At 35.4% G+C, this 68,813-nt stretch overlaps 5 protein-coding genes across 7 annotated transcripts; all 5 read left to right on the top strand.

Moving 5' to 3' along the window:
• Positions 1-1,345: 1,345 nt before the first annotated feature.
• LOC122280708 (MYB-like transcription factor ODO1) lies at positions 1,346-3,403 on the top strand. The gene is made up of 2 exons (XM_043091691.1): positions 1,346-1,733; positions 2,360-3,403. The coding sequence occupies exons 1-2, from the start codon at positions 1,471-1,473 to the stop codon at positions 2,913-2,915; spliced, it is 819 nt and encodes a 272-aa protein (XP_042947625.1). The 5' UTR covers positions 1,346-1,470; the 3' UTR covers positions 2,916-3,403.
• A 15,750-nt stretch (positions 3,404-19,153) lies between these two features.
• Positions 19,154-24,195, top strand: LOC122280462. Of its 2 annotated transcripts, XM_043091365.1 has the most exons (3): positions 19,154-19,388; positions 19,532-19,615; positions 23,365-24,195. In XM_043091365.1, exons 1-3 carry the CDS (start codon positions 19,169-19,171, stop codon positions 23,922-23,924), a joined length of 864 nt encoding a protein of 287 aa, XP_042947299.1. In that variant the 5' UTR covers positions 19,154-19,168; the 3' UTR covers positions 23,925-24,195. The 2 variants fall into 2 exon arrangements, with proteins under 2 accessions (XP_042947299.1, XP_042947300.1); XM_043091366.1 differs by lacking the exon at positions 19,532-19,615.
• Positions 24,196-25,096: 901 nt separating this feature from the next.
• LOC122280460 lies at positions 25,097-29,744 on the top strand. Of its 2 annotated transcripts, XM_043091363.1 has the most exons (4): positions 25,097-25,479; positions 27,422-27,859; positions 27,923-29,096; positions 29,271-29,744. In XM_043091363.1, exons 2-4 carry the CDS (start codon positions 27,425-27,427, stop codon positions 29,633-29,635), a joined length of 1,974 nt encoding a protein of 657 aa, XP_042947297.1. In that variant the 5' UTR covers positions 25,097-25,479; positions 27,422-27,424; the 3' UTR covers positions 29,636-29,744. The 2 variants fall into 2 exon arrangements, with proteins under 2 accessions (XP_042947297.1, XP_042947296.1); XM_043091362.1 differs by having other exon boundaries at positions 25,098-25,479; positions 27,422-29,096.
• A 222-nt stretch (positions 29,745-29,966) lies between these two features.
• Positions 29,967-33,413, top strand: LOC122280461 (flavonoid 3'-monooxygenase CYP75B137-like). Its single transcript, XM_043091364.1, has 2 exons — positions 29,967-31,228; positions 32,592-33,413. The coding sequence occupies exons 1-2, from the start codon at positions 30,257-30,259 to the stop codon at positions 33,216-33,218; spliced, it is 1,599 nt and encodes a 532-aa protein (XP_042947298.1). The 5' UTR covers positions 29,967-30,256; the 3' UTR covers positions 33,219-33,413.
• A 25,149-nt stretch (positions 33,414-58,562) lies between these two features.
• Positions 58,563-60,245, top strand: LOC122280787 (non-functional NADPH-dependent codeinone reductase 2-like). Its single transcript, XM_043091809.1, has 4 exons — positions 58,563-58,917; positions 59,068-59,311; positions 59,437-59,616; positions 59,769-60,245. Exons 1-4 carry the CDS (start codon positions 58,601-58,603, stop codon positions 59,991-59,993), a joined length of 966 nt encoding a protein of 321 aa, XP_042947743.1. The 5' UTR covers positions 58,563-58,600; the 3' UTR covers positions 59,994-60,245.
• Positions 60,246-68,813: the final 8,568 nt, after the last annotated feature.

Raw genomic sequence — 68,813 nt, 5'->3', positions numbered from 1 at the left:
TCTCAAGAATCAAGGCGATGAATCTAGGCCGTATAATAAATATAGCATTCGTGCGCCAATACCCTTTTTTTTTAATAAGTGTATTTTACTTTTAACAAAAATTTTATGTATAGTGAATTTTACATATATATATATATTTATGTAATTCATTAATGTGATTGGCTACACTATTTTTTTTAAATATAAAATAATTATTTTGATTAATCACATTAATAAAATATATTTAAAATTAACTATATATAATATATCTCTTATTTTAAAGATAAACTTTTTATGGCAGATGGTAGATGTAACACTTCTCTTATTTGTTAGTCGAACTCGTATATCTTAACAGCGACGTCAGAGCTGGCATTCCAACTCTTCCATTATTATTGGTGAGTTGATGTAATGGTTTTTCCTTATTATTATGCATGTGAAATTAGCCGTACTAGTATATATATACTATGCATTTTAATCTGATCAAAGCACTTAATTAAAAGAGAAAGGGAAATTAAAGTCGATCTTCTTGTTTTGGATCTAAGCGCCACAATATTACCTAATATTAAAGAAATTACATTTCTTTTTAGATGAAAGTTAAAAGTTAAATAAAATATTATTAGAATATTATTATTATTTTAAAATTTTAAAAATATTAAATTATTTATTATATTTTATATAAAAAATTATAATAATAAAATAAAATAAAATATGATGCGTCAAGACCCACTCACCATCCATACCGAGCTCGTATCTATATGATCAATTATATAATTTAAGGTGATTCTTGAAACTGTAGAGAAGTTAATTATTGTCACAACAAGCATAGCTAGTAGGCTTGCTGCTGTGAGCAGTACCGCAGAGAGTGGTCTGAACACAGCACAGCCTACACAATATTCTGTAAGATGATGACATGATTAAGCGGGTGAGAAAGATCTCTTCGTTATGAATAAAAAACACCGCAAAGACTTTTAAGTCCTAAAAACAAACGGTTTAGGTAGCATGTGGATACCGAGACTTACAGGAATCTGCAGCACTAAATCTCATTCCACAATAACAAGGACACGTAAACGTGATGATGACGAAATGGGTGATGGAATGGTTGAGTAAGAGTGCAATCTGGGGGAGTGGGTTTGTGTAGGAAAATGGGAAGTACAACATTTTTTTGGATGATTACATGTAGCTCTGCCCTTGACTCTCCCATCTTTCATCATGATCACCCATTTGTGTAGCAGGACATACGAGAATCCCCATTTTAGTTCCCATGTCCCTTTCACGACACAATGGTGGTACCCGCAATCTCTCTCTCTCTCTCTCTCTCTCTCTCTCTCCATAATATATTTGGGTTTGGAGTTTGTGTTCATATTATATACACCAATTTTGTCAGGGGAAAGGTGAGGGTTTTATATAAAGGTGGGTGCATGTGGGGCTTTTGAGTCATTGCAAGTAGCGGACGTGAGGCTTGTATTAGACTTGCGAGCCTAGGCTAGTGATATGGGGAGGCAACCTTGCTGTGACAAACTTGGGGTAAAGAAAGGCCCATGGACGGCTGAGGAAGACAAGAAACTCATAAACTTCATCCTCACCAATGGCCAGTGCTGTTGGCGTGCTGTCCCGAAGCTCGCCGGGCTCCGACGCTGCGGCAAGAGTTGCCGGCTTCGTTGGACAAATTATCTTCGCCCTGACCTAAAAAGGGGCCTTCTCAGTGAAGCTGAAGAACAATTGGTTATTGATCTTCATGCACGTCTTGGCAACAGGTCATTAATCATATTTCTTTGTTATTCTCATACGTTTCATCATTCTGCATTATGTTGTGTTTGGAGCATTTTCAAGCTTCTACGATTTGATTAATGGTGTTTGTTGTAGTGATAGTTCATGCACACAACCTTTTTTGGTCGCCAATCATGGCGTTGAGAAAGATATATAATAATTAAATTCATTTGAATTTATTTACTTAACGAGGAAACTTCCAGTTGACGCTTTTGAAAAGAGTCATGCACACCCTTTGTTAATTAACAAGTTTGATTCTTTTGGCACTTCACTTGAAACGAGCAAGGAAGGATTTGTGGTTCAAATCATGGTCCTAGGACAGATATCTATTTATCTCTGTGCATATCATGGTTTCGAAGTCGGAAAAACCCATCTAGCTAGGTTAGCAGCCTTTTTCTTGTTCATGATGCAGTATCTGCGTGTCGAATTCGGTTTCAAATAATGCATCTACTGTCTAATTAGAGGAACTCTGAGCAGTTTGTTGCTTAACATTCAAGATCAGCATTAATATTTTAATATTCAAGAAATCCATATTGAATGTTACCACTAAATTCATTGCTATATATAATCTTAATTACTTGTGCTTATTGTTTTTAATAAATTTTATTCTTAGGTGGTCCAAGATTGCAGCCAGATTGCCAGGAAGAACTGATAATGAGATTAAGAACCACTGGAACACCCATATCAAGAAAAAGCTTCTTAAGATGGGAATTGATCCTGTCACTCATGAACCACTTCATGAAAAACAATCTTGTTCCGAGGAAACATCATCAAATGCTATTCACTTGCAAGAGTCATCTGGCAACCAATCTGTGCAGGAAAATGACAGCATCATTAACTCAGATGACAACTCTTCAAGCTCCCCAACCGAAAATTGTTCAAGTGACGAGTCCCTTTTGTTAGACAACATTTGCAACAATGAATCTTTAGTGAACAGTTTGTGGATAGACGAAGCTCCCCTAGTTGATGCAGGCACTGCAACGTGGGAAAACCCGCCTATTGGAGAAAATATGATCTGTAACATGGGCTTGCCATCCTTGGAGGAGAATTGCGCCTGGTTATTGGATTGTCAGGACTTCGGGATTCATGATTTTGGTTTCGACTGTTTCAACGATATTGATCAACTAAACGCGTTAAACACATTAGACATGGGAGAAAAGCAGTACTAGGACGTAGTACCAAACTGGAGTCTGGAGGACTTGTCGCCAAGAAGACGAGAAAAAAAAAAAAGCTGCAAATATGCACATGTACGTACGTGACAGAACACCATATATATATGTCCGTCTGCAGGCAGAATTTGGGGTCTTTGGTGTACGTTGAACTTTTATGTATTTTGTTCCAGAATATTCTTGGAAGGTGGAAGGTGAACCTTGCCTCTTATGAGGTCCCTCACCAACCAAATTAAGTAATTAAAAACAATAGTACAGATCAGAGAGATGATGATCACTAAAATGTGACATTATTAATTTGGTTCCTGATTAATGGTGTACGTACTGCTAGCTCGAACTTGTGTCGAAGGTGGGGACACAGTGCTGAGCAGCAATGTTACAAAGTACTGTTACGTTAGTGGGATATGTCTATATGAATCCACCTTTTGTACATAATGTATATATGTTTAAATTAAAAATAAAAGGAAAAGTTCGTTTTGTTTTGTTTATTATCACCTATTCTCTTGCACTATTACTGCTAATTATAAAGCATATATACGATAACAAAAATTTTATATATAGTTATTTTTATAAATTTTTTTATGCATTCCAGTGATATGATTGATGTGTATTAAAAAAATTAATCCAATTAATTATATTAATAAAATGTATAAAAAATACGTAAAAATAATTATACGTATCATTATTTTTTTTAACAAAGCTCAATAAGAGTACGGAATAATTAGTATTTGGTACGTACTCTTCTTCCCGGACCACGAAACTGTAAAAATTGAGTCTTTGTTTTCATTACTTCCTTCACAGGAACGGATACAATTATATAGAAGCTATTCTAGGCTGTACACTTTTTAAGGTTAATATCAAGGTTGACCATTCAAAGAAGGGATTTTAAATTCAAACTGCGCCTACAATTTCTCCGATTGGTTCTTCGTTAACTACTCTATCCAACAATCCCAAATTGGTGCATACATATTTCTAATGAATGATTGTCAAGTGAGTTGTAGATAATTTTGCTAGAAACAGCCTTTGTGAATGTCTGCCGATTGGTGCATACATATTTCTAATAAACAACAAATACTGGCTTTTTCTGTGAGGAATTTTGATCGAAATAAGCGAGAATTATGTGAGAATAAAATTTTTTCCACTAATTTTATTGGTGATACGTTGGTGGCATATAATTCATGGAAAGTAATATTTTATTCACCAATACTATTAGTTGGTGGGAAAAACTTTCTTTTGCCACGGCCACAAGTTGTGTCAATACTTGTGACCTTCTGTGGCAAATTTCGTTCATAACTAGACTTAAGTGGTGAAAGATACATAGTTTGTCACCACAGTCTGGAAAACAATATTAGCCATTATACATTTTGTGACACGTTTAGTGGTATAAAGTTTTTAGCAACTCCATAAATAGTGACTAGGAGTCTTTTGTGATGACTTAATCTGGTAATACTTTACTTTTATTCACCTCAATACTTGTCGGAATAATCTATGATCCACCAGTTTCCTTTGTTGGAAATAAGCATTATAGATGATCCGATATCGTAGCCAAAATTCATTATATCCATGTGTTGTGGACATGACAAAAGTAGTTTACTGATGATTTGGTGTGGTGGCAATTAGGCATTTATATTAGAATAATTGGTCAAAAAAAGTACAGGTTTTGTGACAACAAACCTTTTTCCATCACTTTCTTTGGTGATAGACTCGTGGCATATAATTCATTAGCAATAATAATTTACCCACCAAAATTATTTTTAGTGGGAAAAACTTGCTTTTGCCACAACAATTTGGTGCAACAATATTTGTTTTCCTTCATATATATTCCGTTTAGCAACCAGGCAATTGTGTTGAGAATAGCCTTTATTTGATGATTTCGTATGGTGGCCATTAGTGAATTCCCAGACATGCAACCATTTCTGTTTCCATCAGTGGCTTGGTGGGAATAAAAAATTTTTCAAGTAGCACCTATCTAAAATATTTACGGGGAATTCCATTTTTCCACCAATTCATTCTGTGGGCAATACATTTCTTACCATGACGACCCATTTTCTGCAAATTGGATTGTGATAAAACCTGTTTAATAAAATGTCGATCCACCTCAACGTGTTTAATATGATATCGTTGGACTGGATTATGAGAAATATCAATGGCCGCCTTCTTGTTACAAAACAAGTTTATTTCAGAGCTAGCTATAGGAGCAAAGCCAATCTTACTTAGCAACCTTTAAGCCAATAAAATTCACAAAGACGGCCTTTGGCCATTCGTTGGAACTCGGCTTTAGCATTGTTAATGCTGTTGCCTTTTGCTTTTTGCTCCTTCATATAACCAGATTTATGTACGAAGGTACAATAGCCTGATGTGGACTTCTTGTCAGAAATATTCCTTGCCCAATTTACATTTGTATAGCCATCAATGTTTAGATGACTATTCTTGGAGAACATAAGCCATTTTCCATGAGAGGACTTTAAAAAGAGAAGAATCAGAATTACTGCATCCATATTATCTTCACTAGGATAGTGCATAAATTGATTCACTATGTTTACAACATTAGCGATATCTGGGCGAGTATGAGATAAATAAATTAACTTACCAAATAATTTTTTATACCTCTCTTTATCAATTGGCACCTGATCTGAAAGCCCTCCAAGCTTATGATTATGAACAACTGGAGTATCAGCTGACTTATAGTTCGGTAATCCTACTTTTGACAGAAAATCTAGCACATATATCATTTGAGAAAGAAATATACCTTGTCTTGATCTAGTTGCTTCAATTTCAAATAAATATTTGAGTCCTCCAAGATTCTTCATTTCAAATTCGGTTGCTAATTGCTTCTAGAGTCTAGAAATCTTTTCCAAGTCATCCCGTGTAATAATTATGTCATCTACATAGATTATTAGAGCTATTACTTTTCCTAGTCGATGTTTTAGGAATAAAGTATTATTTGAGTTGCTTTGTTAGAAGTCAGATTTTAGCCCATACAATGCCCATTGTAACTTACACACAACCTCAGTCTTTGAAGATGCAGTGTTCCCTGGTGGAATATCTATGTATACCTCATTCTCGAGATTACTATGAAGAAATGCATTCTTTACGTCACGCTGATGCAACGACCATTCTAAATTTGCTGCAAGAGACTACAAGACTCTGATAGTATTTGGTTTTGCCATTGGTGAAAAAGTTTCTTGGTAATCTATGCCATACATCTGTGTACATCCCTTTGCCACAAGCCTCACTTTGTATCATTTAATGGATCCATTCGCCTTGTGTTTAATGGAGAAAACCCATTTGCACCCTATTATCTTCTTATCTTTTGCAAAGCCTCCATTTCTTCTTTAATAGCTTGAGCCCACTTTGGGTCTATTAAGGCTTCTTGTACTCCGTTGGGATCATGGCATGAGGATAACTTATGCACAAATGCCTTGATAGGATCTAATAATCTTTGAGTGGACACATAATTAGCAATTGGGTATCTTGATCTTCTTTACTTAGAATTTGGAGAGTACTGATTTGGTAGCTTGCCACAATTATGTCTAAAATGTAAAAATATAACCAGCGAAAGTATCAAAGTCATTAATAGATGAAGGTGTAGTGGGAGAGCTTACCTCAAGAATATTCTCAGGAGAAGGGTCTTTGGGTGTTGAGGACTGGGGAAATTCAGTTTTAGATTTAGATGATATAGATTCAACTCCTAGAATAATATTAGCATCGGCTCTCTTTTCCTCACTAACCATCGTCTTATTTTCTTCGCTCATTTGTGTTGGATTGTCTTCAAATTCCAGTTAATTCTGCCAATTTTTCTATTCATCTCGTATGTCCCCCAGAAGAGATTAATTGAATACCAATGAAGGAAAAAAAGTGACCGATTCCAAAAAAGTGACGTCCATAGTGACATATTTGCTCTTGGTGGCAAGATTGTAACAAAGATAGTTTTTTTTTTTTTAAATTTAATTTAATTTAATTTTATGTGAGGCATACCCCAAAAATATATAATGGACTGCATACGGATCAAGCTTAGTATGTTGATTTTTATAAAGATGAACAAAAGTAAACATCTAAAAATTCGGGGAGGAATCAACAAAATAGTAGGCAAGGAAACATGGTTACAAAGGACCTGTAATGGTCTTAAAATTTAACACTTTCCAATGCATACGATTTAGTAAATGCACTGTCATGAAAACAGTACCATCACAATACCTATAGGGACATGTGCTCCAATCAATAGCGCACAAGCTGTTTTGAAGATATGCATGTTCTTCCTTTTGGCAACCCCATTTTGTTGTGGGGTTTGAGTACACAAAGTTTCATGGAGAAGGCCATGAATCTCGAAGTAAGCTTGGAATTGCTGATTGATATATTCGCTGTAATGGCTCGATCTTGGAGGTCCAGAGGGTTAGCTTCTGTCGCCTAAAATCATCTCTCATAACACAATTATATTTACTCCAAAGATTCCATAAAATATACATTTATTGATTCAACACAAATAAATATGTTCCTCCATGGGACACATCCCTCAACATAGTAAATTTAAAATCTCTATAAAGACTCATAAATATCTATGTGTTAAAATACCGAAATAATAGAAAATAACAAATCTACTAAATAAGACTCTTTAATAAGTACTTGTACCCTTTAGCACTTATTCCTTTAAGGTCATCAAACCTTACTAATACTTCATAATCTTGGTTTCTAGCTGAATAGTCATAATTATTTAAAAAATATTGCGGATATAAGGGGTGAGTTATCAACAATTCAGTAAGTAGAGAACATATACTAGTATGTAAACATGAACATTTGCTGAATTCATAATACAGAACAAAACATTTCAGTTTCAATATGCATAACTCAAAACATGTGTTACCAGAATATCGGGGCGGCAGTTCAAATATTCATATTAAAATTTTTTTTGACATAGCATAACTAAACATCATCATCTTATAATATCATATTATATCATATCAGAGCATCATATCAAAACAAAAATCATGTTTGACCTCTATGGTAGGGTTGTACATTCTACAGAAAGCTAAATAGAACATATATCATCATGACACCAAATAGATTGCACTCAGAACAAAGACCACTATTATATCCTGTGGCGGGACCAGAGGCCGCTATTATGTCTCATGGCAGAGTCAGATGTCACTTTTATATCCTGTGATAGGACTAGATGTCATTATTATATTTCGTAATATGACCAGATGTCACTATTATGTCCATTGACCGGGCTAGAGGTTACTATTATTACCCATAATAGGGCCAAAGGTCATTATTATCACCCGCGGTAGGGCCATATATTAAAGTAAAATAGAATCATAATTACTGGATCATAACCAGAAATATAATTAGATACAAAATTAGAAAGTCATGCTAAATATTTTTCAGATGTCATATTATATCAAATTAGAATATTGAACAATTTCATATTATTTTCACATATTCAAAACAAATTCAGAGCATCTTCACATAACATGTACAAATAACGAGACTAATTAAGCACACGATTTCTAATTAAAATGTGAATTAAATACTTAAATAACGAGACTTCATTTAGCCAATAATCATAACCCCATAAAAACATCATCACTCCCCATTTTTATATAAGCTTATGTGGAAGTCAGCCCCAATGTTTTGAATACCGTATTGGATACCGTACTGGTTAAGGTACTAAAACAAAATATTTCGGTACCAGTACTGTTTCGTGTACCGTTTCAGGATAGTCGATATATGAATAAATTATATATATAAATATATATTAATTATATTTCAAAATAATAATCTATATATGAATACATTATGCATAAATATATATATATATATATATATATATATATATAAATTATAAATATACTAGTCTGAATTGGGGGTCAAAAAATGAACTTGTAGTTTAAAAAAATGAAAAAAAAAAGTGAAGACCAAAATACCGGCTGATGCGTAGCCCGGTATAGGCCGAAATATCGGCTGGTATTTGGACCGGTATGAAACAGGTACAATTTTTGTACCGGACCAGTGGCCGGTATGGTATGAAATTAAAAGCACTGGTCAACCCACTTAAAAGTATTAAGAAATGCCACTTGACCTAAGGGGCTTGAGGCACATTGCCTATCTCCATTTTAAAGGAGTGGGAACTTTGGAACACAAAAGGCCAAAAAAGGCATAGAGAGGTGCATGATAGAGTGAGAGATCGAGTGAACTCACCGGGGGAGGAGGGAGGTGTAGCAGTAGATCATGGCGGTTTCCTTTGCTTGTGAGAGGAAATGGCATCATGGCCTCAACCCAAAAATAATGGAGTGAAGGGAGAGATTGTGCAACCGGGTACTTACAAGGAGGATGTGTGGCGGATCTGGGCTGGTGGGAGGCTTTCGGCATCACTTTCTGTGGTTGATTCTAAAAGGGCGGTGGTCGAACAAAGGAAGGTGGCTGCGGCTTGTGGCTCATGGGCAGGAAGCAAGGGCTCTGTTGATGGGTGTAGGGAAAATAGAGGCTTTCGGTGGTTTTACAGAGGGTGGGTAGTGGTGATGCAAAGCAATGGTTGGGTGGCGCCATTGGGGGGCCTGTTGGACGTGCATGGAAGTTGTTGTTTGGTGTTATAGGGGCTGAGAGAGGCAGGTTGGTAATGAAGGCTATGGTGGTTGTGCATGACTAGGATTCGTGCTTGGTGGTTTATGGTTGGATGTGTGAGTGGTTGCGGGTTTCGCGTCTCACAGTGTTGATGCATGTATGGCATTATTGAGGCTGGCTTCGATGGTTCACTGTGGAGGAAAGGTTGTTGCTCTGGTAGCTTGCTTGACGTGTGGTGGTGATGCTCACGGTGGTGTTGTCATGAGGAGTGTGACAGGATTAGATGTCGGCCTTGGTGGAGAAATTGAAGGATTGAGGTGGTGAGGCAGTTGATTTGGTGGTGCAGGTAACTATTATTGGGTATTCAACATGAGAGAGAGAGAGAGAGAGAGAGAGAGAGAGAGAGAGAGAGAGAGAGAGATGGATAATTTTTTGAGAGAGGGATCTGGGAGTGAAAATAAATATGGTGTGGGTGAGTGGGGAGAGAAAGTATTGGAGAGGAGAGGTGACAGGGTGGAGATGGGATCAGGAGGGAGAAACTGTCAGGGCGTGAGGCAGAAGAAGGAAAATAGAGGGGTAATAACCTCTAGCCAACGACGTTGTTTCCTTCTCCAATGGGTTGGGCTTTGCATGCTTGGCTTGGGTGTTACATTCGCCACCACTGTCAGAATGGAAAATCTGAATTTTAGCTGAAAATTGAGTTTGAATAATTGTATGAAAAGATCAAAAAACACCAAGCACAATCGTCTTTATGTTTCAACAAGTAAATCCAAGTCATTCGAGTGCAATCATTTACAAATGTTACAAACCAACAAATGCTATAAGTGGTAGTAATTGGAGAGGGTCTCCACACATCCAAATGAATTAAGGCAAAATGAATATCACTTTTATTCAAGCTTACTGGATAAGGAACATGATGGATTTTGGCTAAAGTGCAAATATCACATTTAAATTCTGAATCATGTAAATTTGAAAATAAATATGGAAACAAGTGCTTCATATAACTAAATAATGGATGCCCCAAATGAAGATACCATAGTCAAATTTGTCTCTGCTTTAATTGGCACTAGTTATGTGTTGCATATTATTAGATCTACCAAGACTAAAATCATCCATGTAATACAATCCTCTCCTCTTAGTACCACACTCAATGATCTCCTTGGTGAGAATATCGTGAAGAAGACAAAAAGTAGAATATATGAGTGACACAATTTAGTTCCTCAGTAACTTGACCTACATACATCAGTTTATTTGAGAGAGATAGAACTAGAAATGTATTAGATAAAGAGAGTGAGGGTGATAAAGCAATAGTTCCAGCCCCTATAACTGGATATGTGACCCCATTAGCATTAGAAATACTAGTTCGCCTTGGTGAGTGATCTAGATAAAGTCATTTGAATTGAATGTCATGTGGTCAGTTGCCCCTAAGTCAATTATCCAGTCACCGTCATCACTCTAGCTAGAAACTACTAAGTAATGCTTGACCACATTTACCTTGATCATTGAGAGTAGCCAAATCATTTAAAGGTTCTACTTGTGAGGTGAAAGATAATTGAGGTTCAACAGTTACCAAGGGAGCCCGACCTAAGCCTCCATTGGATGCAACTTCACGGTGTTTTCATTTCTTGAGTTCGCACCAACATTTTAGGTGCCCATGTAGCTTAAAACAAGTTTCATGGGTATGTTTCATGTTCCCATAATGAGTACATCCCCCTCATTCCGATTGTACCTTAGTCTTGGAGATTGTATTCAAATTTCCACTACTTTAGCCTTAGAAAGTGAGGGATCAGTTTGAATTTAAAATCCCTTCTTCCAAGGGTCAATCATGATATTAGCCTTTTGAAAGTGTATAGCCTAGAATAGCTTCCTAAACTTTCTCCTTGTAATACTATATAAATGTACTTGTTCTTGTAAAGGAAGTAATGAAAAAAAAGACTCCTTTTTGAAATGGTATTGGAGCAAGATCCTAGAATCTCTGCTACAACCGAACCTTGACTAGAAAAAGAAAACTTAGAACTGATTGGAAACTATGGTGGAACCAACTGATTTGGTGTAACACGACGGAAACTCTACCGACTCCATCTTAGAAGATTTGACGACAAGAATGACGGAGGTCTTGACCAAAAATAAAACCCAACCCCAAACACCAAACTAAGACTACTTCACTGCACAGATTGGCATTAAGTTGGATGGCACCAACTATGGCTTATGGTCCCAAGTTGTTGAGATGTATATCTCTGGCAAAGACATATTGGGATATATCAATGGAGACTTTCCACAGCCTCAACCGATAGACCCAAATTTTCAAAAATGGAGAACCGAAAATGCAATTGTAAAGGGGTGGCTGATCAACTCTATGAACCTACCCTTGATCAGCAATTTCATTTTCTTTCGAACTGCAAAAATGGTACGGGATTCTATTGCTATGACTTATTTCGATGGTATTGACACCTCCCAAGTGTATGATCTAAAGAGACGAATGACTAGAATGAGACAAGCCAGAGGGTCTATTGAAAAATATTACAATGATCTTCAAGGCTTGTGGAGAGAAATTGATTTCCGCCATCCTAACCAGATGGAGTGTGCTGTTGATGGACATAAATACAATTCAATCCTACAAGAAGATAGAGTCTATTTTTCTTGATGGATTGGATGATTAGCAGGATAAGATTCAGAGTGATGTGCTGCAGTGATCGTTCCCTACTGTAGAATAGGCTTATGCTCATGTTCGAAGGGAGCATATTAGGCAGGCAGTGATAATAAACAAGCAAGGAAACTACAACTGGTGTTGTTATGGCTTCTGAGGATTCAAGATGGGGCAAACAATCACCTTCACTCTAGATGTCCAAAAATGGGTCTCCCTCTACAGGCAGTGGAAAGTCGAATACAACCTCCAAGACTAAGGTACAATCGGAGATTCAGAAGGAGGAGGATGTACTCATTGTGGGAACCTGAAACATACCCATGAAACTTGTTTTAAGTCACATGGGTATCCAAAATGATAGCGAATTCAAGGCACGAAAACATCGCGAATTTGCCTGTAATAAAGGCTCGTGTCTGTTGAACCCCAATTATCTTTCACCACACAAGACCTCCACCATTCTTGTTGTCAAATCTTCTAAGATGGAGTCGGTAGAGTTTCCACCATGTTGCACCACATTAGTGGGTTCCACCATAGTTTCTGATCAATTTTGAGTTTTTTTTTTTTCCTTTTCTGGTCAAGGTTCAATTACAGGAACGGATACAAATATATAGGAGTACAAAGAGAAAGTTTAGGAAGCTATTCTAACTTGTACACTTTCTAAGACAACTCAGGCCAACAGAAATTGCACAAGCAACACACACATAGATATATATATATATACACTATACTATCATGACCAAGGGTAAAAAAAAAAAAATCCCCATCTCTAAATGAAACCCTTTAAGTACACAATAACGGTTCTTTAAAATAGATGATAAAGATATAAGTTTTATATATTAATTATTAAAGAAACTCCGAAACTTCTTTAAAGAGAAATTCTATTTGCAGTTCTCACTTAGGGATTATATGTGCAGGCTCTTTATTAAAAGAGGAAAAAAAATCATATTAAGATGGATATTTTAATAATTTTAAAAAATTTTAAAAATAAAATTAACTATGTTTACATTACAGTCTTCAAAATGAAGACTGTATGTAATATTGCTCTTCTTTAAATAATCAGTAGAGAATATATAATAGTCCTACTTCATTGCTCTTCTTTAAATGATCAATAGAGAATATATAATAGTCCTACTTCTACACCATAAAAAAAGAGATAAATATACTATTAAATTATTGATCCAGTAGTGGTAATTGTCCTGAAATTGTAATTTCATTCCAAATAGAAAGTATGGTACGTATGGTCAAATATAGCCAAAAACTTTATTAATTAGTTGTATAGTAATTTCTGACAGATTGATTCACTCAAAGAGTGGTGCTACTCTACAGTATAGAGAGTCAGAGTGTACCGTTTAAGCTGACTGGTAGGCGGTTTTTTTTAAATATATTTCAAAAATAAAAAAATATATTAATATATTTAAAATTATTTTATTAATTATTAAATTAAAAAAAAAATTGTGACCAGCGGTCACTTTGAGGAGACAAGGAAGAGGCCTAGTAGTCATGTTTTCCTTACTCAAAACCATTCTCTTTCATCTTCCATTATTTGAGATACTGATTACTGACCATAATGAAATGAAGTTGTAAACGAGGTACGTACTAGAGAACAATTTGTAGCCACACGTTCATCCGCGGGATTTCAATGACATTTACCTTTGCGAATCTGTGATTAGAAATTTAGACAGTAGAGTTTTCTAAATTTCTAAATTTCTAAATTTTCTATATTTCTAATAATGATCCTATTAGAAATTTCAATTTTTCTCGAGCAAACTTTTACGACGATCTCTCTTCTTTTTTCGGAAATTATAAAAGTTTGATTTTTTATTATAAAAGTTAAGAGTATTACGGGATATAGTGGTAGAATAAGCAAATGCTACATAATTTCTGTCTGTCAAACTCGATGATAAGATCAGTAGGTCATATATCCCACCAACTCTATGTTTTACATGTTTTTCATATATATAAATATATATATATATATATATATATATACATATATATACCATAAAGAATAAAATGTCTCGCAAACTATAATACATGTACGTGCAGTCACCAAATGAGATTTATATAACAGATTACCATACATGCAGATGCACCTTCAGCCCCAAAACTTTTCAAGTACATGCATGCATAAACATATACATACATATATATATATATATAAGTTAATTGGGTCCAATATATTTGTTATCAAGCCCCTATTTCTGTGATTACTTGCCAGTTAGAACTTAATTAATTACGTACCCATGACGTTCGCCCTTATATATATATATATATGACCTGGAAAGCTGTACGTACAATCTATTGGCAGTACCAATGGTTTGTTCTTAGAGAAATTATCTGTATAAATTTTAAATAGACAAATCAAATACAAGTTTTTATAAAAAAAAATGAACTCTATCTAAAAAAAAATGTAAAAGAAACTATTCTTTATTAGTATGACTCATTTTTTTACAAAAGACTTATATAAAATTTATTTATTTAAAACTTGTATCTAACATTACTCACCATATTAATTATGGGTGTAACTTATTTCGCTAGAGTAGTATTAGTATTCCAAGTACTTCTGCCATGGCTACGGTTTAAACAATACGATCGAGCATGCTGGACTACGATTCTATGCACTTACTCGGATCCCACACTCTTATCTTTGGATAAGGTAATATATATAAGTGGGTAACAAGACTAAAGTGATCAGAATATATTCCATAATGTTGGGGCTTCTTTTCTGAACTTGTCACCTTTGTCATCATTCAACTTTCGAGGGACGTTCGTGACAAATAATTTAAAAGGGAAGAGAAACAAAACAAAACAAAACAAAACTCAAGCATGCTTTCGGCACTAAACTAATTGCACTTTAAACAATATGATCACTATGGATCGTGGAATCTGATCTCCAACACGAAGTGCCCATTAGCTAGCTAGCTTGAGTTCTTTAATCAAGTGGTGCATAATATAAGTTTCAAAAGCACCATTGCCAGCCAACTTATTCTCTTCCTATTTAATTTGTACTTTTTAAAACCTATATATATGATTTGATCTAGAATGAACATTTCTCGAGTTTTCTTAACCTAACCCCACTAACAATAGACAGTTTTGCTATTATTGTTGGACGGGGAAAGGTGGGGTATGGCTGAAACTCGAGATCAGTAATCTGGGAGAAAATGAGGGACTTGACTTGGAGTCCCGTTCCAATATGAATTAATTGAAATTGAACTTACCAAAAAGAGAAAAAGAGGTGATTGGAATTAGTTTATGAAAATTATTATTTTTTTCAATTTTCCACTCCGTTTTCATATGCCATTTTTGTGGGTTATGATAGTCATGATTAATTTTAAAAGTACATACATTTAAAAAAACTTTCTATTTTGTTTCAAGGTAAGAATTAGGCTTGTGCAAGAAGTTTGATGGGCTGATGAACCCGTGCAACTTGACTTGACCTGATCCAAAAAAGTCGGATTGACATTAAAGTCGATTTCAACTCTGCCGAACTCGATGAATGTCGGGCCAGTCACTTGTAACTGTCACTTTCCCTTCTTCTACATCGAACCCTAGGCTGGCCCCGTCTTCTTCTTGCAGTTCATGGTTCTTGGAGATGTGAGAATCTTGTGTTGAAACTCCAATGATGAGTCCTCAAAATCCCTGATGAGTTTGGAGAGCTCCATGAACTCTTGGAACTTGATGGCTAATACAAACTTATATGAATCCTCATATATCCCCCAAACAATATTCTCTAAAACCACCCAAAACATCAAATAACCTTCAAATCCTGGCTGAAAAACTCAAAACTTATCCTCCATCCTCAAACAATCCCCAATATCCGCTTGGTGCAGTACCACAATCCCATTCGGGTCTAACATCCTACAATCTTGGGTACTTGTGGCCACAATTCCAAAACCTAGAGGTGCATTCGACACGGAGAACACCACGACCACATCACTGGGAGTGATATTTTCGGTAATCCTCAACAGCCCACCTTTCAAAACGTGGTTGCTGTATATAAATGACATCTTGGAGGTGGGTTTGAGCCAGACCTTATACTTGGTGTAGGTGAACAATAAGGTGGAAGCTTTTGCCGTGTGTGAACTTTCCAATGCAGGTGTCGAGAGAAATGAGTTAGGGGCCAATGATGTTGGTGGAACTGTGATCAACATTCCAACATTCCACCAGTAGCTGAGCCTTTTTTATTTATTTATTCAATAATAAAAACAAAGAAGGTTTGACTCGACCCAACCCGAATGGTCTAGGTCGGTTCGGGTTGGCACATTTTTTCCGTCGGGTTGGGTCGAAACCCAGCTTAGAAGGCTCGGGTTGCAAGCCTAATAAGAATATTCTCAAACCCAATAACTAAAAATTTTGAGGTGCTCCATCGTTTGTACTAATAAGACTACCCCTCAGTGTGTACCTTAATTGGCTGGCCTTGTAGTGAAGGAACAATGGGACCGAATTCTTTAATTGGCTGGCCTTGAGGCTGATCACGTGACCATTCAACGTGTAAATATTTAAAATAAAGTCCCATAAAAGCTACGATGGTATCATAATTAAGGCTTGTTTGGGTATTTGGAGTATCTCATAATTCTATGAATAATAATAAATTTATTGAGTTAAGATGTTTTATTAGATTTTGAAAAATGTGAGAAAAAAATTGAATAAAAATATTATAAATTTAAAAAATTGTTTGAATGTAATTTTTTAATATAATTTTTGTTTTAAAGTTTTAAAGTTGTATTGATTTTTGTGTTTTTTTTTTTAATTTAATTTAATTTTTTTAATCATTGAAAAATGTTTCATTGAACTAATCAAGCTGTGACAATAATTTGTCCACCCATACAATTTGATGTAAGAACTCTGGGCAAGATTCCCACCAAATTGAAATGTCATGCTAAGCATTTCTAGCTAATCTATAAGCTGCTTCATTTCTCATAAGTCCAACATGTTGGATTGTACAGCATCAGAATCTAGCCATGAATAGTTTGGTTTCCTTTATGATGTTTCCCAGCAGAGACCATGACTTTTCTTATTCTTGTAGCTGAGTTACCATTAATAGAATTTCTGGATTTTTGTGTTGAAGTTTGTAAAAATTGTATTAATTTTTATGTTTAGATAATAATTAGGTAATGATCAGACAAAAAAAATTAAATATTTGAATTTGAAAAGTATTTTGTATTTAAGTAATATTTGGTAATAAAATTATAAGAAGTTTTTAGAATTTTCAGAATTTTGTATCTCATCTTTGTGTCCAAATGTCTTCTTAATTTCTGTGTTAAGCTAAGACCATGTAAGTAAGTACTAAATGTAAACCAAAGTAGAGAGTCTTATAATAATAGTTTGCATTCCAAGAAATGAATAGAAGAATTGGAATGAAAACAAAACAAAGTTTGTCATATATATGGATCAGTGGGATGAGGGAGACACTGCACCAAAGATGCATGCTCACAGCTCCCAAGTTGCTCATGGTGACCTCAGAAAAGGATATAATTTGCCGATGGAGTAGTGGAATGTTGCATCAGATGATCAGTCTTGTGGTCTTTAATTCAAACGGGTCGTCTTCTGTGAGCATTAATTATTAAATGTTCAACTTTCAAGTTGATGCAATGGGTGCAGCTTTCAAGTGTGTTCAGGAAAAACACAAGCTAGAGACCATGTTCTTCTCCCCCCCTCCCTCCTTTTCTCGGCTCAAGAGGGACCATAAATATATAGTGAATGACATGATCAGTAAAGGTCATGCCCATCTCCCACGACCCATGATGTGTATACATCATACAAAGGGGAAAATGCCATGGTGTATATATATATATATATATTATAGTCTTGTCTTACGTTGAGTCAATGGATGTGGACAAAATCACATGCACCATATATAGTAATTATTCGTTTGTTTCAAAGGATAAATACGTGAAATTCTTAATTATTTACGTCATATTGTCAAAAACTTAATGCTTATTATATAAGTAATTTTAATAAAATAAAATATATAAAAAAATCTATGTGCAGTTATGTAGCATCTAAAATAGAATCCAAAACAACTATGAACAAAAGATTGAGTAGCTTTCTTGTGCACTCTATTAATGTGATCGACTGCATCTATCACTTTTTTTTTCATATAAAAAAATTATTTTGACCAACCATATTCATTGAGTGCGTAAGGAATAAATAAAAGTGATTGCATATTTAATGATTTGATTAGAGTACTTACAAAAGAATTTAATATATAATCACTACAATTTTCACAAACTCCCAAACTAAACATAAAAAACAATACAAATTTTTCAAATTTTAAAATAAAAATAATATTCAAACATATATTTTTATTTTATAATATTTTATTTAATTTTATCTCTCCCATTTATCAAAATCTAATTAAATCTCTTAATTTAAATAATTTTATTACTATTCATTAAATATTTCCAACGGAGCTAAAAGATTTTTACTATAATCGGTTGCCTTGTGATTCAGAGCACTTCTCTTCCCTGTAAAGTAAGGTGGCGGAAATGGAATCAGATTTCAATAGGATTTATTGTTTCCTTTTTCAAAAAAATAAATTTAACAAAATTTTGTATAAATCAATATTTCTCGTTTTCTTTAAGCATTAAAAAAGCATTATTTCATTTGGAAAATCAATGCCGTCTATAAGTGATTTTCAACAATGACCAAGACTTTGAGATCACCAATTTGAAAGAAATTTCAACCGTCTACTTCACATAAAATATTAAAATATTTTGGATGAGTTGCATCAACGATCAAATGGCCTGTGTCGGCTGGTTTGGATTAATAAATTATACGATCTCATTTCATTATTATAATTTTATTAAATTTTTATATAAAATATAATAAATAATTTTTTTTTAAAATTTTAAAATAATAATAATAATAAAAAATAATATTTTATTTACCTTTTAACTTTTATCTAAAATGAATACTTTTATCTAAAATTATTCATTTTCCAATCTAAACTACGATAGGAGACTTTAAGGTACTTCTAAACTTCTATGTGCTTAGATGCTTGGGAATTGGGATCATCGCCTATACTGGGCCTTGTAATTAAGATTAGATGGGCCCAATAAACCCCCTGCTTGAAACAGTAGAAATCCATATCGAATTGGGCTCTATTCCATATCGAGTAAGAAGCTTTTGCACTTACATGGTCCAAGCTGGACCGAAGCTTTCTTGTCCAGGGACCGAAAACTCAACCCCCCCTTCCCCCCAACGTTTTCGATTTATCTGTAGCCAGAGACGGTTCCGACCACCGCCGAATACCCCTGCAACTCCTGGTTAGATTCCTCTCTCTCTGTTTTTTGTTTTGTGTTCGAGAACTGAGGCACTCTTCGACCAAAACTTTAAGCATTATTAATCGGATTCTGAGATTTTATAATATAATGTTTATCTTGGCTCTGCAATTCTGAATTTCTTATAGTTCCAAGAAAGCTTCGGCCTTGGCTGGTTCAGGAGCTGTGCTTTCTTCTCGTGTTCACCTTTAATTTGGGAAAACCTAATATCTGTGAGTCTGCATAAACTTTTTCTTTAATTGCTTTATATATTCTTTTAAAGAATGAGAACGGGAATGAGGGGTAGAAGTAAATGACTCATTTATATCCCGGGGAGCGGGATAAAATAAAGTTAATAGGTTATATGGAAGTGATTTATTTTATTAGATGATACAAATTATGTCGGATTCGTGTGGGGAATACCAATTGTTTCAACTATGGAATAGAGCATGTTATGTGATCTTTGAAGAAATCATGGGTGGTGGATTCAACATGCATAATTGGCTAATGTTGCTATTCAGCTCATATTGCTAGTTTTTGGTGAGGTAACCACTTAAGCTTTGGCTAGACTTAGGACCATAATGCGCTTCCTTTTGATTTTCATGGGATACTACAAGCTATACATCAAGATTCCATATGGTTTGTTAAACGGGAGATGCCTAGTCCATGTCTCACAATGTTTTTTTTTTGATAAGTAAACGGTAGTATTAATAATAAAAGGCATAGCCCAAGTACACAAGAAGGTATACAAGAGGCAAGACCTATCTAAGTGGCTATAGAAGTCATTAGAAACTCGTGTACATTTAGGCCATTAAAGTCTATAGCTAGAGACCATAGAAATAAAGTGCTGAAAAATAAGATACAAAGCTCCTCAGATGTCCTCTCCTTATCTTCAAAAGTTCGTTCATTTCGCTCTTGCCAAATGCACCACATAATGCAGATAGGTACCATCTTCCACACAGCTTTGATATGTAAGTCTCCCCCCGGCATCGCCCAACTGGCTAATAGTTCAACAACTGACTTCGGCATCACCCAATTCAACCCTACTCGACGGAATACTTCACACCACAATGCTCTGGCTGTCTCACAGTGTAGCAGAAGATGATTCACTGACTCACCAGCTTTCTTACACATACAGCACCAATTCGTAATGATTACCCGCCGCTTCCGCAGATTATCGGTAGTCAGGATCTTACCCAGGGCTGCTGTCCAGATGAAGAAAAGTGTTTTGGGCGGCGCCTTATTCCTCCACAATCTTCTCCATGGAAACGGAACATTCGGTATATCTGTAAGGGCCTTATAATAAGAGCGAACCGAGAAAATACCCTTACCCGTATGTTTCCACCACAGCTTATCTTCATGCAATCCATTCGGCTTCATAGAGTACACTAGGTTGAAAAAATCTGCGAAACTGTTTACTTCCCAATCATGTGCTGCTCTATAGAAAGTGACGTTCCAGTGTACTTGATCCCCTGAGTGAATCAAAAGATCCGCGACCGAGGCTTCTTGATCGCACGCCATTTGATATACAAAAGGAAAAGCATCCTTCAGTGCCTCCTCCCCACACCAAATGTCCCTCCAAAATCTTATACGTGTGCCCTCCCCCACCAAAAGTTTAGTATGGTTGGCAAATAGCCTCCATCCTCTTCTTATTTGCTTCCAGACCCCCACTCCATACGGCCCATTTCCTTCTCTACTACACCATCCCCCCCATAGGCTGCCATATTTACTATGGACTACTGTTTTCCATAATGCTTCTGGTTCCATATTATATCTCCAGAACCATTTCCCTAGGAGTGCCTGATTGAACTTTCTCAAGTTCTTTATCCCCAAACCACCTGAAGAAATTGGTCTGCAAACCGTATCCCAGTTGATTAAGTGAAACTTGAATTCATCCCCCAAACCACTCCAGAGGAAATCCCGATACAATTTTTCAATCCGTGCCGCCACAGACGCTGGAATTGTAAAAAGAGACAGGAAGTAAGTGGGTAAGTTATAAAGAGTACTCTTTATCAGGGTCACTCGGCCTCCTTTCGATAAATACAGTCTCTTCCATCCAGCCAATCTTCTCTCTATTTTCTCGATAACTGTATCCCATATAGCTATGGCACGTGAAGCCGCCCCCAGCGGTAGACCCAGATATGACATAGGAAGAGTGGCTACCTTACACCCCAAAGTGTTAGCCAACTGTCGAGATCTACTAACATTCCCAACTGGTACTAGTTCTGATTTATCAAAATTTACTCTCAAGCCTGATGCTGCTTCAAAGCATAACAATACCGCTTTCAGAGTTCTAAGTTGTTCTTGTTCTGCCTCACAGAAAATTAAAGTATCATCGGCAAAAAGTAAATGAGATATTGATGTCTCACAATGTTAGAACGGGATTTATATATATATATATTATTTTGTGGACTAAACTTCGCACCTTAGCCTACCCTGTCTATCTATTGGCAGTTCACCAATGCATCATTTGGGCATAATCACCGTTTAAGTTCACTTGTGGTAATTCTTAATGTCTTTTGACATGTTAATTACAACTATAGGCCATTCAGTCCATCTGTAGCTCATATGTTTTATCTAAGTGGGAATTTCCCAGTTATTGGTCTTGGAGTGGTAGCATGTGTCTTTGTAAACAGAAAAAGTTTTCTTTGTCCTTTTGTGCTCTCCAATTCCTTTTCTTCTCCCCTCTCTATATTTCTCTCTCCTCTCCCCTCTCCCTTCTCGTTCCACTGTCATGGATAGCCATGGAGGTAGAGGTTGCCATGCCATGGAGGTTGAGCCACAGCAACCTACCTGTACATTTCCATGGAGGAAGAGTGGAGAGATTGGGGGGGAATAAATGGGAAGTAATTTCTTTTCCATTTAAAAGTGTATAGAATATCTAACTGAGAGCCTTGCATTGGAATGGACCACATACTTGGGTCCTAATGCTAAAAAAACTTTTGATGTCTTAAAATCCAACTGACCCAAACCATGGGGGGTGCAGGTCTTCTTTTCCCCTTTTTTACAACTTCAGGTTTGATGGTAGCTGGAGCTCTCATCTCTCTGTATTTACCTAAGTACTGGCAATTCACTGTTGTTGGCTTGTACAAAGAAACCTGTATTATTTGACCAATGATGATATTGATCAAAATGTAAATTGAGTGTAGGAAGTCAGCAATCCAGTCCTTCCTTTGCTGATTTTCATTCTCTCATCGTCAAGCCTTTTTCTTTCCCTAGTATTAAGAGCCTTTTTTAAAAAAGTAACCCACTCATTGTGAAGCCAATGACCTGTGGGCCAACTGGCATCTACCCTGGTCCTTAAGGATAATGGGACTCTAAGCTGGAGGGTTCGAATCCCCTCCCCTCCTGGGCTCTAATGCCCCTCTAGATTGCCTAACAAAAAAACCCACTCATTGTGAAGCTTGTTTTGCATTTTGGGTGCTAGACCCTGCCTTTTAAGCAATCATTTGTAATCTATTTGGTAGAACGGGTATTGCTTGGGATATGCCTAAGTGAGTGGTGGATCTTTTAGCTTGTTGGCAAGGTTTTAAGGGGAATGATCACATTGTTTCTATTTGGAGGATGATCCCTTTATGTTTGTTGTAGTGTTTATGGTTGGAAAGAAATGGGTGGTGCTTAGAAGATAGAGAATGTTTGATGGGAGAACTTAGAGAGTTTTTCTTTGTTACTTTGTGTATTTGGGAGAAGGCTCTTGTATTGAGTGGAGACACTTTTCATGATTTGCTTTTAGCCTATTCTAGTTCCTAGCTTGTATTTAGGTGTTTTTTCTTGTATACTTCTTATGTACTGAGACTATAACTATTTACTAGTCAGTAAAATTTCTTATTACTTATAAAAAATAAAAAAAAAAATTGTAATCTATTCACCGATACGAGCCAGATACCTAATGACATAACTCATTGCTGACACCCAAAAATAAAAATAAAGTTTGTATTATATGTTTCTAATCCAACACAATCACTTCTGTTGATGTTTTCAGGCATTTTGTGTGGGAGTTCCTTTGCCATGGGTGATTTTTCAATTCAGATTAGCGGCAACCTCCTTAATCAGCTTGCAGATGACACTGAAAAGCCAAAGAAAACAAAAAAAATTAAACCTAATGTACCACGAGTGCCTAAGCCCCAAACTAATGTAAATCAGAAGGAGATTACTGATGATTCCGAAACATTCAAAGGGGCTGCTGCTACAGGATGGCCACTGCAGCCTCCATTATTCCTACCAGTAAACCCTCCTGCACAATCAGCCTACACAGAGTTGGATGCAATTCGATCCATCCTTCAGGATAGTGAGAGGGTTATTGGGAGGTTGCAGAAGCTGGAGGATAGTTTGGCACAGGAAGTAACACAAAGAGCTAAGGATCTTCGAGATAAGGAGTTCAAGCTTCCATATCAGAAGCCTATGCCCTGTTTGGCTGAGAACGATGCTTGGTTGGCATGCTACAAGGAGCATCCCAAGGACTTACTGAAATGTGCCCCTCTGGTTAGAAACTTTGAAAGCTGTATTCGCAGAGCTAGGCAGCAAGTGAGTCCAGCAGAGTAGTGTTTCCCAGAGAAAATGTTTGTGGTGACATACATGAGTGCAAGCTAATATCCAGTATGAGTGACACCTAGATTTTTTCGGAAGAAATAAATAAAACCCTCTTTGATGTCTCATTTGTTGGCATGCTTGCTGTCTTTTTTAAGTGTTATTCACATTTATTTTGTTGAATATTGCTCTTTTCGGCTCAAAATGTGTTAATTTTGTTAACTCTTACTCTCCACGTCTACCAAAGTGTTCATAAATGTAATGTGATATGTTCACTGGAGTTTCACCTTGTGACCACCATTTCCTCTGCTCTAGGCAATCTGAAAGTTGTCTTCGTTAGAAGGCTATCTATTTTAACCCAAGCCCTCGATATCACTGTGCTATCAATTCTAATCAGCAACTGTTTATCTTATGATATGCTTTAATTTTCTGATCGGTTATACTTCAATTTTTTAATGATATATGCAGATATTTGCGTATGCCATTATCTTGATTGAAGCATTTCTCGAGCTACCGTTTGAAGATCATGTACCTAGTTATAGAATGCTCGTCCAACGTTTCATGCAAATTAATTAATTTCAAACTTTTTGTGTTCATCATCTGTGAATGAGAAGTCTATGTGGCATGTTGCAATGCTGTTGATTTCCTTGTGATTTACTATTATGTAGTTAGTATGTTTCTTTTATTGTGTGATTCAAAACCTCTGTTGAACCAACCCCAACCCCCCCCCCCCCCCCCCCCCAAAAAAAAAAAAAAAAAAAAAACCATCTGGCGAATTTTTAATGCTAAATCCTTTTATCTTTCTATTGCTAAAATTGGGACTTAGAAAGACGTGGAGTGAATATTGGAGGAGATCAGATTGTTCTTTATTAAAATTTTGTTCTTACGGTGAATGTTGTATATTCTAATGGTCTAGATTTTCATGGTTTTCTTATTTTTATTTTTTCTCCTTAACTAGGTGTAAACTCTTATATATGCATTATGTGTACTTGAATTATGCCTAGTCTCGCTAATATAATTTGTTACTTATCACAAAAGAATAACTATTTAGTTATGATTATTTGAAGCTATACTTAGAAATTTTTTTTAGATACATATTGGGTGAGACTATCATATGGTTCTTCATACTAGCAATTAATTTATTATTTATATGTAAAACAAATTACAATCTAATATTATTTCTTTGTGAGGTTGAATCTGAGTTTTATTTTCTTTTTAAATGAAACTCAATAATGGTTGAAATAAAGCATGTAAGCTTTTATGTGGGAAGGAAAAGATGAGAAAAAGACACCACCACGTCCACCACTACCATAGTTCTCGTAGTCAGAACATAATCCCACGCGCGGATCGGGTCACGTGAAGGAGTAAAAGATTTTCACGCCTTCTCCTCGGAAGAGGGGTGGCGAGGACCGCTAATTTATCGCCGTGGTTTTCCATTTCCTCCGTTCCCTCCCTTCCCTCCAAATCGCCGATACCAATTGTCCCCAGATTCCGACAGTGCCCACTCTGTCCTCTCTCCACCCTCGGCTCCCGACAAGAACAAATTCTGCCTCAGGTCCCGCTCAACCAGGTGCTCTCTCTCTCTCTCTCTCTCTCTCTCTCTCTCTCTAATTGTTTCAAGCAAAGATATACTGGTATTTTAGATAAGATTATATTTCAAAATTTTCTAGAATTATGATAATATCCAATTGCTCATTTATTTCCTGTTAATGAGTGGCTTGTTATGATGGGTGACGAGTTTTAGTTCTGGAAGCCATGTAAGTGGTATTATACTTGAAATGCTCACTAACATGTCATTCAAGTACCCGTAATGCGTTTTTTTTTTTTTTTTTTTTTAAATATATCTTTTTTATTAACCAACATGGTGCTAACTTGGAGTTCAGAGTTGGGATTCTTATGGCATATGGGTAAGATCATATACGAAGGAACTGAGAATGAGAAAATAGAGAAGAAGAAAACCAAACCAAGAGAAACATAACAAGAAATCCAATTTAAGGATTGGATCACTTACTAGCATAGACCATTTGGTATGGTAAGATGTACAGAGCATAAAATACGTGAGTCCTGGATTGTTGGACCAATGCGTGATGGGATACTCCAGCATCTGCTAAAACCTATGGAGTTACAGAAGTAGGGAGAAGTTACATTTCTGGACGTTTGTTATGCCACTTAAACTTAGTCCATATGATTAGAAGGAAAAATAAATTTGAGAAAGAACGATGCTGTTTATATATTAAAGAGATGCATTCACATCTTATTAAAGGAAACTTCTTGGTGTAAAGAGTTTACAGATTGTATTAGCATGCAGGCTTCCGAGTCTAAGAATTTTGTTCTGACGTAATTGTTGTGGTGAAGCATTGGAGTTAAGTAAGCCCAGTCACTAAGATGTATTTAGTCAGATACTGGAATATAACTTGATCTGTATCAAAGTATTTCTATAATGCCGTATGTGGGCTGTTTCAATGTGCTGTATGCTATCTTCTTAATTCCAATTGAAAATTTAGACTTTTTCCATGAAAAATGATATCAAAGTTTTGGGCACTTCATGGAAATGTCTCCTCATGTTGCTTGACAAAGGGCGAAGACATTTGGGACAGGTTTAGGGTTTTTCACTTTTGATTATTATTATATGGTTCAGATGAAGCAAAAGCAACATGTGTCCTAGGAATTATGATAATTGAAAGAGAACAGGGTTGGAGCTAAAGAAATCTTAAGATAAGAAATGCTTCCACACTATGGGTTGGGAACATTCCGTTAGTTGAATTGCCCTGTGTTTCATTAGCTGATGATGCAATGGATTGACCTTGAACTTGTTTTCTGCTAATGGAAGGCTTATGATGATTACAAAAAAGTAAAAACATAAAGAAATGCTCACTGGGCTTAATATATGCTTGTATGATCAGAAGAGTTAATTTCTTTCTCATGGATCAGTCCTGCATGAATCTGCAACTAAATGTAATGATCATGGTCAGGACCTTGTTCTCGGACACCAGGTGCCAACAAAAAAAATCAAGCTTTTTTATAGTTGTTGTCCTTTTTAAAAAAAAGACTTAATAAACTTATATAATAACTAAGTGTTACATTCATAAAGAGATCTCATAAAAATAAACTCACAAACTGATGTTAATGTAGTACGGTAGATTATAAAGTTCTTTTTCCTGTGAAATAAATATGACGTATCTCATCAAACCACGTTAGTTTGTGAGTATACTTTGATGAAATCCCTTTGTGGATGAAGCATTTCTCACAAAAAAATTGTTGTTGTAGGAAGCTAATGCAACCTCTTGATCTTGTATTGCATATTCATCTTATGCATGTCATTTGCCGCAAATCTTATTTGTTATTGCAAACAACATTGGTCTTATGAGCAATGTGGCCTAGCTTGAAACAATGTTGTAAGCAACAGTGAGTTTACAGATTGTATTAGCATGCAGCCCACGTTTGTGTTTGTGTCTCTCTTTTGTTCACTTGCAATATAGAAAAAATCTTACTGAAATTCTTACTTTTTAAAGATAATGGTTCGAGGAAGAGATGCCTGTTGGGAGCACTGTGTCCTTGTTGATGCAACTAGACAGAAGGTTAGGTGTAATTATTGTCAACGGGAATTCAGTGGAGGGGTATACAGGATGAAATTTCACTTGGCTCAAATAAAAAACAAAGATATAGTGCCCTGTTCTGAAGTCCCAGCTGATGTGCGAGACCATATCCAAAGTATACTAAGCACTCCCAAGAAACAGAAAACTCCCAAAAAAACAAAGGTGGATCGTGCAGCAGCAGCCAATGGTCAACAAAATAGTTCTTCTGCTAGTGGTGGCTTCCATCCTAACCATGAATCTAGCGGACAGAATGGAAGCTCCTGTCCATCTTTGTTATTCCCACGCCCTTCACCAAGGGGACAGCCAGCAGTAGATGACGCTCAGAAGCAAAAACAGGATGACGCTGATAAAAAGGTTGCTATTTTTTTCTTCCACAATTCTATTCCTTTCAGTGCTGCTAAATCCATTTATTATCAGGAAATGGTAAATGCTATAGGGGAGTGTGGGGTTGGCTACAAAGCCCCAAGTTCTGAAAAACTGACATCTACTCTTTTGGAGAAAGTGAAAGGTGATATACATGAACGTTACAAGAAATATAGAGATGAATGGAAAGAAACAGGCTGCACAATCTTGTGTGATAGCTGGTCCGATGGAAGGACAAAATCACTTGCAGCGTTTTCAATTACATGCCCAAAGGGGGCTCTATTTTTGAAGTCTGTTGATGTATCAGGTCATGAAGGTGATGCTGCTTACTTGTTTGAGCTGCTTGAGTCCGTGGTTTTGGAAGTTGGTGTAGAAAATGTTATTCAAGTTATAACTGATGCCACAACCAGTTATGTTTATGCAGGAAGACTTCTTATGTCCAAGTACAATTCATTGTTTTGGTCTCCTTGTGCTTCCTATTGTGTAGATAAGATGCTAGAAGATATTGGTAAACAAGAGTGGGTGGCTACAGTATTGGAGGAGGCAAGGAGCATCACAAGGTATATTTATAGTAATGCATGGACATTGAATATGATGAGAAAATTTACCTGCGGAAGGGAGTTGATCAGGCCAAGAATGACTAGATTTGTGACTAATTTTCTCTCCTTGAGGTCCATTGTGATCCAGGAGGACAATTTGAAGCACATGTTTTCTCATACTGATTGGTTGTCCTCCATATATGGTAAAGGTCCTGATGCACAAGCCATGAAGTCCTTGTTGAATTTAGATAGATTTTGGAAGTATGCACATGAAGCTGTAAGCGTTTCTGAACCACTAGTTAAAATCTTACGGATTGTTGAAGGGGACATGCCGGCTATGGGGTATATACACGAAGGGTTAGAGAGGGTGAAGGTTGCAATCAAGACATATTATAAGGGTTGTGAAGAGAATTACATGCCAATTTGGGATATAATTGATCGAAGATGGAATATGCAGCTTCACTCATCCTTACATGCTGCAGCAGCGTTCCTTAACCCTTCTATTTTCTACAATCCAAACTTTAAGATTGATCTGCGGATGAGGAATGGGTTTCAAGAGGCTATGTTAAAGATGGCTACAACGGATAAAGATAAAATGGAAATCACTAAAGAACATCCCATGTACATCAATGCGCAAGGTGCTCTTGGGACTGATTTTGCAATCATGGGAAGGATACTGAACGCCCCAGGTACGTGTAAGCAGCAGTTACTGTTAAAAATCTCATCTTATAAGAAATTAATTGCTCTCCCACTTCTGTCTGGGTTTTCCCCTATCACTGTTTGTGTGTGTGTGTGTGTGTGTGTGTGTGTGTGTGTTTTAACAAAATTAGATGTGTATCTAACTCGCCATCCTGGATTCTTAGGTGATTGGTGGGCAGGATATGGTTATGAGATCCCCACACTCCAGAGAGCTGCAATACGGATACTGAGCCAACCTTGCAGTTCTCATTGGTGTAGATGGAACTGGAGCACTTTTGAGAGCATGCATACCAAGAAACGGAGCAGAGTGGAGCTGGAAAAATTCAATGATATAGTTTTTGTGCACTGTAATCTTTGGTTACAAGCCATTTGTCGAAGTAGAGATGGAAAATGTAAACCTATTATCTTTGATGAAATAGAGGTTAGTTCTGAGTGGCCCACTGAGTCGGAACCTTCAGCTCCATTTTTGGATGATTCATGGCTGGAAATACCCCTTGAATGCAGGGGTAGCCCCGGAGCTTGTTTATAAAGATAAAATGGAGAACATCTATTGAATGACCAGTAAAGTCGAGTGTATATAAAAGTCGTGCTTGATAGTTATATGAGTACTGAAATATGATCAGTTGATAAGTTGATAATTGTAATGCTCCCTCTTTCATCCACATAACGTACAATGAATAGAATATTCAACCCCACTTCTCTCACATCTAAACGGTTTTTAACTTTTCCAAATGACAAATTTGTAATACGAGTCTGATCTTCTGCAATGGAACATTAACTTTTCAAATCCTGATAAGAGTCAAGAGCTTCTTGTGGATGGTTGGTTTTATTGACTTTAATTTACATGGATGCTAAGCATCCAGGGATTAGTAGGGACGTAGCTCTCAGACACCCGGTGCCAATAAAAAGACATTTACATAAGGAACTTCAATGATACTCGTATACCCGAAGATTCGCTTTCCGGCGTGTTGTAGCTGGTTCAATGAATCATATAGATCCTCGTCTTAACGTTATCCTGTGTGGTTCTACACCACTTGTACTGTATCTTATATGGTGGTTAGCTGCCCATTCATCAAGTTAATCCCATCTCTCCGCCTTTAAAAAAAAAAAAAGTCCTCTCTCTCTGAGGATACATCTCCCCTACACCACCATGATGACAGTCATCTCAGCCTTCCTCCAGAGTATTATCAATGGAGACGATCCACTCTCACGCTTGCTATTCACCCTCTTTGTTATCTTTACGCTCTCTTGGTATGTATGGATTTACTCCAAAAGTAATAAGGTCACCCCACCGTTGCCGCCGGGACCCCGTGGCCTCCCCTTGGTCGGAAACCTTCTCTCCCTCGATCCGGAACTGCACTCATACTTCGCCGGCCTTGCCCAGAAACACGGACCCATACTCAAGCTCCGGCTCGGCAACAAGCTCGGCATCGTGGTGACCTCCCCTTCCCTTGCTCGCGAAGTGCTCAAGGACCACGACGTCAACTTCGCAAACCGTGACGTGCCCGCCGCGGCCCGGGCCTTAGCCTATGATGGGTCCGATATAGTGTGGACCCCGTACGGGCCGGAGTGGCGGATGCTCAGAAAGGTCTGTGTGCTCAAGATGCTCAGCAACGCAACCTTGGACTCCGTCTACACGCTCCGCCGCAAACAGGTCCGAGAAACCGTCGCGTACTTCTACAGTAGGGTCGGTTCTCCCGTGAACATCGGGGAGCAGATGTTCTTGACGGTGCTCAAAGTAATCACCAATATGCTGTGGGGTGGGACGGTGGAAGGTGAAAAGAGTGCGAGCCTAGGGTCGGAGTTCAGGGAGGTGGTGAGCGAGATGACGGAGCATTTGGGGAAGCCTAACATCTCGGATTTTTATCCTAGTTTGGCTCGGTTCGATTTGCAAGGCATAGTGGGAAAGATGGCAAGGTTGGCCCGACGGTTTGATCGGATCTTTGATGTCATGATAGATCAAAGACTGAAGATCAATAAAGAAGACGGGAGCAGATCAGCAGCTGAGGATATTTTATCCGGCAAAGAGAGTGAAGATTTCCTGCAGTTTTTATTGAAATTGAAGGATGAAGGAGATTCCAAGACACCTCTCACCATGCTCCACCTCAAGGCATTGCTCATGGTATGTGTTCTTTCTTTTATTTTTCTTTTCTTCATTAATTATTATTTTTAATTATGACCATGGGTGCATGGAACATGGTGAGAATTGCACTGGAATCTCCTTCATAATATTTATTATTCTCAGGCACTCGATTTAAATAAACGGGTATGTTTTATTCAAAATAATAATAAACGGATATGTCCTTCTAGGATATTCTAAAATTACATATTTATTTACAAAAATTAAGAATATATTATTTTAGAACATATTATCTTAATTTTAGATAAAAGGAAAGATTAAAAAAACAATGCTTTGGAATTTGGATATCTTAATTTGATTTATCGAAACGGAGTTTCTAATTTTAGACATTTGAAATCCGAATTGATACTCTTTTGAAATCCGACTTTCCAATCCAGTACTTTTTATTATTATTATTATAACAAAAGCAAATCACGTTAATACATCTTAAATCAATGAGAAAAAATATTTATAATTACGTAATTGTTCTGTAATTATTTTAAAAAATAAATAAAATATAATATTTATATAAAAAAATTAATTTTTAATAATAAATTCTACAGTTATACGTAGAATTATTCTAAAATAATATAATGATTACTCAAGTCAGTTGCAGCAATTTTTATAATTTAAATCTGATTTAAACAGTAAGTTAAGTTAAGTTGAATTTAAATAATATGAGATGAGATTAAAATTAAAATATTAAATAAAATATTATAGAATATAATTTTTTGAATATTATTTTTAATTTAAAATTTTAAAAATTTTTAATTTTTTATTATATTTTATTTAAATATTTAAAAAATTATAATAATAAGATTGAATGGAATGAAATTGTTTTTTTGCTGAATAAACCAGGCCTTAAGCTTTTAGTAATGATATTCTCTCAATTTTATTTTAATTTTTTATTCGGCCACAAGCGCCAAATACAATTATTGCTCTTCGGCACTTTCCTTGGCTGCCCGTTTGCCGCATTGTAAGTGGGGTGCGTAATTTAAAAGCTGCATAGACATCGTCAAAGACGAAAGATATTATAATAATAACTTGTGGTTCCCACTTCACAATGCATTTGCGCGCCTCAACTCTATCGTCACTCTTATCTCATTCCTATTTTTCTTTGATGTTTTGATTAGGTGATGAGAGACAATGACATCCTTTATATAATATTTAAAGGGTTGATGATGATTTAATAAGCTAATCTTCACATGATATAAATATTGGATTTATTAATAGATGCTTCAGCATGTGAGGTGAAATTACTGTACAATATTTTGTTACTTTATTAGTTAATTAATTGGCTATATTATTTGAAAGGGACGCATGCATCCACATGCATAACCTAGAGTACTGTGCTGTGCACACGCAGGATATGGTGGTCGGTGGGACAGATACATCCTCCAACACGATCGAGTTTGCCATGGCTGAAATTATGAGCAAACCAGAAGTGATGAACAAAGCTCAGCAAGAATTAGCGGATGTAGTTGGCAAAGAAAACATTGTCGAAGAGTCTCACATCCACAAATTAACCTACTTGCATGCTGTGATGAAAGAAACGCTGAGGTTGCACCCTGTGCTGCCGCTCCTAGTCCCTCATTGCCCCAGTGAGACGTGCACCGTGGGAGGCTACACCATTCCAAAAGGCTCTCGGGTGTTCGTGAATGTGTGGGCAATTCAGAGGGACCCTGCCATCTGGGAAAATCCATTAGAATTCGATCCCCAGAGGTTCTTCAATAGTAGTAAATGGGATTATACTGGAAGTGACTTCAACTATTTCCCATTTGGGTCTGGGCGAAGAATCTGTGCTGGCACAGCAATGGCTGAGAGGATGGTGATGTATTCACTTGCTACTCTTTTGCATTCTTTTGATTGGAAACTGCCTCCTGGAGATCAGAAGCTGGACCTTTCCGAAAAGTGTGGGATCGTTCTAAAAAAGAAGAACCCTCTTTTTGCAATTCCTACCCCAAGGTTACCTGATCCATCTCTCTATACCTAAGTTCACTGGGCAGTGAGATTGTAATAATGTGTTTTATGTCTCTGTTTTTTGCTCCATTTGGCTTCGAGTCTTTGAAATTGCTCAAATTATTCTGTACGCAAGAAGCTAAATAATCCAGCCTTGATAGACGTTCTTATGTTTATACACCCTTAGAAGAAATGAGGTTGAGATACAAGTAGTACTAGCTATTAGATACATGTTTATTGAAAGATATATAATGGAACGACAACAATTATATATGTATTATAGGTGAAATTGCATGCGTCTTTGATCATCATGTAGATAAGATTTTAATTTATAACACTAATGAAATTATGATTGCAAGGTATAATTTTAAAGGTTAATTCTGAATTAATGATGTAAATTAAAAACATAAGTAGTTTAAGATGTTGGTTATATATATGGTACTGTTCATTTGGTTCTGGCCCGGGTTAATTTTAAAATAATATAGTATGTTGTAAATTGCATTATGTGTTTCATCATGTAAAATGAATTCAACACAATGCAATTCATTACATATTATAATATTATTTGATATTTATACATTATATTACAAAACACAAAATTATAATATATAAGTTACAAAATAGCAACTTCAAGATTAGAGATAAGAGAGACTTACAACCAAATAGTCTATTGTCGATTCCTGTAATTAATATAACATAACTATAAAAAATCACTAAGATATTAGGGCAAAGCTTATAAATACTTAAGATTTGATAGTAAATTTTGGCAAGAGTATTAAATAGGCATGGCTATGAAATTCTGTATCATGAAGGTGTCGAGCACAACCATATACTACTTGATGTCTAGAACCTTAATATTGTCTCTAATTGGATCGATCATGTCTTTCAATATACAAATGCTTTCATCCGCAAACAATTTTCTTTATAATATTATTTCACAATGTCAATCTATTCATCGAGATGCTAGCTCATCTATACAGAACTAGGAGCCTGAGAAAATGGAAGTGATTGGGTCGTCAATGAAGTTATTTTTGAAGAAATGAGAGACGCATGATAAGTGTGATGAGGAGATGAAAAACCAGATTTATGAATTAAGGGAGAGAACCTCAAGACAAGACAACAAAGGTGGAAAAATGGAATTGCTTTTTCTCATTACCTTATCAATTGAATACAAACTTTCTTATATAGAATACATACATAAGGCATAATGCCAAAAATAGAAAAGAAACAAAAAGAGAAACCAGTTCTACTCACTGTACATAAATGAACATTTTGTCTACTACATTTCTAGCTAACCTTATCAAACAACAGCTGTGTCATTCACCCACTACTTCTTTTGTTTCTTCTGTACAGAACACAGTAGGTGCTCCACCACAAGGTGCATTATCTACTACATTACTCATCCATTGGACAACAGCTGCATGTTGTAGACTAGGTGCATTCTGCATTGCTTAAGTACCCATGGACAGCAGCTGCATGTTGCAGACTTCTTGGTGAAATTTGTGACTCCCCCTTAAGATGGGCATGGATGTTCAAGGTGCCCATCTTGGATAGTAGAAAACAGAAAGTGCCAGCAGGGAGGGCCTTGGTGAAAATGTATGCCAGTTGAAATTTGGAGGCTATATGTATAGGTGTAAGAACCTTAGATAATACATTTTCCCAAACAAAGTGGTAGTCTAATTCTATGTGTTTGGTCTTCTCATGGAAAACTGGATTCTTGGTCAAGTGGATTGCTGATTGGCTATCGTCAAGTGGATTGTTGATTGGCTATCACAATACAAGAGTGCCTTGAATGATCTATGTTAAAGTCCTTGAGAAGAGAGACTACCCACACAATTTCACAATTGGTATGGGCCAAGGACCTATACTCTGCCTCTGCAGAGGATCTAGAGATGATGGCTTGTTTCTTGGATTTCCAATTGATTGAGGAGTCTCCAATGAAGATGAAGAAATCTATCATGGACCTTCTAGTTTCTGGGCAAGCTGCCTAGTCAGAGTCACTGAAGGCCTTTATATGTAAAGCTAAATGTGAAGAGAGGATAATACCTTGTCCTATGGAACCTTTCACATACCTTAGGACCCTATAAGCTGCAACCATGTGAATATGAGATTGCTTGTCCATGAATTGGCTAAGAATGCTAACAGCATATTTAATATCTGGTCGAGATATGCTTAGATAAATCAACCTCCCAATTAGTCCCCTCTAACATGTTGCCTTAGTTAAGAAGTCTGAAGATGAATGTGATAGCTTGTGATTCATTTCTATTGGAGTGTTGGCTGGTTTGCATCCAAATAAACCAGCATCTTTAAGTATTTTTAAGTTGTATTTCCTTTGAAATGAGTGAATACCCAAGGCTGAGTTGGCAATCTCCAATTCTAAAAAGTATTTTAGGTTGTCAAGATCCTAAATCTTAAATTGAGAATGGAGGTATGCCTTTATATTGTCAAAGCTTCCAATAATTATATTCTCGACATAAACTAATAAAGTTACAAAACTTGATTTATCATTCCTTGTAAATAAGGAATAATCTGACTTGGACTGTTGGAAACCAATTGAGGTCAAGCAAGAGGAAAATTTTAAATACCATTGATGAGAGGCTTGCTTTAAGTCCATAAAAAGATTTGTGCAACTTACAAACCAACCTTTTATCTTTAGAGTGTGATGACTCCCCCCGAAAATGATACCCTAGAGGCAAGTCCATGTAGATTTCTTCATCTAAATCTTCACGGAGAAAGGTATTGTGCACATCCATTTGGTACAAGTGCCCATTATAAATGGCTGCCAATGCTAAGAAAATTCGAACTGTTGTGAGCTTGGCTATAGGACTAAAGGTTTCTTAGTAGTCAAATCCTTCTTTTTGTGTGTAACCCTTAGCTACTAATCTAGATTTACTCCTTTCTAAGGTCCCATCAGATCTCAACTTAACCTTATACATATATTTGCAGCCAGCAGTTGACTTACCAGGGGGAAGAGTGGTGACAGTCCAAGTTCCATAATTTTCCAAAGCTCTCAATTTTGAGTTCATTGCCTCTTGCCAATGTGGAGATCTCATGGCTTCTTGGTAATTTTTTGGTTCATGTAATAGAGAAAGGAAAAGGGCATAGGATCTATGAGTAGGTGACAATTTTGTGTTGGTTAAGTATTGGTGGAAGGGGTGAGCAGTTGAGGCAAGTTGACAGTGATAGTCTTGTAGGTAAGTGTGTTGATACCTAACTCAACCTGACCTTCTAGGTGGAATGTCATGTACTGGATCACTAGTAAAAGGGGATAAGTGTAGGGTTTGAGGTGAGGGTGCATGAGATTGAGTAGATGGAGACTGTTCAATTGATGAGGAATTGTTGTCAAGTGAATCAGGTGATGTGGGATCTGTGTGAGTGTGTGAGTGTAGAACAGTTTTAGGGTATGAAGGAGTTGGATTTAATAGTGGTGAAAAAAGGACCAAACTAGGTGGAGGTGTAGTATGGACGGTGTTGGAGTCAAAATTTTGAAGAGAGAAGATGGATTCATAGAAAATGACATTCCTGAAAATAAAACAAGAATAATTCTCTAAGTCATAGAGTTTATATCCCTTGACATCAGCTGGGTAGCCAAGAAAGATGCATCTCTTGGCTCTAGGACTCAGTTTGGTTATGCTATTCTTGAGGGTAGATGCAAGAAAAAGGCATCCAATGTATAACAGCTCGCTAAAAATTTAATTGTAAAATTTCTATTAGCTTTAGGAATCTCGTGAAGACCCCATAAGTTTTCACGAATCCATTAATCATATAAGTTTTTGTCTAACTACATAGTTAGTATTATTATTTACTATGGTATCAGAAATGTGTTTTTGATTATTGGAGATAGTTAGAAGTGTCAAAATGTATTATGGTTTGTGCCATTAGACTCGGAGGGTTATTTAAGGTCTTATGGCGCAATAACACTTTCATAATTTTGGGCAAAACGTCTGTTCAAAATTGTAGATATTATTGGATAAAAATTTCTTGAGCTAATTTTTGTGGATATTATTGGATAAAAATATTTTAAACTAATTTCGTGGATATTATTGGGTAAAAATATCTTGAGCTGATTTTTATAGATATTATTAGATAAAAATATCTTGAGCTGATTTTTATAGATATTATTAGATAAAAATATCTTAAACTGATTTTTTGGATAGAAATATCTTGAACTGATTTTTATAGATATTTTTGAGTAGGATAAACCTACACTCAACTCTCACTCCAGCCCCAACCTCTTCTATATCTCTTCCATAAGTATCTCCAGCCACCCCCTCACGAAATTATCTCATTTACACTTTCTATTAAAAGAATACCAAACACTCTCTCTCGGACAGCTTTTAGGAGTTCTTTTGCACACCCATTTCGAAGCTTTTGTAAGTGTTTTATCATAAAGTCTCCTTCATATAAGTTGTTCCTTTTTGAGGTCTTATGGCGCAATAACACTTTCATAATTTTGGGTGAAACGTCTGTTCAAAACTGTAGATATTATTGGATAAAAATTTCTTTAGCTAATTTTTGTGGATATTATTGGATAAAAATATTTTAAACTAATTTTGTGGATATTATTGGGTAAAAATATCTTGAGCTGATTTTTATAGATATTATTAGATAAAAATATCTTGAGCTGATTTTTATAGATATTATTAGATAAAAATATCTTAAGCTGATTTTTTGGATAGAAATATCTTGAGCTGATTTTTATAGATATTTTTGAGTAGGAGAAACCTATACTCAACTCTCACTCAAGCCTCATCCTCTTCTATATCTCTTCCATAAGTATCTCCAGCCACCCCCCCACGAAATTATCTCATTTACACTTTCCATTAAAAGAATACCAAACACTCTCTCTCGGACAGCTTTTAGGAGTTCTTTTGCACACCCATTTCGAAGATTTTGTAAGTATTTTATCACAAAGTCTCCTTCATATAAGTTGTTTCTTTTTAAGTCTAGTCTATTTGGATATCTTATTTGTCTCATTTTAAGATCATTTGGTCAGTTAAATATTGTATAAACTATAGAAAGGTCATTCTGGGAGATAAACTGGAGAATATGTTATAGTTTTGAGTTTTTACCAAACTAGTGGATAGATATTGGTCCAAAATTTTTATGAAGTATTGTTAACATGTGTATATAATTATTGGTTGAGTATTTTTACATGATTAAAGGTTTTGATGAAAGATTGTTTTAGATTTAGAACCTTAGAAATTGGAAGAGGAAAAAACAGTTTTTGTTTTGAGAAAGTTTAACTCTTTGGTGGTCTAAACCTATTCCAATGACTTTGATAATTTTATTGGAGGATCCTAAGCATCTTATATATATGTTATATTATTATTTTGAATATATTTGATGTTATTTTCAAAGATATGAAATTTTATACAAAGAGATATTCAAATAAGCCAGAATGTGAATGTTCTTGGCTAAATTTATGTTTTGGTTAATTTTTAACCATGTGATCTTGAATTAGAAGCTTATATATGTTTTAGGACATCTTTTTAAACCATGTGATGGTTTGGTTTGAAGATCACATCTTTATAAGTCATAGATCAAAAGGTTAATCAAAACAAGTTAGAAACAAAAATCAATGGAAATAGCATATGGGAATTTCAGCCCTATGGAGTTTTAATAGTTGTGATTAGTTTTAAATTTTTCTAAATTGATATTTGAGTTGAAGATAAAATTTACATGAGGCATGTAAATTTTGGTGACTTTTGGAGTTAGTATGCAAAATCCTTAAGTTATAGGTAAAACAGTCATTTTCCTACATGTAGAGAGTAAAATGAAAATTTTACTCTTTAAGTTAGTATTTTCCATATTTCAAGTTATTAGTGATTTTGATGCAAACTTTTAGAATCACTAATTACAGTTTCTCGTGATCGCGCTTGAAATTTTATAAGAAACGTGGAGATCGAGGTAAGTTAGCTTTTAACTTACTAGCAATCTACTATGTATGTGTGCTAAGTAAAGGAACTACAATGTATATCTATGTATGTTATCATATATGTCATACCATGCCAAGTTATCACGTAATTTTCTGTTATACAGAATTTATTCCGTCATCAGTTTTTATCTGTTACATAATATATTCTGTCATGTATTGCTGTACATTACAAGTACGTGATGCTAAGTATGCCATCTATTATATGTATGTCAAGTCATGTAATATTCACTGTTGCAAGTATGTCATGTTAAATATGTTGTCTATTATATATTATGTCATGTTACGAAATGTTTCTATCTCAAGTTGGTCATGTATTTCAAGTTATGTTCAAGTCACGTTATGTTACATCAGGGCTTCAGTCCTTTCGTATTCCAGCCACGTTTCATCTTGATTACTTATATATGGGGTCACAGTAATTGTGACACATACACTACGTGAGACACATCAATTGTGACACGTAGAATACATGGGGCCACAACAACTGTGAAGTATGTATTTAAGCAGTTAAAAAATAAGTTTCTGTATAATACATGGGGCCACAACAACTGTGGAGCATGTATTTAACTGCATTGTGACGTGTAGAATATATGGGGCCACAACAACTGTGGAGTATGTATTTACACGTAGAATACATGGGGCCACAACAACTGTGAAGTATGTATTTAACTGCATTGTGATGTGTAGAATACATGGGGCCACAACAACTGTGGAGTATGTATTTACACGTAGAATACATGAGGCAACAACAACTGTGGAATATGTATTTTTCATGTTAAGTTAAGTTTGTGTAGAATACATGGGGTCACAACAACTGTGGAGTATGTATTTACATGTAAAATACATGGGGCCACAACAACTATGGAGTATGTATTGTTTTTCATGTTAAGTCAAGTTTCAGAACAAGTTCATGATAAGTCAAGTTTCATATCACGTTCATGTTAAGTCAAGTTTAAGAACAAGTTCATGATAAGTCAAGTTTCATATCACGTTCATGTTAAGTCAAATTTTAGAACAAGTTCATGATAAGTCAAGTTTCATATCATGTACATGTTAATTCAAGTTTCAGAGCAAGTTCATGCTAAATCAAGTTTCAGACCAAGTTCATGTCAAGTCAAGTTCAGTTCATGTTTTAATTTAAGTTATGTCAATTATGCTATGTTGTACGCCAAGTTATGCTTTAATTACTTATGAATTTGATTTTGCATTTATGTTTTTACTGTCATCCATGCATCATTAGCCTGTGTGAAAGTTTTTTGTTAACTTGCTGAGATTTGTAATCAAATCTCACTGTGGTAGTCCCAACTACCATTTCTCCCAAATGGTAGATCTTGTTACAGGACCTGAAAGAGAATCAGGAGCTGACCAACTAGACACAGTTGACTGAGCGACGATGCGACGTCAATATTAATATAGTAGTTAATGTAAATTACTACTTGTACTATGGAGCTGCATCTCCAGTACTTTTTGGATCATAAGCATTTTGGACTAGTGTTATGATCTTAGTTATTCAATGGGTCTTTATATATGAAGAATGTTTTAAGCATTTGAGATATTTTCAATTTGGTGCATAGTATTGTTAAAGAAAAAAAATTTATCCGCTGCAAATATTGCATAATATTAGATGCATGTTAGAAACATTGCATCTTATATGTCATGAACGGGGGCAGGTAACCTTGTGTTACATGTCTCGACGCTTCAAATGTCCGTCTGATCCCAAACGGAATTTGGGGGCGTCACACAACGACCCTTAGATGTGTGTATGATGGGACTCTTGAGAAAAGGACTTCATAAAGAGATTTATTGTTCAAAATGGGAGTTGGTATTCTGTAATAAGATGAGTGGCTGTCATGACAGCATCTCCCCAAAAATGAAGAGGCAAGGAAGCTTGAAAGATGAGGGCCCTAGCAACACATAGGAGATGTTGATGCTTTCTCTCGACCACCTAATTCTGTTGAGGTGTATAGACGCATGTCTTTTGGTACATAATTCCTTTGGAATTGTAGAAAATGGGCATATAGAATTCCAGTCCATTGTCAGATCTGGTTTGTTTTATTTTGGCACTGAATTGAGTGTTAATCATGTGAACAAAGTTATGCAAAAGGGTCATTGTTTTAGATTTTAATTTCATTAAATAAACTCAAGTGACCCGAGAGTGGTTATCAACTATAGTAAAGAAATAATGATGATCATAGACTAAAGCTTTTGAATATGGGCCTCAAATGTCACAATGGAATAGTTCAAAAGGAGCTAAGGTGCAAGAGGTACTTAGATTGAAAGCTTTTCTTTTATGTTTAGCCAAATGACAAGTAGTGCATTGCATATTTTTGTCACTTTTTACATTGGAAACATAAGACTGAATTACATTCATTATTTGTTGAGATATGTGTCTTAATCTAAAGTGCCAAAGATTAAATTCTTGCAGCTGGTTTGCTTGAAATACATGACCAGAAATTGGTTGGTTAACAATGTGACTGGAAGGAAGTGAAACATTGACTATATTGCAGCTAGGTGTACTAGATGTGAGGAAGTAAAGGTCATTGTATAATACCCTAGCAAGTCCAATTGTCATCCATGAAGTGATGGCTTGTATGAAGCAAAGTTTGCTTAGAAAAACAAGGCAAAGTGAGGTGTTGTGAGTGAGTTTGCTAACAGAAATAAAGTTGAAGGTGAAAGAGGGTACACAGAGGACATTATTGAGAGTTAAAGAGTCAGACAGCTTCATAGTCCCAATGTGAGTCACATTGACTTGAGTTTTGTTGGGTAATTGAACAAAGGGTTGGGTCTCACAAGTGATGGAAGTGAGTAGTGATGTAGAACAGACCATGTGGTCCTTCAATGGTTGCCTTCTGATGAGTTTGTGATGTGACTTGGTTTGCAGAGTGCCCAACTTATCCAGATGAGAATCCTCCTTTTGACTTAGTAAATTTGAAGTTGGGAGGAAATCCAATCAGTCGATAACACTTGTTCTTAGTGTGTCCATTCTTACCACAATGATAACATGTTACTTCATCCTTGTCTCTCCTCTTAGATTGGAATGCAACTAAGGCTGAGGTTTCATGGCTAGGTAGCAAGAAGGCACGTGTTTCCCTCTGCCTTTCTTCCTACAAAACTAGTGAAAAAATCCTGTCCAAAGATGGCATAGGAGTCATCAAAATAATTTGCCATCTGATGCTATTGAAGCTGTCATTCAATCCCATTAAAAATTTAAAACCACAATCTGTTTGTTGAGCCTCAATAAGGGATTTTACAATGTTGCAAGTGCACAACCTACAAGAACAATGAGAAATGAGTCTATAGTTGTGTAGTTCTTCCCAAGTAGCATTGAGTTAAGTAAAGTAGTCACTTACAGATTGAGAACCTTGTGTGGTAGAGCCAAGCTACCGCTGGAGTTGGTAAATCCTCACATTGTCTAGTTGTGCAAATCGTGCCTTGAGTTTATCCCACGCTATTTTGGCAGAGCTAATGTATAAAACATTAGATGCAATCTCCTTACAAATGGAGTTTAGGATCCATGAGAGGATGAGGTTGTTACATCTCAACCAATATATGTAGAGAGGGTTTGTGAGGCTAGGTGTCTCGATGGTTCCATCAAGGAACCCAAGCTTGTTTTTTTATGGAGATTGCTAGTGTGAATGAACGGTTCCATTAAAGGTAATTAGGTCCTATCAAGTAAGGGGTGACCACCACAGTATTGGCATTATCAATGGTATAAGACGAAGGGGCTATTGGGGTTTTCATATGGAGAGGAGTTATGAGAGATGTTAACAGAGGATGCTTCATCAGCCATTTTGATGATATGATGGTGATTTGCAACTGTGAGAATGTTGAATGAGAAGAAACAGAGAAATAAAAAAAGTCAGTAGCAAAAATAACAAGTGACATTCTCTGATACCATGTTGAAGAAATGAGAGAGGCATGATAAGTATGTTGAGAAGATGAAAAACTAGATTGATGAGTTAAGGGAGAGAACCTCGAGACAAGACAACAATGGTGGAATAAGGGAATTGTTTTTTTTTTTTTTCTCATTACCTTATCAACTGAATACAAACTTTCTTATATAGAATATCTACATAAGGCATAATGCTAAAAATAGAAAAGAAACAGAAAGAGGAACCAATTCTGCTCAATGTACACAAATGAACATTTTGTCTACTACATTTCTAACTAACTTTATCAAACAACAGTTGTGTCATGCGCCTACCACTTCTTTTGTTTCTTCTGTAAAAAAACACAGCAATTGCTCCACCACAAGGTGCATTATCTACTGCATTACTCATCCCTTGGATAGCAGCTGCATGTTGCAGACTAGGTGCATTCTGCATAGATCAACCCTTGGACAGCAGCTTCATGTTGCAGACTTCTTGGTGAAGTTTATGAGTTATCACGAAATTAACAAGAAATTAATCAAACACATACATACCAATAATCTTGTAGTTTTTTGTTTGACAGAAACTTGGAATTTCTTGCCATGATAGCGTGCAGTCTTCGTTGGTTCTCCATTGAAGGCCTCTTCTTGGTTGATCGATCTGCTCCTGATCAATTTTCCCACATTGTTGCATTAATCAGTGCAAACCCATGATCAGTGATCATTCTAATTATTAGGTATAGCATCATTATATATAGTCTGATCTGAATGCATATAATTATATATAAATAATATAGATACTTTGTATAGGTCAATGAGAACGTTATCATATATAGTCTCTTAGGGTCTAGATCATCTCATGAATACAGAAAAAGAATAATCAATCGTCCCTTCAATCAAAGTAATTAATATATATAATTAAAGTTCTGCCACACATGAACCAGGTTGCCATTTATGAAATTAGCATTTCAAAAACTGCAAGCCCAACCAAACGTATTTTCCAATTTTAAAAACTTTGCAGTTTATTATACGTGGATTTAACAAGAAAGAAAGAAAAAAAAAACAATAAGTTACATGACAATAAGCTGCAATCTGGCCTCAATGTTGTCGAGAAACAAATCCTGTTTGATTACTAATGTACGTCATTGATCCTTCTGTAGAATCAAATTTTCCTGTATAAGAAATACTGTCTAAGTGCTTAACAACATATAGGGTAATGCACAAATATAAAGTAAAAGAATCAACTAGAAAGTGTAATAGATGAACATCTAAGAGCACTTGTAGTGCTGGCATAGATAAAATCTAACCAAAGTTTGGTTTGTAAAAAAAATATCTTGACAGAATAAAGAGATTTGTAGAATCTTTTACCTCCAGCCATTTGGGTTTGAGAACTGAAAAACTTACAAAAGATAGTAGAGATTTTCTATAGAGAAGAGACTTCTAGTCTTTTGCCTTAGAACTTTATGGTGAGTCTAATGGAAAATACAAGCTCTTTTATATAGGCAAAATTAGAGATCCTTACTTATTACTCATACAACCTTTGGGTCACCCTCATTATTTTATCAATCAAAATATAGCAAGGGTTCATCACTTTATTTTGTTTAGAACAATTACCTATACTTGATAAATAAAGTGATTCATCTTAGATGAAGTGAATCACTTTAGGGAAGATAAATGGTTTTCTAAGGAAACCAAAAGTCTAACATGGTTAGCCAGTTCAAAATACACCCATAACAAACTCTTCAAATCTATCGTAAATTGAACTTTGAAATTTCTGGCTGGCCATACATTTTTTTTTTCTCATTAATATATTCTTCCCACTTTCTACAGGTAAGTTTCTATTATTTTCTTTTGTTTTTGCTTTTTATTTTTTATTTTTTTATTTATTGAGCTACACGTTGTGCAACAGAGTTTTGTTGGCTTTATTATTATCAACATTCCCATATTGTTGGAGGTGAGCGTACACATTTTTATGCAAAATGTAATTACTCAAGTTAAAAAAAAAAAAAAAATCAATTAGAAGCCCAAATTCATCTCTTTTCCTGTAGGTGAATACATAGAAAGCCAAGTGTTTGTGTTATGATTGCTGGAAAAATACGTAGATCATTACAAAATTATATCGATTAGAATAATATGAACGTTAGAAAATTAATGTGTGCTTTTTTAATAAGGAATAAATATTTCAATTACTATTAGAATTAAAATAAATGAAAATTAAAAATAGATATTTAAATATAATAGTGATAGATTTAGAGAGTTTGTTATTTATTGTTGTTGAAAAATAATTAGCTAAATTAAAAAAAAAATGAATTTACTAATCAAATTTTTGCTAAAGAATAGTTAAGCCACCACTTATGCTATTCCTTAAATCTCTGTATGCCATCATCATCAAGTTGTTTAATCACAACAACCTGCACATGTAAATCAAGTGGTTTATGACAAATATAAGAAAGCAATTCAGTTCACACCAATATTAAAAACAAAAATTCTATGTGCAATCACTTTTACGTACTCTTTTGTACACTACATTGATGTGATTGGTTGTATATTAAAAAAATTGATGCAGTTAATCACATCAGTGGAGTGCGCAAGAAGTATGTAAAAGTGACTGTATGTAGTATTACTCTATTAAAAAATGTAGCAAGATGGTTGATAACTATTGATTCAAATCTCAAGTGCATGAATAGTAACAAGTAATAAAGTGAATGAGTAAGAGTATCACCCCACGAGGATTGAAAAATTACTAATAAGTACCAAAATTTATTAAACTATAATCTATTTGATAATTCAAACGAGAATGAATTGTTGAACTAGAGAGTTTAAATTAGCAAAATTAAATAAGCAAGTTGAGATCAAGGAAATAAGATTCTAAGGTTTTCGATTCACCATAACTGATCCTATGCGAATTTCCTACTTGAACTAATTACAATTATTTCCAATTGTTGATAATCAGGTCTCTAATTTATTGATTAATCTTTCTTAAGTATTAACAAAATATCCCAACAAGCAAATTTTCTACATCTATGTGAAAACTCTAAACCTGTCAAAATTTATTAAGAACAAGAAACCCTCATAAAGATTACACAAGTCCATAGATATCTCTATCCTACAGATTCCTTGTGGTATTTCAAACATAGGCTGAAGTAATTATTACTTCTCAGTCTCAAATTGAATCTCAAATCATACAAATATTGATTAATCATTCACAAGCATTAAGTCCAAAATGAAATACTCAACAATATGAAACAATTACTAAACTATGTCAATTAAAGAAAAATTCGCATAATCATAGTTAGGCTACAACATAGCCCTAGAAAATGGAGATTAGTTCATAATAAAACTGAATAAAACCATAATCAAAGAGTTTAACGTCAAGAAATTAAAAGAAATTTGGAATAAAAAAATAAAAAAATTGAAAAAAACCAGTCTCCTCCTTGATGTCCTACTCCCTCAATTGCTCCCAAAACAGGAATCCCCAAAAACCACTCCAAAAAAAAATAAAAAACCAACGTTTGACTCCCTCCAAAGTGATAGTCTTGATGCTTTCCTTCATTGGAGCCATCTTCACAAGGAAAGAAAATAATTCCCAAATCCGAATTGTAAATTATGTAGATTTTCAAACTCAGAGTGTGGGACATTTTTTGCTTGGAAAAATTTGGAACTAAAAAACTGCTATTTCAGGAACAATTGTAGCTAGCTGAACTAGCTTTCCAACGCCTATTGAATCAGCTCAATAAGATGTCGGATGAGAAAGATATGGTGAAAATACTCGAGCTGTGCATAAACATTTCTAATTCGGGATTACATTAAACCCACACTGCCTTCCATTTGTTTGTTCCTTTTGATTGATGTTTCATTTCTTCTATTGGGTTCGGCCAAGCCCACTTGAATTGAGCTCCATCTTTTAGCCCTTGGGCTTTATTATTTTTAGCTTTATCTACAATAAAATCATTGAAACATCAATTAGGATTGGACTCATCTTTATAAACTAGCACTCAAATTCGAAAATATTATTAAAAGTCCTAATTATATTTATGTATTAGCAAATAGATGTGAAAAAGTAGCATTAAAATTACACTCTTATGCACTCTATCAACAACAAATTTCTTTATACATCAAAAGTAAATTTTGATTTATATAACATACTTTTCATATGTTCTAAGATCCACAAACCAGAAAATAATATATATATACTCTATCAATTTGACAAAGGTTACAATTATTGATAGTATGGCCAATCAAGCTTACTTCATATGTTAAATTTATGAAGAGCAGTATTATAGTCATCGTAATCAAATCTCTATATTTCTATGCTAGCTTGAAAATATTCTGCACAATTAATGAGCAGTAATTTACAAAACAAGTCAGTAAAAGTTAAAACATGCTTCTTCTATGAGCTACTTTATGATGATTAATGTCAAATCTAGAAGGGAAGTTTTACCTACAAGAGAATTAAGGCAATGGGACCCTTTATCATTTTACTTGTTCATAATCTGTGCTGAGTGCCTTAGCCAACTTTTGGTTAAATTAGAATTAAAGGGAGAAATAAGGGGGACTATTGTCACTAGCTAGAGGGGGGATCAGGGTGAACTATTTTTTATTTGCTAATGACTGTGTGATATTTTGTAGAGCAAAGACGAAAGAGTGGAAAAATATCTACTCAACTCTTGGTGTTTATTGGAGAGCTTCACGGCAGGTGTTAACTTGGTGTTTATTAGAGAGCTTCACGGCAGGTGTTAAATAAACAAAAGATATCCATATTTTTCAGTTCCAATACAACAAGTGAAAGGAGAGAAGATCTTCCAAGAAGCTGGAGTAGTAATATGTTACCATTATGAGAAGTATTTAGGTCTTCCAGTAGTTGTGGTAAAGTCAAAATATAATGCTTTTTGAAGCATTAAGGAGAGGGTTTGGATTAGGGCTGGGCAACAGGGCCCCGCACCCATTCGCCAGATGTGGGGGACAGGGTAGGCTCAACCCCACCTTGCAAAAGCTCTGCCTCAACCCCCGCATATATATAAATAAATAATAAAAAAAATATAACATATTTATTTAAAAACTTATAATTAAGAAAAACCTCAGTCATCAAAACAACAACATTTTGTCATTGACAAAAAGAAGTCGTTTAGATGACTGGTTTTTTATTTTATTATATATATATATATATATATTAAACAACCCATATCAAAACAACTCAAAACAATGCAAAACGACGCTGTCTTGATATAGGTTGTTAACCTTTGCTCCTGTCTCCCTCTCTCGCAACCCCCACTTTCAGAATCTCTCTCTCTCTCTCTCTCTCTCTCTCTCTCTCTCTCTCTCTCTCTCTCTCTCCCCTACTTTGTAGTCCCCCCATCGTATGCCGTCAGGCCATTCTTTGTGGTCGTTCGTCTATTGCATGCCTAGTCTATCGTCGAAGGTAAGTTCTCAATTCATATGCATGTTGATTATGCTTTTATTTATTTATTTTGAGTTATGGATGATGTGATTAAATTGAGGAGTTAGAGGATGAGATTGTGAATTGGGTGTTGTGGAAGCTTGAATTGTGCATGTGATTTGATGTTTACAATTTTTAAATTGTAAATTTGAAATTCTTTAGGGTTTCAGATTGGAATCCTAAATTGGTTTAGGGTTTCAAGCCGAAACCTTGAATTATGTTAGGGGTTTCAATCTCCTAAATTAATTTATTGTTTCGGAGTGGAATCCTAAACTAGTTTAGGTTTTCAATCCGAAACCCTTAATTATGTTAGGGATTACAAGATCAATCTAAAACCTTAAAAAACCTAAATTAAATTAGGAGTTTCGATATCGAAACTCTGATCTATTTTGGGGTTTCAATGTGGAATCCTCGATCTGTTTTGATTGTCGGTGTATGTTTGCTTCGTTTCAGATTTTTGTCAGTTTTGGGGAATGGCTAGTCCATCAGATTTTAGTGCTAGCTCTCCTACCTCTATCCCAACACCTAACCCTATCGAATCTACGGATGCTACCCCTACCCCTATGGACGCTACCCCTATGAACCCTTACCCTGCCAACTTGCCCCGATTGGACTCACTATACCATAAAATGTAACTGTTGTGGTAAAGCGTCTAAATGTCACTCTAGGAGACATAGTACATCCCAATTAAAGGTACACCTAAAAGAACAATGCAAAAAAGTCTAACATTAAAACTTTTACAAGAGAATAGTCAATCTAAATTAGAGATTAGACTTAAAAAAATGGCGGATGGGAATAGTAGGGGTGCAACATTAAAGAGGTATACCAAGTATGATCTAGAGCAGTGTAGGAGATACCTAGCTCGTATGGTCATCATAAATGAGCTAACTTTTCAGTTTGTGGAAGGGAAAGGGTTTCAAGCATAGTCTAAGTACTTGGAACCAAGGTTTAATTTTCCTTATAGCCACATAGTGGCAAAGGATATAAAAAAACATTATATGTCAAAAAAATAGCTGTTGAGTGGCCAATTAGAGGGTTAAATAGTTTGTCTCACCACCGATACTTAGACATCCATCCAAAATTTTTATTATATGTCTGTGACTATGCATTTTGTTGATTGTAATTGGACATTAAACAAAAAAAATTTAAAGTTTCGTCAACTTTTCGATCATATGGGTGAGACGGTTAGGAAGACCTTCGAGGTAGCAACAAAGGAGTGGGGATTGGCATGAGTTTTGACAATTTTAGTTGATAATGTCTCGTCTAACGATATCACATGAGACATCTGAAGACCTATCTTAGAGAGGCAAATAAGACAATCTTGGATAGTGAGTGTTTGCATTTTATATGTGCTACACATATTCTAAATCTAATTGTCACTGATGGTTTAAAAGATCTTGATGACTCGATTGCTTGGGTTAGAACTGCTGTGAGATTTATGAGATCTTCTTATGCTAAATTGAAGAAATTCAACGTTGCTGTAAGGTCTGCAGGAATAATATCCAAGAAGAGTCTCTATACTGATGCTCCTATAAGATGGAACTCAACATTTTTGATGTTAGAGGTGGCTTAAGAATATAAGTAGGCCTTTGCATTATTGGGTGAGGAAGACATTCAATATGTAAGATATTTTGATGAGCACGGGGGATTGGGGAAGCCTATTGATGATGATTGGGATGTAGTTGCTACTTTTGTTAATTTTTTGAGGCTTTTCTACGAGGTTACAACGAGGCTATCTGGTTTTTTGTACCCTAAATCTTCTCATTTCTGTCAGCAAATATGTAGGGTAAAAGAAGAATTGGATGATATGTGCGTAAGTGACCATATTAGGATGTAGGAGATGTCATTGATAATGAGGGTGAAGTATGACAAGTATAAGGGATATTTCAGTAGAAATATTTCAGTAGGGCTAATATTTTGTTATATGTGGTTGTTGCTCTTGAGCCACAGTTTAAGACTGATGGCATGGTATATGGATTGGGAATTGCTCATGGGAATGTATGGGCTGAGTTTATTGCAACAAGGGTTAGGGAAACCCTTGCTAGATTGTTTGATGAGTTTACCATATTTAGGAGTAATAATATTCCAGCACCTACACTTACCCTTTACCTACTCCAGAAGCTGGGGTCTGGAAAATGCATAGGTTGGACTGGGGTGAGAGGTTGGAGCATAACCCCATAGTCCATTATTCTACATAGGCTCAGTCGGAGATATACAGATACTTAGCAATGGATCTTCAACTATTTGCAGAAGACTTTGATATATTAGCATGGTAGAAGACCAATATTGTGAAGTATCCTATCCTTGGAGAGGTAGCTGGCAATATTTTGATCATTCCTATTAATACCGTAGCCTTAGAGTCAGCTTTTAGCATTGAAGGGCGCATATTAGATCCATTTTGAAGTTCACTGTCTGCTACCACTGTGGAGGCATTGATTTGCACACAAAATTGGATCAAGGGGACCCCAATTCACGTTCCGGATGTTCTTAACTTTGAGGAGGCCGACGAGGAAGAGGGTGGTGATTAGCCTAGATTTGACAACCGTGGATTTCATTTTATTATTTTAATTTATTTATATTCATTTAATTGGTATTAATTTTAAATTTAATTGTTGTAGCGATACATGAGACAACGTCTACGACTACCTCTACTGCTGCATAACTTCATGTGTATTGGACTCACTATTGTCATTTGCCATAGGTTTGTAATTTGTACAATTTGTCCCTTAATTTTTTTTTTGTATTTATATAATTTTTTGTATCTAATTATTTTGCTTGTATTGTTTTTTTAGCATTTATAATCTCAATGTCAAATGCCTAATCCTAATCCAATAGACCCAATGATCTATTCTCATCTTGATCCCAATGACCCAATCTCATATTGGTTAATACTTTTATAGCAATGTTACATACAGTCGTGGAATTGCAAACGCCACGCAATCGCTTTGAAAAAGAGTGGGATCCACGATTAAAAAATTAGTTTTTTTTTTCATGTGGGTCCCATATTAATTTATTTTTTTCAAAGCGACTGCACGCTGCTTGCACAACTACGACTGCAAATATCATTTCTCATACTTTTAATGTTTATAATTTTTCCATTTCTAATATATGTTTTATTTTTCATTCTTGTTTCTTGTTTATAATTCTAATTTATTTTCCTTTTTTAATTATTAATGTTTCAGGTTTTATAATCTTGATTCTCATAGTCTTACAGTAGTTAGCATAGTTCACTGATTTTTCCACCACCATAGCTACCCCAAATTCCGATGAAATGTTATTCTTTTGTTAATTCACTTAATCAGTTAATTGTAATGTTGCTACAATAGTACAATTTGTAATATTTTTAGATCAATTTCTAATTTTGTAATAGTTTTCTCTTAAATTGCATTATTATAATAGCTTAGTTATGATTATTAGTTAATAGTTTCAACTTAGTAATATATAATTTCTATTGTTATCAATTATTTTTTGTTGTTTTTAATTTAATAGTTTTTTAGTTAATTTTTGGGCCCAAAATGGCCAAGAAATAAGTTTTGGGCCAGTTTTGGCCAACTACATTAGTTTTTGGGCCATTTTAGGCCTAGAAACTTGCTCTAGGCCAATGGCCCATTTATGCAGGTGGGGCGCGGATGGATGGGATGTCTGCATCTACACTCCGATACCCAGACTGGGTACCTTGCTTCCGGGTTGCAGGGGCAAGGGAGGGGAGGGGGCTATTTAACCCCATAGGGTGCGGGTAGCACCCCTAGTGTGGATGAAGATACAAAACTAGAAAAATAACTCTCTCAAAAGCTGGTAAGGAAGTGCTTATAAAGGCAGTTCTCTAAGCCATCTCTACGTATACAATGAGTGTATTTAAATTGCCAAAGAAGCTGCGTAGAGAGACCGAGTTAATGATATCAAGATTCTGATGGAGTCACAATAAAAAGATAAGGGGATCCATTGAAGGAGGTGGGATAGCTTGGGGATTGCAAAGGCCAAGGGTGGCATGGGGTTTAGAGAACTGGAATGTTTCAACAGAGCCATGATGGCTAAGTAAGAGCGGAGAATTTTAAAAGAGCCTCAATCACTAGCTATAAGAGTCTACAAGGAAAAATATTTTAAAAATCCCCAAATTTTGGAGGCCACACTTGGGAAATCTCCTCTAATTTGGAGAAGCATTTGGTTAGCATTGGATGTATTGAGAGATGGTTTATTGTGGAGAGTTGGGAATGGGAAGACTATAAGTATCTAGGGTAAAAAATGGTTGCCAATAACTACCACTAATTGTGCTCAGTATCCAATCAGAATTCTCAATGTTGAATCAAAAGTTAGCGAGCTTATTGATTAGAATGGCAGGAAATGGAAGGAAGAGTTAGTAAAAGAAATCTTTAATGAGGATGTGGCCAAGATGATCTATACCATTCCTATTAGTCGAGTAGGTGCTGCAAATAAACAAATTTGGGATCTATCAAAGAAAAGAAAATTCTTTGTTAAGAGTGTCTACTATGTGGATCAACAAAGAAAAAAGGCAAGTGAGGTTGGAACTTCCTATAAAGGGGAGGATGCTGAGTTGTGAAAGAAGATGTGGAACCTTGATGTACCTGGTGTTCTCAAGCGCTTCTTATAGAAATCTGGCAACAACATCCTGCCTACAAGGCTGAATTTATGGAAAAGAAAGATTATAAAGGATCCAAAATGCCCCATATGTCAAACTGAAGAGGAATATGGAATCATACACTCTGGAGCTGCCCTGCTGCCTCTAATGTGTGGGTAGAAAAAGATAGTCCTAATAACAAGTGGTAGACCAATGGCAGAGATTTTGTACACCTTGATAGATATGTATAGAAAGCTATCGAAAGAAAAACTAGAAGTGGTGGTGGTTATAATGAAGAATATATGGTCTAGAAGAAATAAATATATTTTTTAACACAAATTTACCTGCCCTGGTAAGATTGAACATATAGCAGTTGTAGGGCGTGAAGAGTTTCATGAGACAAATATGGAAAGGGGGGAAGGGAAAAACAAGAAGAGGATATTGGGAGAAAAGCGTGTTGGAAAAATTCAGAAGGCAACAGTTACAAAGTTGATTTTGATGTAGATCTAGACTTAAAACAACAAAGAATGGGGACGGAAATTGTGATTAGAGACTGATGGAGACATCTTAGCTTTGATGCGTGTTTTAAGGAACTATGCAAACTCCCATTTCATGGCAGAATGTAATGCTCTATGGAGGGCTACGAAGCTGTATTTTGAATTTGGATTTCGAGATGTAATTTTCGAGGGGATGCAAAGGAGGTAATTGTGCTTGTCAAGTCTAAAGAAGAAGATGAATCATGGAAGGGGCAGATCATTGAGGATAGCAAGCAAAGTTTTTGAACCAGTGAGCTGTGGACAATTGCTTTCATAAACAGAGAAGGAAATGAGATAGCACACCAGCTTGCAAAGATGGCTCTATAGAAGGAAGAGGAATTATGCTAGATGGAGAATTGCCCGAAAAATATATATCATTTGATTGTAAAGGATAAAGCTTGTAATGATGTGAATTGATAATGAAATAAATACGATTTCGATTTTTTTAAAAAGGTAAAAACTTGTTAATTTATTAATTTGTGTGCAAAAATTGTCATTACGACACGTTTTTTGTATGATATATATGTTCCATGCTATACTTTATGTATGATTTTTTCTCGTAGGAGATAATTACCATTAATTTGTTCGTGAAATCAATAAATTATTGAACATTAAAACTATAGAAACGATTGACTTTAATTGAAACTTAGACCAAAAGTTAAAACATGGAAATGACCAAGTTTAGAAACCGATGTAGCAAATTTAAAGTGCCCGGCCCAAAAAGAAACATCCCGGCAGTTTTGCTCATACTTCGGGCTGGTCTAATTAGTTTAATATATTATTGGGCCTGTACTTTTACTCTTATAACTCTACATCCCGCAACGTTTTTTTTAGGATCGATGGATATAGCACAGCAACGTAATAAAAGAAACCTCAGAGAGAAAAATAATTTGTTCATTTGTTTGGATCTCTCGAATTTTTAATACATTCAATATCCAAAAACAATATAATAAATCTAATTTCATTAATTGGTTTTCTCCCAAAAGAGTTAAACTAGAGATCAGCCACTGTAGCGATGCACACAGCACATACCTTACGTGGCTTTTTTTAACAAAACGTGCATTTTGATTCAAACAAAGATTGGTGTGTATTTTTCTTTCCCATTCAAAATCTATCCCGCAAAAGTTCAAAACCTCCTCCTCCATCGACAGTAACCTACGTTGCGTCACCTTCATCTGCCCAACGCCACCCGGTGATGCCATCTCTCTGTTCAGCGCCACCAAGAGACCCACCTCCATCTACCTAGCGCCACCACCCCCTGCAAGCTCATTGAACGTAGCAAACCAAATTTGAATCCTGTAAGACCTCCTCCTCCCTTGCCAAGCAACCCACATCGCCCTCCATCCTCTCCCATTCAAAATCTACAGTTCCTTGGATTTCATCTCCCCATTCAAAATCTACAATTCCTTGGGTTTCATCTCCCCATTCAAAATCTACAATTCCTTGGGTTTCATCTCCCCATTCAAAATCTACTAAACAACCTCCTCACCAACTTCTTCTGTACGGCTTCGTCGCACAGCTTGCGGTGTTGATCCTCACCGCTCGTCTCCCAAACGGCCTTGTCTGTGGCCGCTGAATGGGGTCTATTTGAAAAGAAGGGTTCGTGTTTTTCTCTCTTTCTCTCCATTTCCTTTCCATTTCGTAGCATCCCGTATCTAGTATTTTTTGCGTTTTCATTTCTATATCCCATATCTAGCAGTTCTGATCTGGATGCACAATCCAACAGGACGTGTTGCACTAAAAGTCTGGCAAGCATTAAGTGTAGAGACATAGAACCTAGAAGCTGCCACTGAAGCAATATGTTCTCATACCCCATCCCAGATATAGCATTTTAAGTAAATATATCACTCAAAATTTGAGGTTCCCCTTGAACATGATATTGAAAGATGTGCCTATGGAGATCATAAAGGGTAAAGTTTCTTTCTATATTTCTCAATCTTGCTTTAGTCATATGGATATTTTGCTTTTGAGAGATACATCCTTAGCTTTACATTTTAGGAGAGTTTTTGAAATTTTTTCATCCAGTTATCTCATTTTTGCTGCTTTTTTTTTTTTTTTTCTGTCTACATGCTTTGCATTTTGTAGAAAACCCCGATATTATTATCCTTTTGTTTTGATTTTTTTTTCTCACCTAATATTTTGTAGAAGATCTGAAGGCATATGTGTTGTATGATCCTTAGCAGAGGGCATGTGCATTGAAGATTAGGCGTATAAAAGTAATAATTAGGTCCCAATAAAGTCATTTATGGCATTCTGTTGCTGGATCATGAAATAGAGGGATTCTTTGGTCCTGACACAAGTGTATTTTTGCAATACTATATCTCTGTAATGAGGGGTGACCTGATGCATGATTTATGATTATAACTGGTTCCATATGTTCTTTAACTTCTTTTTCTTTTTTTGAAGGATTGCTCTGTTAGTCTAGTCTTTGAGTTAAGGCCGTTAACAGATTTCCTTATTAATGCTGCCTCTAAACTTTTCACGAAGTCCAGCTTGAATCCTGAACCCTTCCATGCTTAACCATTTTAACACCTACCTCACATTTGATAATTCTCTTTTAGAAAGAGCAATGGATGATTCTAGTGGCACAATTAGATCATGAGATGGACAGCTTTTGAATTATGCATTTGTGGAAGTTTAATTTAAAGAATTGAGAAAGCTAGTCCTTTAACACTGGGGGAAAAATGGGCAGAAGTGAAGTTTAATAATCACATTTGTGGAAATGGCTATGCTACCATGGTTGCTAACACTCAAGGCAAGAGCTACACGAAATACCAATCAATCCAGGTCTGGTTTATTTATTTATTTTTTCACTGAATTTGTTGCTAGAACATAGAAAGTAATAACACATGGCATTAAATTCTTATCAAAATCTATATGACGGATATAATATTTTGAGATGATCTCCAACTAGAAACATCTACGTTTGAGGAGTGTTAACAACTTCTTTAACTTTGAAAGTTGTTGCATGTACACAATATCATTTTTTTAACCCCAACAATGGAACAAAATACACAATCACAAACTCAAAAAATACACAAATTTTTGGCCAACAAAGTAGCCAATCAGGGTCTTTTGCCATTCCTCACAACCTACTGCAGCCACCTCGGGGGCATCACCTTAAGCCTATCATTCTCTATAACCAGCTTAGAGCATCCACATTGGTCTATGCATATGCATATGCAAAGTCATATTTGCATAATATGAGCCTAAATTCATCTACATTGGATTATGCATCTTCAAATATTTGCATAGCTATGAACAGTACCTTTACATGTTTAAAGATCTACTATTCACTCTCCAAAACATATTTTATTAATTCTTTTTCTCTCCTCTCACTCTCTTTCTACATATGTTACCTTTAAATATTTTACTACATATTTTACTCATTCACTCCCCAAAAAATATTTTACTTAAATATTTTACATATTTGAAGATCAAACCCTATTAAAAAAAAAGTAAAAAAAAAAGAATAAAATGATAATATTTTATTACCATTTTGTCTCAAATTTACATAAGCTAATGTGGAAGTTTTGCTTGTATGGCAAATTGGATCTTCAAAAGATGTGATTTTGCATATGCATATGCCTAAACCAATGTGAATGCTCTAATGTAACTTAAGTCCATAGTCTTACCTCTTAAGCCCTTCTCAATCACTTGTCACAAACCAAAAAATATTGTAGAAACAATTTGAATAGAGGATTTCTTAGATAGAAAATTATTGTACCGTGGTGCAGATCTGGACTTCCAGATGGGTTCTCTCCCTAGATTTGGATCCAATATCCCTCGAACTTGAACAATATTCTGGGTTTGATCTAGAATCACAGAGAAACAAAGAAATGGAGTAAAAAAATGAGAGAGGATAACAAGAGAAAGTGAGAGGGTAGTGCAAGGGCTTTGCCCTAGAATCAAAGAAGAGAGATGAGTAAAGACTTACGAGAGAGGAACACGGGAGATCGGTGATTACAAGAGAGGTGCTGTACGAGGAGATGAAGGCTGCTGACTTTCAACATGGGGAGCTGAAGCACGATGAGCAGAGGAGGAGATGAAATCATGAAAGTTTGCAAGGGGAACTCATTGGCTTCTCCCAGTTCATGGGCGATTAGTGAACTCAGTCAACACATAGGGCGTGCAATGGCCGATCCTAAACAGTAGCTGATATATAGATTTTTTTTTCTTTTTTAAATGTGTTTTTGAGTATTCTTTTATCATTTTGTCTAAGAGAGAATTCCTCTAACATGAATATTATTTAAGAAAATTAAACCCAATTAAGGAACAATCACCCAAGATCAAAATACTTTTATGAATGGAAAATCATTATTAATTGTACAACCTATTTATAATTAGAGAAATGTTTAATTAACAGACATATATCACAAAAATAATGCTGAATATTAGATTATAAAACTTGTTTTTAGAAAATAAATCTAATGTATCAAATATAGTTATATCAATTTATAAATTAATTTGTAAAACTTTCTTGTAATTTTTGATAAGTGAGATGAGAATTTTTAGTTTTAGATAAATAATGGAGATTTGTGAGTTGTTAGATAAAACCATAATACTTTCTTGAAAAAAATAACATTATTCTTTATCCGAATTTTTATCATTTTTAGTCACATTAGCTAACGTATCACATTTTAAGTAGATTTTCGTAAGTTGATATACTAAATTACTTAAAATGTGTCATATCATAATGTGACTAGAGAGGATAAGATTCAAGATGAGCAATGGTATTGCTATATATGCATCTATATAGTTATTTTGAGACAAAAACACTCGGCACCTATGAAGTATCAAGGCTTTAAACTAACTCAAACTAAAATTAAAAAAGAAGATATGCTTGACGCTTGCGCAATAAATTACGGCAAAAAGTATTTTATTTTATTTTGTTTTACTGTTTTTAAGAAAAATTGTGCCGACGCTTATGTGTTTTATAATTGTAATTAGTATTTTTTTATTTTTATTTTTTTTAAAGCGGTGGATTTTATTGACTCAATTCCTGCAGTATAAATTACGCACAAGGGATATGGAACTTCGCAGACTGATAGAGCAAAGAAAACGATGAGTACTAGCATTCCAGAATTCACGCTTCAAAATGGCAACGCCATTCCACTTCTTGGATTTGGTACGGCTGAATATCCCATCGGCAGCTCCTCGGGAACCATGAAAGAAACTTTCCTCCATGCAATCAAACTCGGATATCGGCACTTTGATTCGGCTGCTTTTTACCTGTCCGAGCAGCTCCTCGGGGAAGCCATACATGATGCTCTAAGCCTTGGGTTAATTAAATCCAGGGACGAACTCTTCATCACTTCCAAGCTCTGGTGCAGCGATGGGCACCACGATCGTGTCCTCCCTGCAATACAGAAAACTCTCAGGTAATAAACCTGAACAAATATATATCTGCTACCTGTTTTCTTCCTTCTTCTTTTCTCCTTTCTTCCCCGGTGTTTTCTTTCCTCCGGCCTGTTCCGTTTCTTTCCATTCACGGATTTAGCCTGAATTTTCTATCAATATCATTTGTACAGCAATCTGAAGTTGGATTACGTTGATCTGTATCTGATTCACTTGCCGGTAAGCTTGAAAACAGAGGAAATTGAAATATCCTTTAAGAAAGAGGACATCCTTCCGATGGATATAAAGTCTGTATGGGAAGCTATGGAGAACTGTCAAAAGCTCGGTTTGGCCAAATCAATTGGTGTAAGCAACTTTACCAGGAAAAAGCTTGAAACACTCCTTTCAACGGCAAAGATCCATCCAGCCGTCAACCAAGTAATTAATTAATTAGTATTTTTTGTTTCTTTTTTTTTTTTTCAGTTTCCAATAAACAAAAGTTGTTCTTCATTTTTTTCAGTTCCAATGATCTGGAGGTTTTTTTTTTTTTAAATTTTGCAAAGGTGGAGATGAATCCGTATTGGCAACAGAAGCAGTTGAGAGACTTTTGTGAGAAAAAGGGTATACATATCACTGCCTACTCTCCCTTGGGAGCCAAAGGAACAATTTGGGGAACAAACTTGATAATGGAATGTGAGGTTCTAAAAGAGATTGCCAACGCTAAAGGAAGAACTATTGCACAGGTAAAAATTGCCTTTCTTCTCAAAACAGAACAAAAATATAGAAAAATCAGGGAATATTATTTTTCCTTTTTTGGGTATTTTTGTTTTTAAGACTTTAAAAGGACTGTCTAGTTTGAAGCATGATGGTAATTTATTGATCTTTTTGTGTGAAGATTTCATTAAGATGGGTATATGAGCAAGGGGTTAGTGCTGTTGTGAAAAGCTTCAACAAAGAGAGGATGAGAGAAAACCTAGACATATTTGACTGGAACCTGAGCGCGGATGAGTTGCAGAAGATAAGCCGAATTCCACAGCGCAAAGGATTTTCTGGAAGTGTATTCGTCTCTGATGAAGGCCCTTACAAGTCGATCTCGGATTTTTGGGATGGAGAGATTTAGCTCCGTTTAGATGATAAGAATATGTCAGATTATTTGAGTTTATCTATGAATAGCAGTAACTTAAGATCCCTGAGTGAGTTTTGTGAGGGTCGTAAAGATGTGTTTGTATATATAAAATAAGTTGAGATATGTTTATCTTAATAATCTCATCTTAGTTGTTGTTGTTGTTGTAGTGATGGAATAATTATTTATTTATATGTTTTACAAATAAGTTATTTCAAATGATAAAGTTGTGTGTTTCAATTTAGAGAATATCCATCTTACATTTTATCATCTCCAATCACAACAATGTATATATATATATATATATATGTATGTATGGATTATATTTTAAATTACTTTTCATTTAGGTTGTTGATATATGAAGCAATTTTATATAAATATATATTTATAAAAAATGATATTTATAGTTGTGAAATATGTAATCGTTGCTATTGAATCCAAGATTTCAAGTTTTGTGTAATTATATATTTACACATAGATTTTGATGATAACAAATGGATTCAAAAAATAAAGAAGTCTCAAGTTCAAGTTATCTACACAATGGAGTTAAGCACATCAAGGAAACAAGCATGAGCAAGAAGGGAACAAGTTTACATTAAAATTATAAAATAATGTTGTAAATCTCTTCAAAATTCGAAATTAGGATTAATGCTCAAAATTAATATTTTATCATAAAGCATTAAAATACATTTTCCACATGTGCATGAATATTTTTGAAAATTAAATTTAAAAATTTTGAAAGATGATTGATTGTCATCTTTTACATGTGCATATCTTGATTAAAGGGTTGAACTTTGAAAATATTAAAGATGATTGATTGTCATCTTTCACATGTGCATGTTTTATTTGAATATTTTCAAAAGTAATTGATGCTTTTTTGGACTTATACAAAAGGTAGATGATTTTGTTTGAAAAATTAGAAAAGTAAAGTGTGCTCATTTTGTCATATGTAAAAAGTAAAATATTAGGTTTGAATTTTTTTGAAAAGGAAAGTGTGCTCATTTTGTCATATGCCAAAAGTAAAAGATTAGGTTTGATTTTTTAAAAAAATGAATGATGTTATCTTTAACAATTGAAAAAGAAGAACCTTTTATTTGAATTTTTTGAAAAAGTGAATGATGTTGTCTTTGACATGTGAATCTTTTTAAATTTGAATATGAAGTCTCATATGCCTATAAATAGATCATTTGAGAGCTTCACATTTACAACACCAAGAGCATACAACATTCATTAAAAGCTTTCATTCTCTCTTCTCTAAGCATTGAGCATTAATCCTTGTTCATTTTGAGAGATATAGTTTGCGCTGTATTGTTCTTATTTCACTCATTGAGGAGTGTTTTCTGATAACCTACCCACTATCAGCTTTTGTATCAGAAAAATGGTGTGTATAACCCTTGTGCGTGTAGAAAATATTCTACACGGGGAATAGTTGAATCACCACGTGTAAGGTGATTGCAAGTGTAGAGGGTGTTCTACACGGATCCTTTGTAGCGGTGTTGTTCAAAGGTGTAATAGGTTTCTATCTCCACTTGAAGGAGGTTGAATAGTGAATTTGGGAATCCTCAAGGGGTAGCTTGAGGCGAGGACGTAGGCAGTGGGGCCGAACCTCGTTAACATATTGAGTTTGCTTCTCTCTTACCCTTACTCTTTATATTTATTGTTATTTCATATTTTGTTTATATTTTATATTATATATTTGATTTATAATTGTTATTTTTTTTAATACAACTCAATTCACCCCCCTTTTGTGTTAGTCATCTGGGCAACAGTTGCGTAAATTTTTTGAAAAAAGTAAATAAATATGAGATTCACATGATAAAAGACTTTTTTTCAATAGTATATCTTACTTTTTTTAAAAAAAAATTATATAATACTTATAAATTCTACGACTGTATTTAATATTATTCATTAATTGTTATAGACGGGCAGCTGGGTGAAATATGGGTGGGCTTTTAACCCTCAAACAATACTAAATCATATGGGTTAGGTGGATTGGCCAGATAGGTTGGGCCGTGGAGACTTGATATCGAGCACTAACAACTCACAAATATCTATTATTTTTTGTTTTAGGTAAAAATTTAAAATATTATTTTTTAATATTATTATTATTTTAAGATTTTAAAAAGTTAAATTATGATTTTAAAAAATTGAATTATTTATTATATTTTATATGAAAATTTAAAAAACTTATAATAATAAAATGATATGAGATGAAAATTTTATGTTTATCTTAAAGGTTAAACCTGGTCTAAGTTTCGTTCTACCCTTTGATGGAGTGGAGTTGCAGCATATTTAGACTTTTAATGATCCAGAGTTGATAAAAGAGAAATGTAACTTACTTAAATTATAAAATTATTTTTATTATAAAATTAATAAAATAAATTTAATATATCCTATAAAATTATATCAACTTATTTATTTATTTGGTAATAGTTCAACGTGTAGGCCGCTCGACTTGACCACTAGGGTACGAAGGACCAAAACAAGATTAGTTATATTGACTTGATCACTTGACTTTGTACCATATACTAAAGAAGACAATATTTCTCGTATGATTTTCCGTTTGTTTATGCACATTTTTCTCTGTTATGATGTATTCACTCCGTCATTGACGACAGCCCTTGAAACAAATCCAATCCAAAATTGTCTATGAGATTTCTTATCAAAATGTTTTACAGACAGTGCAAATTGCACTTTACCCTTTTTTTTAAAAAAAAAAAATTATTTTATTTTTTATAATTCTTTTAAACTTTTTTTTTAACAAATTCACAAATCTACTAAAAAACGTTCCTTAATCATTAAATTAAAAGAAAAAATAAAAAAAATAAACACAATTAGGTTGTCATCATCATCAATAGAACTTCTCGATAGACATATCATTTTTCAAAAAACAATTACCCCAATATTTCAATCGGCTTCGCTCAAGCTTCCGATTTTTACTTTTTTCCATTCACGTGGATTGATTTTCTCCACTCCGTCATTATCCCTTAGTCCGGCAACGTATTGGGCCATAGGCCACTCGACTTGACCAAAACAGGATTAGCTGTGTATTGACTTGACCACTCGACTTGGTACGTACTGTATACTAAAGAAGAAAATATTAATTTGCTGCTGATTAGAATTGTTTACTTTTGCCATTCACGTGGATTGAGTTTCTCCACTACGTCATTATCCCTATTATTATTATTATTATTATTATTTTTACATTTAGTTGTCAGGATAGTATTTAATAATGAAAAGTTCTATACATATAATCAATATACAATTCAGTAAATCATATTTTATTTTCATTTCTAAAGTGGACCACCTCCTGCTCACTATGTTTTCTAAGCATGCATTCAATCTAGTACTCAATTTGCGTAAAAAAAATACTTAATAAATTTCATAGTTTACTCAATTTAATTTAATATTACACACGTTGGATTTTTTATTTTATTTTTGTTAGATAAAAACGATAGGAAGGGCGATCCAGATGGCTGTACTCTACATTCAATCCAAGTGTTACTAAATACATTATTTTTATACTCCTATCACAAACCTTACTCTAAAACAAGCAAAAAGAACAAACATACTTGCAGCCAATAAACATCCTTCCAAATTAAGACCTCAAAGAAGAGAGGCCTAATTTATCCACTTTTAAAATACTTTTGAGCTTTCATGGAATATGAATACAATTAAATTACGTACCAGATTGATGATTTGAGGCCAAATGAGCAAGAAAATCAGCTCCCAAATTTTCTACTTTATAAGCATGACTTATCTTGACTTACAATATGGACAAAAGCTCTTAGATTTCATCCCAATAGTTTTCAAGATACCAAATACCATATCTATCTTTTTTCAACCAATTTACACACAAATATAAAAATTTACTAAAGAGTTTTTGTACCAAAATATGCACTAGAGATGTGCTCTAGAAAATATGTAGATTTGAATCTCTGCAGATCCTAACCATTGGGATCCCTTAAATAAACAATCTGAAAAAAGTTCTAGTTACAGTAAGATTCTGCTAATAGATAGAATCTATTGCAAGGACGTCTCTTGAAGGATTGCTAACATTTCGCGATAACTCTTCACTACATTGACTAATCTTTATTCAGCTTCCGTTCTGAATAAATATAGATTCTCTTGAACTCGATTTTTACCTCAATGACTTATCTAAACAACATATAAGACTTCTAAATAAATTTAATATTATTTAGTTGTGGTGTAACCGGTCCGGTTTTGGACAAAATTTAAGACTAAACTGGTATGCACTGGTTTTACATTTTTCAAAACCAATTACGCACCAATTACCCTCCTAAACTGATACTCTGATTTTACCGGTTTTGTCCCGTTTTATTGATTTCAATGTATAATATTATATAATATATAATATAGTAAATTATAATATATAATACTATAATGATAATATATTGTAGTATATTATAATATATAGTGATATAGTATTAGTATAATTATTAATACGATAAATAAAATGATATAAGATTTTAAAATTTAATATTATATTAATTAGTAATTCATCATAAAATACAAAACTATTTTATATATACTTATATATTATATATAAATATTATATACAATATAAAAAATTAAAATATATATATAAACTGGTCTGATTTTAAAAAAAAAAATCGAAACCGAATCGATTTTGACCGATTTTAAGAAAAATAAAACTAATATCGGATCGAGCCAAATTCGAGACCGGACCGATTCCACTGATTTTTTTTACACCCTTATTATTTATAAATAAATCAATAATTATTTTATATTTATCTAATAATTTTTAATATAATAATAAAATAAATCTTATTATATATAGTAATCTAATCCAGCTGATATTTCTTTCTTTCTTTCTTTTTATATGTAAACAATGCTAGCAGCCACCTTTGAATTTCTGTGAATCAAATTTCCAGGATACGGGCCGATTACGGACTAGTACTCCTTCAAGTCAAGAAATACCCCACGGATGCTGACTTTATCACTTCCACGACCCGTGAAACAATATTCTTCACTCCAAGTTTCTGTCTTTAATTGTGATTTCACGTCATCAAACTTGACCTTTCCACTACCCGTGCCTCCTGGCATGCGGACTTTACAAACGCGCATTAGTTTGTAAAACTCATACTCAAATTACTGTTCATTTACGACCCTGCCCAGCATGCCTGCCTATCATGTATAGTATTTAATTAGATGGAAAATAATAGAATTATAACTCTCTTACTATCTATTTGTTATTTTTTGTATTTGATTTTTTTTTATTTTTTTATTTTACTTAATAATTAAAAAAGTGATTATTAATAAAATTATATATATTTTTAATTTTTTTAGTGATTAAAAATGTTAAAAAAATATTTAAAAAATAATAATAATAAAATAAAAAATTTCAAATCTTTTGCAAGTTCCCTATCACTATCCTTCGTAGATACCGTGTTGGAAAAATCTAACAAGGATCAATGGTGTCAAATTGTCAATCGCACATGTACGTTATGACATGGGTACTTCGTGTCAGTACGTAGAAAAGGATGTGCGCTCTGTGATGACCCGCTTTTGAGTGTATTTTCGTTGAAATAATTGTTTTTATTTTAATTAATATATCAGTTATTTATTTTAAATTATTTGCGTTTTAAAATTGGTTTTTAATTTAATTTAATTTAATTGATGTTGTGTTTTATTTCTTTTAGTTGTTTTGTGGTTTTAATCTCTTTTTGGCTGTTTAGTTTTGTTTTCCGGATGAGGATTAGATTTCCTCTTTTTCCTATACTTCTTTTCTTTTTTCCTTTCTTTTTCTTTTTTCCTCTTTCTTTTTCCTTCTTCTTTTCTTTTTCCTTTCTTTTTCTTTTTTTCTTTTTTCTTTTTCTCTCTTCTCTCTCCCCGCGTTCGGACCCCCCCGAGCTCTCTCTCTCCTCCCTCTCCCTCACGCCGGTGTCCCTTCAACAGCCCAGACCGCCGCCGTCCGGCCACCGTTCGGCCCCCCACCGGTCCCATTCTCTTCCCCTCCCTCCAGTGCACCACCCCACCCAAGCTCACCCCCAACCGGCCGGCCATTTGGCCGGAAAAAGCCCAACAAAGCCGCACGGTTTTGGCTCTGATCCGCCGCCATCGCTCCACCTCCGACCACCATTTCTTCACCACTTCATCACCGACTCCTTGCCGTCCTAACCCACCCATTTCCGGCCTCCAACGACCACCGGAACAGCTCCTACGAGCTTAGTTTCCGTTTTGGGTAATCCGGCCATTTCCGGCGATTCCGCCGCCACCCACGGCCAACCACCACTTCCAATAGCTTCACAACCATCCCTAGACCATTCCCTATCAATCTCGTGTCCTAGTTTGTCCCCGTTCAAAAGTGGGTTTTTCAAACCCACGGCCACAGTGAATTTTCACTGTGACGTTGCTTTTCCGGCGCCGTTTGCGACGCCGCTTGTTTTCTAAAATTGCCATATAGCGCTGTAAGTATTTTCCAAACCCTATTTTCAGATTTTAATATATATTGCTCATTCAATTATTTACTGTTGTTGGTTGTTGATTCCGAACTGAGTCCGAGGAGTTTCGGGGGTCGGATGGATGGAGGACGGAGTTGCCTGTTTATTTGATTTATGATTGTTGGATTATTTTATTATGCATTGTTATGGCATTACATGGTGCATGCACGTGTGTTTGTGGAATTGTGTGAAAAGCCTGTGTATTGGCGTGAGTGGTTTTACGGGTGCGTGTGTATCACGAGCCTAAGCCGGGATGGGTTATTATCTTGGTGGAGCTCCTCTGGTCACTCGGGAGCGGAATAAACTGAGTGATGTCCCCTGAGTTGTCGAGAGCGATGACGGGAGCCGGGCTAGGGGATGCTTGGCTACGAACGCGCCGGGGGCGGAACCGGGCATCGCCCTACTCACCGACTCCGTGGCCCTTCGCTGGCGAGGGCTAGAGGATGCTTGGCTACGCACGCGCGGGGCGCGGAACTGGGCATCGCTCGTTAGGTGTCACATGCGTGGTAGTACTCTACGGTGTGACACTGGAGCCAGGGTGTGCGGATGACCCCTAGGGGAGGTCATGGCGCATACGGATAAATTGGATAATGGTTTGTGAGGCCAAATGGGACTTTTGGCGTGGGCCAGATGGACTTCTGGCGAGATATTGGGCCGGATGGACTTCTGGCGAGATATTGGGCCAAATGGACTTTTGGCGGCCAAATGTGACTTTTGGCGTGTTTTTCGGAAAGGATGTGTTTTTGGGCCAAATGGGTTTTTGGCGTGTGTGGAAAACTTGTATTTTATGGGCTTTGTGCATTGGGCATGTATCATGCATCTTGTTTGAGTTTTATGTGTTTTTATCTGGTAGTGTTTGGGTTTTACTTACCTGCGGTACCATTCGTGGTTCCGTAGCTTTTGATGTAGAGTTAGAGGACGAAGAGGAGGAGGCTGAGCCCGAGGATGCGGCTCCGCCGGGTTGCTGATGCTATCTTTTATATTTGTTAAAACTGTATTTGTGTTTTGTAATATTTTATTTATGTATGTTTTAAACAGCTTGTATTACGTTAAGAAAAAATTCTGGTACTTAGTTATGACTTTCGTTATCCGCTGCGTGTTTCTCTGTACACATCTGTTGCCTTGCACACACTCGACACCCGTCGATGGGATGGTGACCCGGGTTGTCACCATCCGGACGTCTCGATTTTCCCGTGTTCGGGCGTGGGGATTTGGGGGCGTCACACGCTCGATATGTTTTGACTTTTGAATGGAAAAATGGTATACATGCATGCTAATTAGGGATGCCAGCCGCACCATACGGTGCAGGGTAGAACCCCCACATAGAATGGATGGGGAAAATCTCTCCTGTCCCCCGCTCCCGGTGTGCGGGGGTGGGGTACCCCGTCCCGCATGACGGGTTATGGGATGGGGGACAATCCGTCCACCCCCCGCACCCCCCTTCTGGGCCTTGAAGTAATTTTTGAGCGGATTTAGGCCCAGAAACCTCAGCAATAGGCCAAAATGGCCCACAAGTATGTATTGAAAGGCTCAAAAAAAGCTTGTAGGCCATTTTCATTTTTCAATCCATAAAATTATAAGTAAAAAGGAAAAAAAAAATTTAAAAACCAGAATTAAAAAAAAAAAAAAAAAAAAGGTGTTATGAATGGTAATTGATTTTATGGCTAATAAAAGTTACTAATCTAAGAGTCTAATACGTAATAAACTAATAATAATAACTAAGCTATTACAAAATTGAAAGGCTAAACAATTACAAACATAAAAGTATCCAAGGGACATTGTATCAACATTACAAATTATTGAATACAAAATTTGAACAAATAATTAAAAATTGAATATTCTAAAGAGGCTTGTCAGCTGTGGCTTATCTTTGAGTCAAGGGGTGTGACAGTTGGGGCGGCCCGGGCTTGCGCACATTTTTATGTTGCAGAGGTGCTAGACGTCTCATGTGTTACTAAAAAAATTAATATTAAAATTAATAACGATGAAATGGAAATGAATATAAATAAATTAAAATAATAAAATAAAAAACAATTACCAGGTGGTCCAAATCCAGACTGATCACCACCCTCATCGATCTCCTTAAAATCTAAAATATCTGGAACATGAATATCCTTTCCTATCGTCCAACTCTGTGTGCATATCAATGCTTCTACAGTTGTAGGAGACAATGAACTACGGAAAGGATCCAATATACGTCCTCCGGTACTAAAGGCTGACTTTGAGGCAACGATGCTAATAGGGATGGCCAAAATACAACGGGCAATCTCAGAAATGATGGGATATTTCTTTGAGGCATTATTCCACCATCCTAATATATCGAAATGATCAT

Source organism: Carya illinoinensis, chromosome 11 (genome assembly GCF_018687715.1).
Source record: "Carya illinoinensis cultivar Pawnee chromosome 11, C.illinoinensisPawnee_v1, whole genome shotgun sequence".
Taxonomy (NCBI): domain Eukaryota; kingdom Viridiplantae; phylum Streptophyta; class Magnoliopsida; order Fagales; family Juglandaceae; genus Carya; species Carya illinoinensis.
The sequence above is the reverse complement of the archived record's forward strand: the minus strand, read 5'-3'. Positions and strand labels throughout refer to the sequence as shown.

Coding starts and splice junctions, on each gene's coding strand:
- LOC122280708 (XM_043091691.1), top strand. CDS start 1,471: ATGGGGAGGCAACCTTGCTGTGACAAACTTGGGGTAAAGAAAGGCCCA. Junction 1,734..2,359: donor CATGCACGTCTTGGCAACAG/GTCATTAATCAT, acceptor TTTTATTCTTAG/GTGGTCCAAGATTGCAGCCA.
- LOC122280462 (XM_043091365.1), top strand. CDS start 19,169: ATGGGCCCAATAAACCCCCTGCTTGAAACAGTAGAAATCCATATCGAA. Junction 19,389..19,531: donor GAATACCCCTGCAACTCCTG/GTTAGATTCCTC, acceptor AATTTCTTATAG/TTCCAAGAAAGCTTCGGCCT. Junction 19,616..23,364: donor TTTGGGAAAACCTAATATCT/GTGAGTCTGCAT, acceptor TGATGTTTTCAG/GCATTTTGTGTGGGAGTTCC.
- LOC122280460 (XM_043091362.1), top strand. CDS start 27,425: ATGGTTCGAGGAAGAGATGCCTGTTGGGAGCACTGTGTCCTTGTTGAT. Junction 29,097..29,270: donor AAGGATACTGAACGCCCCAG/GTACGTGTAAGC, acceptor CTGGATTCTTAG/GTGATTGGTGGGCAGGATAT.
- LOC122280461 (XM_043091364.1), top strand. CDS start 30,257: ATGATGACAGTCATCTCAGCCTTCCTCCAGAGTATTATCAATGGAGAC. Junction 31,229..32,591: donor ACCTCAAGGCATTGCTCATG/GTATGTGTTCTT, acceptor GTGCACACGCAG/GATATGGTGGTCGGTGGGAC.
- LOC122280787 (XM_043091809.1), top strand. CDS start 58,601: ATGAGTACTAGCATTCCAGAATTCACGCTTCAAAATGGCAACGCCATT. Junction 58,918..59,067: donor GCAATACAGAAAACTCTCAG/GTAATAAACCTG, acceptor TCATTTGTACAG/CAATCTGAAGTTGGATTACG. Junction 59,617..59,768: donor AAGGAAGAACTATTGCACAG/GTAAAAATTGCC, acceptor TTTTGTGTGAAG/ATTTCATTAAGATGGGTATA.